Consider the following 72,089-nt stretch of genomic DNA (forward strand, 5'->3'; position numbering starts at 1 on the left):
AAGAATGGATGAAAGAAAAAGTTTCCAACGAAGACGATCTAAATCGCACAGCAAGAATAAGAACAACAACAAATGTCATAACTGTCAGAAGGAAGGGCATTGGAAAAGGAACTGCCCGGAGCTCAAGGAAGATAAAGTGAGTACTTCAGAGTTTGGTGGAGCAGCTGTTGTCTCCGAAGAATCAGATGGTGGAAATGTTCTCTTTGTCTCATCTAATGTTAATGATGATGACTGGATTCTTGATTCAGCATGTACTTTCCACATGACGCCTAACAGAGACTGGTTTGCCACATTCCAAAATGTTGATGGTGGCAAAGTTCTGATGGGGAATGATGGTGCTTGTAGTATAGCTGGCAAAGGTACGGTGCAGATCAAGATGAATGATGGTATTGTAAGAACATTAACTGATGTGAGGTATGTTCCCGAACTCAAGAAGAACTTAATATCTTTGAGCACTTTAGACTCTCTTGGTTGTACATATCGAGCTGGAGGTGGAGACTTAAGAGTTTCTAGAGGTTCATTGATAGTTATGAAAGGAAAATTAAAGAATGGACTATATATTCTGCAAGGCAGCACGGTGGAAGGTACAACTGCAGTTTCTTCTATTTCTAATACTGACCAATCCCGTTTGTGGCATATGAGGTTGGGTCATATGAGTGAGCGTGGAATGGATGAGCTTAGCAAGAGAGGCTTGCTTGGTGGACGTCGTATTGAAAAACTTGACTTTTGCGAACATTGTGTTTATGGTAAACAAAGTAGAGTAAAGTTCAGCACTGGTGTTCACAGAACGCGAGGGACTCTTGACTATATCCATTCAGACCTATGGGGTCCGTCAACTGTTCCTTCTCATGGTGGAGCAAAATACATGTTAACTTTCATTGATGATTATTCACGGAAAGTTTGGATTTATGTTTTGAAGCAAAAGAGCGATGTATTCCTTAAGTTCAAACAATGGAAGTCACTAGTGGAAAAAACAGACTAAAAAAAAGGTCATGCAAGGTTGCTACAAGACGGCAGGCGAGCATGCATCCCACTTTTTTTTTAAACTTTCACGGAGTGGAATTTTGCAATAATGAGTTCAATGAGTTTTGCGCAAATGAAGGAATAGCACGTCATAGAACGGATGAACAGGACATTACTGGAGAGAGCTCGATGCATGCTCTCAAATGCAGGTTTGCCAAAACAGTTTTGGGCAGAGACAGTTAATACTGCATGTTATTTGGTAAACAGATCTCCTTCTACAGCTATTGATTGTAAGACTCCAGAAGAGATGTGGTCAGGCTCTACAGCAAATTATTCAATTCTGCGTGTATTTGGGTGTCCAGCATATTAATGAAGGAAAGTTGGAGCCAAGAGCCAAGAAATGTATATTATTGGGTTATCAAGATGGTGTAAAAGGATACAGGCTGTGGGACCCAAAGGAATCTAAGCTCTTAATTAGTAGAGACGTGACATTTGATGAGACAGCTATGCTTAACCCAAGACCACATAAAGACCATGATAATAAAGTTGAAGTTCATGGTGATATCAAGAAGGTGGAGTTTGAAGTTGAAGCACGAAAACCAGAGGAGATCTATGATGAATCTGAAGTGACACCTACAGAGTTTGAACATACATTGGCTAGTGATAGGCCAAGGAGGCAAACTAGGCCACCTCTGAGGTATGATGACTTTGTTGCTTTCGCACTCAACATGGCCGAAAGCATCGATGATGAACAAGAACCAAGTTCATTCCACGAAGCAGTTACTTGTGATGAAGCATCACAGTGGATTGGTGCCATGAAAGAAGAGCTTGAATCCCTCCACAAGAATCATACTTGGAAGCTTGTTGAGAAACCAGTTGATCAGAAGATTGTGGGTTGCAAGTGGATATACAAGAAGAAAGATGGGATAAGGTTCAAAGCAAGGCTTGTAGCAAAAGGCTTTACACAAAGGAAAGGTATTGACTTTAATGAAGTTTTTTCCCCTGTGGTAAAGCATAGTTCCATTAGAGTGCTTCTTGCTTTAGTGTCTTTGCTTGACTTGGAGTTGGAGCAATTAGATGTGAAGACGGATTTTCTCCATGGTGATTTGGAAGAAACAATTTATATGCAACAACCAGATGGGTTCGTTGTTCCAGGAAAAGAAGACCATGTGTGTCTTCTTAAGAAGTCATTGTATGGATTGAAGCAGTCACCTAGACAATGGTACAAACGTTTTGACTCATTTATGATTGATATTGGGTACATAAAAAGTGAATATGATAGTTGTGTTTATCAAAAGAAACTATTTGACAACACATATATTTACTTGCTTCTTTATGTTGATGACATGCTAATTGCATGTAAGCACCCAAATGAGATCAATAAGGTGAAAACACAATTAAGTGGTGAATTTGAGATGAAAGATTTGGGTCCAGCTAAAAGAATCCTTGGTATGGAGATTATACGAGATCGAAAAATTGGAAGGTTGTGTTTATCTCAAAAGAGCTATGTTGAGAAAGTTCTAGAGAGATTTGGAATGCACAATGCAAAAGCAGTTAGTACACCTTTTGCGGCCCATTTTAAGTTATCTGCAAATATGTCACCACAAACAAAAGAGGAGGAAGAGTTCATGTCTCGAGTTCCTTACTCAAATGCAGTTGGGAGTCTGATGTATGCTATGGTTTGTACCAGACCAGATATAGCACATGCAGTGAGTGTCTTTAGTCGTTATATGGCTAATCCAGGAAAGTCTCACTGGCAAGCAGTAAAATGGATTCTCAGATATTTAAGGGGTTCAACTAATCTGGGTCTAGTGTTTGGCAAAGCAACAAATGAATGCAATGGTCATGTCATTGGATATTGTGACTCGGATTATGCTGGTGATCTTGATCGTAGAAGGTCCTTGAGTGGTTATATTTTTACGCTTGGAGGTAGTGCTATAAGTTGGCGTGCGACTCTACAGTCCATTGTTGCCTTGTCGACTACAGAAGCAGAATATATGGCAGCTACTGAAGCGGTGAAAGAAGCTTTATGGCTTAAAGGTCTTGTTGGTGATCTTGGTGTAAGTAAAAAGGAAGTTGTTGTGCATTGTGATAGTCAAAGCGCAATTCACTTAACCAAAAACCAAATGTACCACGAAAGGACAAAGCACATAGATATAAGGATGCATTTTATTCGTGATGTGGTAACACAAGGTGATGTGTTAATAGAAAAGATTTCTACTTCAGATAATCCTGCTGATATGATGACAAAAGCTCTTCCAACATTAAAGTTCAAACAGTGTCTGGACTCAGTGGGGATTAAAAATTGACACAGGAAGTAGATGGAGCAACACTAGCACACAGTGAAAAGTTTAAGGTCATAAGAAATTTAAGGCAAGGTGGAGATTTGTTAATTATATGCCTTAAATTAAAAATAGTAAATATTATTTAAGGTAAATTAATATAAACCATATATATTAATTTAAGTAAATTAATATGGACCACATGTAAGTTAGAGGTTTATATTCTTTGGATCCTATTATAAAAGGGTCATTAAGGTTTATAAATTTTCATTCCATCAAGAAACATCAGAGAGTTTTGAGAGATAAAGAATTCAAGAGAATTCTTCTTTGTAGTTGTTTTCTTTTCTCATTAATAAAGAGATTCTTTGCAATATAATTTTCACGTCATAGACGATTAAGCACAACATCTTCCCCTCTTGTTCTTCAATTCTTCTTTTCCCATTGTTTCTTCATTTTTCCCTCTTCTTTACAGTAGGAGATGGCCTCCATAGTGTTGATGTTGTCCTTGCTCTCACTTCTGTTCTCCCTCGTCACCGCCATAGGCGCTTCATGGCTATGCACAGCGGAGGGACACTGCTCCATATTCTCCTCCCATAGCCTCTTTGTACAATGTTGCTTCGTATGAAGAGGCTGCAACTAAAATCGTGACGGACTCTGCAAAAAAAACCTCAAAACCAATTACAATTAAACGTAAAACGTTGTTTACAATGAAAGCAATAATCAAATACAAAAGCCGAGTATACATTAAAGAGTAAGTGAAAATATTGAGTAATTTTTAAAAAGGTTATTAAAAATACTGAAAGAATTTGCATACAGTCGGTTGTGATTCCCAAATCTTTTTACATTGATTGTAACAAAAATCGTGTCTTCTAATTAATATTAGAGTTATCCATTTAATTTTACACGTTACTATATATTAGCATCATTAAGGCAACAAATATTAGCATTGATTATATGCCTCATTTATGAATTATTCCGACGAAATATTTATGAAATTATATTCATATTAATTATTACATATATTTATAAAATTATATCCATATTAATTATTGCATCGAATATCCCAACTCACCTCTATATATATATAAAGTAAAGATATTGAAAATTGTTATTTTCAAAATAACAAGCAGAAATCAACCTCTCCCTATATATCTGAGTATTTGAATATCAAGCTCTATAGTATAACATTAACCTCAATCTTTGAGTATTTTTTTATCATTCAATCTTTGAGTATTTATGTGAGGGCCTTAACATTTATTTTCTTTTAACATTATAAAAGCTTATGAATCCTGATTCGGTTACATAGATGCCTAAAGTAGTTTGTTTGGGATATATACTGCACCGGATACCTAAGTACTTCTCATCAAAACATAAAATTTGGAAATGACATAGTGAACTTGGATTCATCTATATTGCATCATCCCTCAAAAATAGTACTTGTAAAACTGACATTGAAGTTGTTCATGAACAGTATAAAAATCGTCAAAGAAAAATTACAGGGACGTCATATATCTACACAACGCAGGAGGGTTGATAGACTTGTTGCAGCACAAAGTAGGAGATGATATTTGTGCAAGTGAACAGAAATTAATAGACTTCGACATTCCATTGCTCTGATTTCTTCAATTGCCTCTTGTACTCAGTCCAATCAATGCCTATAGTACACAATGAAACACAAGATATAGTTAGTGAAGTTACTCTCCAAATGATGTACCAAGACAAAAAGGTTTCCCCTCAAGTGTGAAGAAAAAAGGAAAATGTCTTACCATCTTTGGCAGCCAATGACACCATAATGTCATCAATACCCTTTTCCATTCCTTTTAGTCCACACATGTACACAAAAGTGTTATCCTTCTTCAGTAATTCCCACAGCTCTTCTGCATATTGAGCCATTCGGGTTTGGATGTACATCTTCTCTCCGTTCTCGTTTGTTTGCTCTCGGCTCACAGCGAAGTCAAGCCTGAAGTTGTCAGGATATTTCTCTTGCATCTTCTCAAATTCCTGCTCCATACAATTGAAGTTGTATCAGTATATTGCAAAGGAAAATCTATATAAAACAAACCGTATCGCTGAAGTTTTGAAATAATGAGAAAAATCTGATTCTTCTGACCTCCTTATATAGCAATGAGCTGCTTGTAGGGACACCCAAAAAGAGCCATGCCAAACCATTGAACTACACATGTCAAAACATGGGTTAATAATCAAATGTATCCACTTACAAACTCATACTAACATTGTTAAAAAAATTTAGCTTCACATGCAGCAGTCAAGTCAGTTTGCCAATGCTCACTATACAACAATAACAAAAACCTTATCCCACAAGGTAAGATTGGCTAAATCAATAGCATGAAGAAATACTAGAGAAAATTGTTATATAATTATTTGCAATACTTGAGAAATAGCTCAGCTGGTACCCTTTCTCCCACCAGGCTGAAACCCCCTCTTCCCTAGCTAGCAAAAACTAGCTCCCTAAAATAGAAACATTGCCATTATTTTAAAAGATCCATACAGATAAAATATGGGTTTGCGTAGTCTAATGCTTTGAAATTGCTACTAGCAATTTAATAGTGTCTCATGGTGAATTTTGACGTTAAGGTTAATCACTAATCCCTCTCTTGTAATATTAGTCCCTCCAACACTTGCCATTAACATTTATCATAAGTAGTGTCCAGTGCCCAACCATCAAGTCCGTTATGCACTCTACAATCTACTACATAATATTGTCCTGGTTCTGGTTCTGGTTCCTAATCTACATACAAGTGAAAGTGAATAAGGATATTAGTTTTAGGCAACACTTACCTTGTAATCTTCGTGTTTCTCAAAGAACATTTTCCATAAAAATGAGCGAAATGGGGCAATCCCGGTTCCGGTTCCCAACTGTGAAGAAAATTTCAATGATCAATGGTGAAGATCAGAGCAACAATCATGACCATCACATATACCATATTCGTTTTCTATTAATGTACCATGATGATGGTGGCATTAGGATCTTTTGGCATAAGCATTTCTTTCCCAACAGGTCCAGTTATTGTTACTTCAGCTCCTGGCTTCAGGTCACCTGAATAAAGAGGAATATAAATAAATGGTAAAAGAAGGGTATGTACCATTTAGTATAACAAAGTAAATCAACCAAAAACGATATAACTAAATTTCTTCCAGCCTACATTATGTAAAATCTAAAACTACTCATCCTTACACAAGAAATTTGAGCAGACTCCCTTGACAATTTCTCCATTTTCATTTGTGTACACTAGCCGTTTCACGCATAGAGAAACCTGTATGGAAGCAATCATATCAAATCATAACTGAAGTCTTGGGTAAGGAAATGAAAACATGTTTTACAATAGATAGTCAAGTTAAATTGTTAAGTTCACAGTAAATGAAAGGTAGTTAGCAGTTCAGCACACAATTTTGGACTGAGCAATGATACATATAAACACCTCATCGATACCTATCATTTATCTCTATCTCTCTTACTATAGACATGCAACTGAAGCAAGTTTAAAACAAGACTCAAAGTACGAAAGCAACAAAATTGATAAAAAAAAAAATAAAGTTTTATAGTCTTCAAAAATTAAACCCCAGAAACAATAATGCAAAATATGACATGATACTCACAGTCTTGGAATCTCCAAAATCACCAATGGCACTGCTAGCAATAGAATACAATCTCAGTTTATGAGGTTTGCCATTCTTGTCAACACCATCAGGAATTACCCCAATTGATTGTCCTTCTCTGTAAGGAATCTCTCCTGCAATAATAACACTAATTTTAGCTCAAAAACACAAATTTTATCAGCAATCTACTTTACGCTCTATGGGGGGTAAAGTAAAAGAAAGGAAAGGAAAATAGAGGGAAAACGAATGAGCATCCAACCCTCGGTGCTGAAGACCATGTGCCAAGTTTCTCCTGGAGCATCATCCCCAGTGATCTTTGTGTTGAGCAGGCATCTACCAACGTAAGGGGTCTTGGGTTTGAACTTGTTCACAACCACACCTTCATCCTGTTTCTTGGACTCTTTTTCAACCTTGGCTGGAGCCTCAGTGGTGACTTGAGCTCTGATGGAAACTACCCTTCCACTGCTACAAACATCTCTGTATTGCAATGAAGCCTGAGAAAGAAACCATAATTCACAACCCAGATCATCCAAAATTGTAATCTCAATCCTCAATTGCATTAAAAAAATAAAAGTTTGACAAAACTTAGATAAAACAAGATACATTTTTATAGATACAATAATAAAGATTCGTATTAAAAGTCAACATAGATCATCAAGATGAAATTCTTTATTTATTCATAGGAATCAAAGACCGGAACTACAATAACTGACACACTCTACTTAATCAACTGAATTACACATCTTTAGATATGGAGAGGAAGTTCAAATTCTAATGGGAGAAACCTTGTCTTAAAAAAAGAAAACAATAATGACATGTTTGTGAAACAATACCTTCTTGAATACAACTCTCTCTGGGGTAATGATGGAGGTCCTGCTTGGGAGAGAGGTAGACTTGGTGGATGGAAAAGAGACTGCAGCACTAACCGCAGCAGCCATTGGTAAAAACTAGCTAAGGGAGAGAGAAATGTTGAATGAAGTGATGAAGAATGTGCAATAGGCAAGGAAGTGATCAGTATGAATGAATGTTGTTGTTTTGATTGCACAGACAAGAGAGGAGTATAAGATTTGAGTGGACGAGATTTGGAAGCAAATGAAGTGGCGGATATTATATTAGGATAAGTGTACGTGGTGTGACACTGTGATGGTATCTCCGACTTTCAAATATCTCCTTACATATAATATTATGTATGTTGCTTCGGTTGCAATGCAACAACAAAAAAATGTGATGGAATAGAATATAACCTGAAAACATGAAGTATAATTCTTTTTTAAATTATTTAAAATGATATAAGAAATAATAAAATAATATAATTTAATCTATTAGAGCATAATTGTCTCTGATAAAATATATATAGTCTGTACCAACAAAATAATAAAATTTAATTCATTTTTTCTCTATTATATGAGGCAAAATAGTTTATTTGATTATTTTTCTTTTTTTATTAATACCTCATTTCTCAAATAATAGCACCGATAATTTTTTTTTCATTTTAAAGTAAAATATTTAACAATATTTGATACTTTATTAAATGAATTTAGGTCTATAACTTTTTAAAAAAAAAAATTAAAACTATTTAATACTTCAGTTAATAAATTCAATTTAACTATAATATATCTTTAAAATATAAGTAAATATTCAGTATAATATTACATAATTACAAATATCTTATTTATCTAAACTTATTGTGTGTGATCGTTAAGATAATATTAAAATATTTAATGGTTGAAATAATAAAATTTCATATTTATAAATAGTTATTGATGAAATAATTTTATTAATAAATTATTCCTGAAATAATTCCATTTCCTCTTTTTAAACAAGTAAAAACCTATACCAATATTATTTTAGTTCAAGTAGAACTAAATTCAAATTCTTTTAATAAAGTTAATAATTATTTCACATTTATAACATCATAAAAAAATAGCTTACATAATTTTATTTTGTTTCCTTTCTTTCGGCTGCCATCAAGTAATATATAGATTCATGATTTAGAGAGAAAACAGAAAGATATGCGCTAAAAGGCTACCGTTATATTTTCTTTTCCTTTTATATTGAAATATAATGTAGCGTTTGATTTGAGTATTTTTTATATTTTCATTTTCCAAGAAAATAAAGAATAAAAGTGAAAATATGTTTGTTTAAAATTTATAAAACATTTTCTCTGAAAATAATTTTAAAAACAATCCCAAAATTGAAAATAATAAATTAATGTTTTCAGTCTTTTTTTCAAGAAGTGAAAATGCATTGATACCTTAAAGTATTTTCTTTTTGATATATATTTTTTAAATCTTAAAATTTAAAAAAAAATAAAAGAATATAAAATAAACACTCAAACTAAATATCACCTAAGTTTTTAATTTTTTTAAAATTATTTTCAAGACATTTTGATCAAATATAGAGAATGAGCCAAATATCATTAGAATCTTGAATTTTGCTTCACCACAAAAAGTTTAGAAAAATCTACTGTTTTCGCTTCATTTTTAAATGATATTTCTCCCCTTCAGAAAACCAACTTGACTGGGCAATGTCTTATTCTATGTTTGCATCTAAGGTGATGAGAACAGAGTTCAACAAGAACAAAAACAAAAATGGAAAATGATGGAAAGGGATTGAAAATGTAACTTAAATCCTTATTTTTAAAATTAGGTTAATTAAAAAAAGGAAAAATATCTTAAAATGATCTCAAATCATTAGTTTATTCGTAACATATCAAAAAGTCAAAAATGTAATTGTCTAAATTAAAAATTACACTAGGCTATTTATAAAAAGTTTAATTTTTATTATGTCAATGTAAATTTTTTACATTATTAATCAGTAAGAAAGTTGAAGTACAAATTAAAAATTTTATTATACACGAAAATTTGTGATTGGATAATTATATTATACTATTAATTTGTATGCTATTTACTCATTTGAAAGAAAATAAATATTTATTTGACCCCTATAATTACATAAACTTTAATTTAAATTTTAGTCTTTATAATTAAAATTCATCTCTTTTAATTTCTATTACTATAAAATTGGAAAGGACTAAAAGGTAAAATTTGTATAATGACAAAGATAAAAAAAGAATCTAAAAGTAGTGTACTTGGGTTAAAAGGAGTGATTTTTAAGTGTAGAACTAAAATCATCTCTTAGATCTTATACTTAAAAATCATTCATTTTAATTCTTATATAAGCACTTTTGTATTCCTTTGATCTCCCTTTGGTCTCTTTTTGTTACAAAATTAGTAAGGACTAAAAAGTAAAATTTGTGTAACAACAAGGACCTAAAAAAATCTAAAAGTGTTTATACAAGGACTAAAAAAAATCATTTTTAAGTGTATAAATATAAGATAAAGTTTGTAGAACTATAGAAACTTAATGAATAAATCTTCCTTTAAAAATATTCAATTGTGTCCCCCTTTTACATTTTGAGAAGCCTAATCTAAAATATAAAAATACATTATAGATTAATCTTTTGAGGATGTGCGGATGTAAAAGGGGTGAGATGGAGGTTTGTGGGTGCAGGAAAAAAGAGCCTATATGCAAAGTAGTGCTTTACAAATTTAGCCCAACTTTGCCACTAATAAGAGTATTGCTTCTGGCACCTACATTTTACTTTCTGCACTCCTTGTTTTAAAATATGCCAATATTACCCTTTCTTCCTCAAACGCCTATTTCCCCTAGACCGGAGCTTCTTGACCCACCTCAATTAACCTGTACACTGCAAACTCTAGCAATCATGTTGGGGGTAGAATATATAAGAAAAGAAAACATGATGAACATCTAACTATTCTGGACACAAAAAGTATAATCCAGATAACAAACAAACCTTAAGTAGTTGAAAAAAAGAAGAAGAAGAAGAAGAGGAAGACCATAGCTGAAACGGCGCTGATGGGGAAGAGCTTTGGTGGCTAAGCACACAAATGGAAATGGGAAAGGAAAAGCAGCAGTGTCCAAGGCGCTTCGGAGGTGCAGCAACGTCGGGAGTGCTTCATTAAAAATACCATCACATAACAATGACGTAAATGGACTAATGCTTGATTTAGTAAAGAGGACAAGGTCCTCTACACAATGTATGTAATTGTTGTCATTATTTCAGTTGTGCAGAGAGAGAGAGAGTGAGAGAGAGAGAAACTGATAGTTGATAATCCCAATTTAGACGTCTCAAAAACATAATCCCCATTTAGATTTACATCTAATCCTTTCTTTTTTGGGTATTCAATTCCAAGATAACATTAAAATGGAAATGGAAAAGGTGAGCGGGTTGGCAGCACACAAAAGGAAAACGGGACTTTTTCTTTTTTACGAAAAGTTGTATTATAAAAAACTATTTACACAAATAGAATAATTTCAAAACAATTTATATTATATATGAATTGTTTTTCCCACCTAAAATGTAGGAGGTGTCATCTTTAAGTAACACTTACTGTTAATTTTTTATCCAAGGCACACCATTCAGGTGACACCTCTTATTTTGGTTGTTATCCTTTTTTACATCAATTATATCTACGATGATATAAAAAAACTTTTTTTCGTATTCTTTTTTTTTTTACCTTTGTTGTTGGTATAACAAATGTAAAAAAGTGCAAAGACCAAAATAGGAGGCATTATCCTGAGTCGCGTCTCCTCCTACAAACAAAAAATGAGCACAAAGTCAGGATAATGTCTTCTGTTATCTTAGATGAAAAAAAGAACAAATGTCATGTAAATAGTTTAGAAACTACTCTATTTGTGTAAATATTTTTTTTAATATTTCTTTCATAAAAAAGTCGAAAAAGACATAGCCGAAGAGGTGTTAGGTTGGGGGTGCCTAATGAGGGTAAAGGGCATTTTTGTCCATTTGGGATCATAAATGTTTTCTATGGGGCGCAGGAGGCAAATCGACTGGGTGCAGGAAGCAATACTCCGCTAATAATTATGACCAATTCTAAGCCCAGTCCAAAATTGCAAGCAATTGTGCTCAAAGAGCATAAAAGCTCAAAACGGAGCGTTTTTTACTCAAGGTGCTGAAGCTTTGAAAGTTTGAACGAACGGTAGTAGAACTGTCTTCCTATAATGATGGAATCACTCCTTTTCCATAACAAAATCATCGTTGTCGAACCTCCACAACTACTTCACCCTAAAATCGCTGAATTTTTAAAGCCTCGTATTCGCTGGATCTTCGTTGATTTTCCATACTCGGAAATTATCACCTTTTCTGTTCTTAATTTTTTTTAAGAAAAAAAATACTTGTTTGTTATAGTATTTAATTGAATTTTTTGTTCTCATTATAAACTACATAAGGTATCGTGGTAATGTGGGTGTGATGTTATTGACACAATGGTGCTTTCGTCCACGTTGGATTCAGATTTCAGGAGCGGAACACTTCTCAATTTGAAAACTGGAATGTATAATTTTGATTTCGATTTTGATTTTGAAATTTCTTTTCTCATTGTAATGTTGTCTCTCGCGTGGATTTGTGATTCTGTTTTTAATCATCATTGCGAGAATACAAGTAAATGAATGCGATACATCATACACGTAGGCAATCAATTAAGAGGGGAATTAAGGAGAGTAATGAAAGTCGAGTTTGATAATAGAAAGATTAACTTTGAAGTAATACAGTATATAATTATGTCTGAAAGTGGTATATAATTTTACCGTGTATATAATTTAATCCCCAAGTTTGATAAATTATCATTCTTTGCCAATTTAGTCTTTAATCTATCGATCTTAAGATAATTTAGTGTCTAGATTGAGTTTATTTGGTATTGGAAAGATTAATTTATTATCAGATAACAAGTTCAGAAATTACATACTTTTAAAACTAAATTAACACAAATGATTGCTTTTGAAGACACATTGGTTTTTTTTCCTGTTTGATTTTCGATCATTATTGCTTGGTTGAAAGTTAAAAATCACTCTCACTCATCAAACTTGCATGCTACACGAGTGGCCAAACTTTGTGGTGTAGGAGTGTGAATGAGTTGTGCTCCACTTTCAGCATTCCTAAATGTTGGTTTTTGATAGAGTATTGTAGGGTAGATTGATGAGTACCCAGTGGGACGAGGGAGTTTGCTGTGGTCGGAATTGGCTTTGAATGGCTAATAATTTCTATTGTAAAGAAAGAGAACAGAAGAAAAGAAAGACAATTGTGGGATAAGATGAGATGTGTAATGTGATGAAGATAGATAGGGAAAAAAAAATTACTATAGAAACTGTTGTGAAAATATGAAGTAAAAATATCATTATTCTCAGTCTTATAACTCAAGAAAATAAATGATAGTTTTTAACTTCTCATGGAATGCTCTCGTTTAGAGCCCCATTTCTAGCTTGATGACCATTTTGTATTCTGAGGGAAGGATTTCACTTGTCTGGCTGTAATGTTGTATTGTTTCTCTTTGGTATGTTGATGGGTTTTCTTGTAATAAAAGGAAAAATGTCACTTTCTTAGCAGTTGTTCTATATCTCTGTAGTGCACAGCTAGTTAGTTGTCTATTCTTAGAATCTTTTGAACAACGTTATGGCCATTCCTTTTTACCTTAATTCCTCGTGGTTTGTGGTAATGGCAACATTTTCTCTAGATGATGGAAATATAAAGTTGGTTCAGCAAGTTTGAGAAGGGTAAAAAGAGAAGGAAGGAGAGAGATGGCACAGGTTTGAATCTTCTTAAGTGATATTTCTAATAATATTAATAACATTTACCAACAGAAAAAAAAACTTTTTTCTAGACGATAGCAATTTATCCACCATGATGGATACCGTTTTCCTACGTGTTATGCTTGCATACATAAATATAATATGGCCAATAAAAATGAATATATGCGAGCTAAAAATGATGATCATATTCTTCTATTGGCACCCATGCCACTGACTTCACTAGCTGAAGAGGGTTCAGCTGCCACCACCACCCCCCGCAAATTATTACTATTATTATTTTCACTTTCTGATGGAATAATACAAATTGCTTTGGCAATTCAAGTTTTGGGAAATTATCAACTTCGATTGGTTGTCATGAAAGCATTTGATTTTACAACGCATTCGGCCACTTTGTGTTGTTCACTTTAGATTGGTTGCCATGAAAAAGCACTTGATTTAACACGGCATTCGGCAACTTTGTTTTATTCATCCATAACCAATATAAATTCTCTGACTTTGTTTTGTTCACTTTTGATTGGTTGCAATGAAAGCACTAGATTTAACAAGGCATTCGGCAACTTTTTTTTATTCATCCATAACCAATATAAGCTTCCTGACTTTAAGATGGTAAAAGAAAGTTGGAAAACTGGAGCATCTTTTAGAACATGTATCAGCCTCTGTTTTTAGCCGTGACCTATATATAAGTCAATATAACAAATAGGTTTTTCGTTATGAAAATTAACATATGGCCATTATTGAGAACAAACATTTGCTACTCGTGGAGTTATCATTGTTAAATTGAATCCCATTAGCAACTTAAGTAGCGTTTTCTAGCTGACTAACCCAGAGGGAAAAAGTTTATAAGTACATTTTACATTTCCATTAGAAAAGAGCTACCGGGGGCTGTTTAAAAGGCACGATTACAAAGTATAGCTGCTGATATTGGCGTATACTATGGGGTACTACATTCCATAAGAGGGTTAACAAGAAAGCAAGGTAAGGTAAGGTAAGTTAGAACAAATGGATTAGGCAACAAACAATTCCCTTTATAGTTGAAAACAAATTTGAACAATTGGATAAGACATTTGATTGTATATACACTCACAAGAACAATGGATCAATACCAATGATTGACAAACCTCACAACCACAACAATGAATAACTTACCCTTCATCCTATTGATGTAATTTTTGGAATCCTCTTGAACCTCTAGACTGGTAAAGCTCCAGCCTACCCTTGGATTCCTGCAACAATGCCTCGAGGGTTTCGTCCTGCGTCACGTTTGGTTGCTTGGAAGCCCATTCAAGCACTCCAAGCACCTCAGCCCTAGCAAGTTCCTCACTGTCTGGCACATGCAATGCAATGTAGGAGAGCAGAACTAGTGCTGAAATCTGAACTGTCTGTTCTCCAAGATACACAAGCTGGACCAAGTGTTTCGCACCACCGGCACTTATGATTGCCTTGGAGTGATCAAGGTGGAGGTAGTTTTCCGAGGAAGCAAATTTCGTGAGAGAGATAGCTGCTTCCCTAGACACTTCAGCCTCTCTTTCGTCAAGAAGCCGGACCAAGGGACCGATTATCCTCGTCTCCGTTGCTCGGAACGTCCTTGCCAGATTCCCAATAGCCTTTACGCAAGGAATCAAGAGTTTTGTATCTTCCTTCTCTATGATCTTAAGCACTTGATCAACAACCGCCTTGCAGGCCGGAGAATTCGGCTTGAATGCCGATCTTCTCAATTCAGCATCTTTCTCTGCCACTGCCGTGATCTCCTTCACTGCCAGGGCAGAGTTGTACTTCACATCCTCAGACCCTTTCTCAAGCAGTATGGCAAAGCACAACAGAGCCCTGGACTCCGTGATGCTCCGGCAAATGGCCACATTACCCTTGGCCAGCTGCCGGAGCGCCCTCGCGGCCATTGCTTTCATGTAGGCCTTATTCTCAGGGTCCTCAAGTTCCCTCCCCTTCATGTTAATCCCGGAATACGAGAAGCTTTGCTGGTGAGACTGATGGTTTTGTTTGCCATTACCATTCACTTTCGGACCCTGCAAGTTCAGAGTTCCTTCATTCCCTTGATTGGGCTGTTGCTGCTTGTTGGCAGCATGCATTGCCATGGTACTTGTGACCACTCTATGCATCTGATTTGTTGACCTATCACCCAAGGGATGCTGCATCCTACTCTGCATCTGCTTCTCCTCATCTTCACTATCCTTCTTCACACTACTATTGCCATTAGAATTATTACCACTATTATTACTAGCCATCACAACAGCATGAATTGATGTAGGTTTGTTGCTAACAATGGCGTATTTACTATGCTCCTGAACGGTTTCAAACGCAAGATGACTTACAAGCAACCGAACGATGTTATGCTGAGCGAAAAGATCTTGGCATGTAGGGTATTTCGCAGCTAATTCCGACACGGCCCAAGCCACCACGGCTTGCACTTTCATGGGACCTTCTTTGAGGACTTTGGCGAAGACAGAGCAAACACCAGCGTGGATCATGAGTTCCACGCTCTCAGGGTCACGGCCGAGAAGCCCAATTGCTCTTGCGGCGTTCTCTTGCCCTTCTTTTTTGCCTTCTTTGATAAGCTTCAGTAAGGGACCGACGCCGCCTTCCTCGATGATTAATTTGCCGTAGCGGTCGTTGTCACGTGCGAGCGACACGAGGGAGGCGGCGGCGTCGGAGCGGTCGTCGAGGGAGCCGGTGTGGAGGATGGCGACCTGCTCCCAGATGAGGCCGAGGATGGGCTCGTTGGCGGCGATGGGGGGGAGACCGAGGTACTCGGTGTCGGCGCGGTCCTCGGCGGGGGCGGAGACGCGGAGGAGCCAGGAGACATCGCCGATGGAGTTCTCCAGCTGGGAGGACATCTTGCGGAAGGCGGCGGCGGGGATGATGCTGAAGACGCGTTTCATGAGGCCGTTGGCGCGGCACTTTAGGGTTAGAGAGAGGGCCTTGTCGAGGACCAGTTCGGTGTCGGCGATGATGCGCCGCGTGGGCCGCTCGTAGAGGTCGGAGCTGGCACGGGCCGCCTGCCGGAGCAGCCCGGCCAGCTTCTCCGTCTTGGATTTCAGCTCTAAACACTCTTGCTTGAAGGAGGAACTGGCCTCTTCCGCTGCCTTGGCCACTTGGTCCGCCAGCTGGATCGGCTTTGCCAACAGTTGCTTCACTATGTCAGCCATTCACTTCTTCTCGGATCCAAGTTCCAAAGTCCAAGTTGTGAAAAAATTGAGTCTTTATTGGAAGAGGGAGTGACTTTTTTTTTATTTTATTCGTAGGAATCGTCCACTTATCTAAGGAATTTACAATAGTCACTTACCTTTTTCAACAAAGCTAAGACCCCTTAGTGGGGGAGGGAGTGATTGACGAAAAGGGGTTGGATTGGGTGTGTGAATTTGGAGCTATAATTTCGGCTTTGATGGAGGAAAAAAGAAAACGGCCAAGAGGAGGTTGTTGAAAGATGCCAAGGGAATGGGGTGTGTTATGATCTGGCTATTGTTGTGAAATGGGTCCGGTGTGAATGAACTGATGAGAATGATGATGGTGTGGTGTGAAGTGCTGCTTTAGGCTTGGTGCGAGGGTTAAGGGCATGATTTGTAGAAATCTTGGGATTTAGAGTGTTGTTGTGGTGGACGGGAATTACAAGATCAAAACGCGGTTTCTTCTTTTTTATATGTGCCTGGCCAGGCAGGATTAGCTGCTCAACTATATGGCTAATATGGACAAGAAAGGAGAATTATTTAGGAATAAGCTAGCGTTTGTTTTTCTTTTTAAGTATAAAGAGAGAAGAGAATGGAGCTTTCCTTTTCATTCAATGAATTTTTTATGATGCTATATACACGAACATGATAGGAAAAATGGAAGACAGAGGATAAATAGTACTTTTATTAATTGCATTGAAGAGAAATGATCGCAAATGGTAGGCGGTAGGTTTTGAGATTTGAAAGGTTTGATGCCCTTTTAGTCTCTTCTCTTATATAAGGGAAACGGATTTGCTCCAAAAGAAAGTAATAAGAGATAATTATGTTTAATGAGTTATCTTAGTTAATTTTTAATTTTTTTTATTAACTAAAAAAACTTGTTTGACTATTGGATAAATAATATTTTTTAGCTTCTAGTATTTTTTTGAAATGTTACTTAAAATAGGATTTTTAAAAATGCTAACTTCTAATTTCTATCTTTTTATGTTTTCTTTAATTTTTATTATTAATATATTTATGAAAATTTTTAATTATTCTTTTTAAATAAATCATAATTTTATTATTTTTCTATCATTTTATACTTATCAACTACTTCAATAATTAATTTTATCGAATACTTATAATTTAATAAATTAATTTTTCAGCTTTCAAGTTCTAGTTACTAACTAGTTTTTCAACTTTCAGCTAGTTTTTCAGTCAGTTTTACCAAACATAATTAAAATGTGTTCAAATTATTAAAAAGACTTGGATTGAGTTTTGCTGATAATTTAAATCAAATCAATTTAAATAAATTTAAGTGAGTTCATATCAATATATAGATTGCATATATTTACTTTAAAAGGTAAAAAGATAGAAGAAAATTTAAAGGTTTATCATGGTGGAAATTTGTTTGAGTTCTTCTATTCTTGATTTTAATAATCCAAACAACTTATTTTATTTAGTGGGATAAAATCACCATTGAGTTCTTTTTTGTTATGGTTAAACTAGCAGTGTTTTAACTTTCAACTAGGAGAACAATGAAATTAATTTTTAAAAAATTAAACAAGTAACGATGCATTCAAAATGTTGTGCAATGTTAAGATATCTTTAGAAGTAAAGATATAATTGTTGATGAAATTGAAGTAGAAAATTTTCGATTATGTGCAGAAGTAAAAGTGTAATTGATCGTGTAATCGAAATGCAATATAAAATGAAGAAAAATAAAAGAGTAAGAGTTTAGAGAAGAAATGGATATTAGAAAAAGTTTAGAGTTTGGAGAAGAAATATAGAAAAGAATTTCAATAAAGTAAATTGACCAAAAGAAAATGAATGACATAAAAGATAAGTTGCGTCAAAATATGGGTTTGAACATACATGTTCCTAGAGAAAAAAAATGACTACCAACGTGCCTATTTATAGTTTTTTGCTTTATATTCGAATTAAAAATTTATACATGTGTACAACTTATTCAAATAAACAATCTAAGATGATTACAATTGTCTTTGTTCTGTCAGTCGAAAAAACTGTTGATAACTGTCTTTTTGGTTTCTTCTATCAAAAAACCCTTGATAATTATCTTTGTTTCTTCTATCAGAAAACCATTAATAATTGTCTTCGAATGTGTGTTTAAAAGTCATGTGTCTTCGATGAATTTTCATTTGTGTCTTCAAATGATTTGTTTTCAAAAACACTTTTTACAAATTGAAATCACCAAACACTTAGAAATTTTTTAAATGTTTCATAAGATAAATCTCTTTATCAACTTTCATATTTTGATTGTCCATCAAAATTAGCAGTACACTTCCCGTAAGCTTCTTTCTCTTTATCAACTTTCACATTTTGATTGTCCATCGAAATGAGCATTACACCTCCAGTAAACTTTCTTTCAAATTGGTAATCAAATCCTCATTCGTTCATGAAAATAGAATGACTTACAAATCTTACTAAATAATATATATGCACTTGATTCTAATGTCAATACTTAATCATAACATCAACTTATAGAGATTCACTCTCAATCAAAATATACTCCTCCTCGAACCACCAATCGAAAGCAATGTTTTCACGACAAATTAAATTAGCCAGTTTTTAACACGACATAAAACCTCTACATTTATAAAATTTTACTCACAACCCCAACACTAACATAATTTCTGAAGATGCATTAACAAGTCAAGAGAAACAACAATAAATAAGGAAGTACATTTTTTAAGGTTGTAAGTTGTAATTTTTTGTGTCACTTAAAAAAATTTCAAGTATTGGATGTTAGAAGTTTTGACTAAGTAAAAAGGCTAGTTGAAAGTGAATCTCGAAGTACTAGTCTTTAAACTAAAATAAAAGTTAGTTGTTGAAGACATATTCAGGAGTTATGTTGCGAAGGTGAAAAAATTATATACTCAAAAATACATTCGAGGGTTAAAACAAATTTTAGAGAATTAGAACTTGAATGAAAAGCATGTTTGGTTCAGAAGATGAAAATATACTTAATGGAAATATGAGATATTTGAATTAAAGTAGAGTGTAGAAGGTGTGGACCCATGTGGAACCTATCTTATTTCTTCTTTGTTTCTCTCATTTCCCCATCTACCAAACATACTCAAAGAGAATGATAAGTATGGAAGTTCTTGCAAATATTATTTGAAGTTCAAGGAAAATAAGCTTGAAGATATACCATTCAATAACTTATAAGTGATTATCGAGAAGACATGGATGGCCACAGATGACAACATCATAATGAGTCACTTCTAAGAAGTTTTACACATGCCTTTCTTATTTGGTCGAAACACTTACACAAGTCCCTATAGCACCACACATTATGGTTATCGATTCTAAGAGCAAAATGTATGTTCTCTCAGCATATTTTTATACGGTTTGTTAAGTTATAAGATGAATTAGAGCCCTCCAATATTTTGATTTATGCAATCAAATAATAACTTATGAAATATGTGTCTAAATGTTTATTGAAAAGCTCGTGGTGTTTGTGTCTATCTTGACATACAATAATCTAAGGATATTGAGTTTATGCATTTATAAACACTTTATGCTCTAATAATTTGATCCTTTGTGCAGAGAATATATGTTTTATTATTCATAAGATCTGTCAAAAAGGATGAAAAAGAAAGAAGTCAATAGAAAAACTTCCTACTACATTAAAAGGCGTGTCAAAACAAGATAAACAAATTGTTTTATTAGACCAATTTTATTTTAGTATGAAAAAGAAGTTATGTCTATTGACACTAGATATGGAAGTTCAAACACAAGAAGATAAACAAATTGCTTTATTAGACCAATTTAACAAGTTTGTGACATGCATTAAATGTTTCAACGAACACTTCTCACCACACAGACAAAGACAAAGACAAAGACATCACAATCACAACGATTATCTCGTGAAGAATCCTATAAATAGTTGAAGATTTGAAGTTCACAAGTTAGAGAAACATACGTACAAACAAGCAATCTGAGTATTCAAATCTCTTTGTAAATTTTCTAAGTCATAACCTTAGCTCCCAAAACCATTTGTATATTTGAGAGTGATAGATTTGAGTTTGTCCTTGTATTCGTTTATAAGATGATAGAAGTCAGTGTTTCTTGAACCTTTAAACAAATTTGTAAGATTTCTTGAAGTTGTAACTTTTCTAAATTAGAACCATAGCTCCCAAAACCATTTGTATATTTGAGAGTGATAGATTTGAGTTTGTCCTTGTATTTGTTTAAAAGATGATAAAAGTCAGTGTTCTCTTGAACCTTTAAACAAATATATAAGATTTCTTGAAGTATGAAGAGGCTTGATTCAAATAATACTTGAGAGATTTGCTTGAAGAGACAATGGTAAAACTACTTGGGTTTGAGCCAGAATTGGCTTGAGAAAAAAAATACTTGTAACATTGATTAGTTATAGTAGAATTTGGTGGATTAGCCAAGAGTTGGACATATTCTCAACGGTGGAGACAACCAATATAGAAATTTTGTATTTTTCTCTTTACACTTATTTGTTTTATCTAACCTTGAATTGTGATTCATTCATACGTTATTTTTCATAAGTTTTGATAAAACAAAGAATTTGATTATATCGTCTATTAAATGTATATTTGTTGCACAATTCATTTTCCTTTTAAGAAACACAATCCAACCCTCTTCTTGTTTTCCGTTTCCCTACACAATTCCTTTATAGTGTGCTTGGATGGAGCAATTTAACAGGGAAATTCATTTTTTTAAGAAATTTAAAATGATTTGTAATAAAATAGCTTGTTTGGATAGAGTATTTGAAAGGAGATTTAATTTTTGGTATTTTTATGAATCAATTTGATTGATTAAAATAGTAGAATTTCAAATTCTCTCAAAAAATATAGAATTTGAAATTCTTTTTTCGGAGATGCTCGCTCTAACTCACATTCTTGCTCACGACTCTTTCTCACTCAACACTCACAACTATGGGTGACCAAAGTTTTTACGGTCGATATTGACATAAGTTGTTTTTCACTGACGTTGGCCAAGGTTTTTTCGGTCACAACTTTTTTGTATGATGTCAACCAAAGCTATTTTTTGCCGATATCGACTAAGATTTTTTTTAGACGATGTTGGATAGAGTTATTTTCTCATTGACGTCAGTCATGGGAAATTTTGCTAACGTCGGCCAAGGATTTTTTTGGTCGTTGTCATCTAGGTTTTTTCAGTTGATGTTGACCAATGATTTTTTTTGGCCAATGTTGACTAGATTTTTTCCACTAACATCGGTCATGACTAACTTTTGAGTAAACACCTGTTAGGGATTTTCAACCGACGTCAGCTAGGTTTTTCCAGCCAACATCAACCAAAGCTATTTTTTAATCAATATCGACTAAGGTTATTTTTTAGCTGATGTTAGCTAGGGTGTTTTGGCTGATGTCAACTATATTTTCTTAGTCGATGTCGGTTAGGATTTTTTTGCTGACATCGACTAGGGTTTTCTAGCTGACATCACCCAGAGCTATTTATTAACCACATCAGTTAGGCTTTTCGGTTGATGTTGGCTAGGGTTTTTTCTGCTAACACCAGCTAGGTATTTTTGACCGACATCGGGCATGACTATTTTTAGTCGACATCGACTAGGTTCTTACAATCGACATCCACTAGAATTTTTTCCGTCGACATCAGTTAGAGCTATTTTTTAGCCAACATCAGGCAAGACTATTTTATAGCCGATGTTGGGTAGGGTTTTTTGTCTGACATTGGTCAGGGCTATTTTTTTTAGCCAACTTCGACTAGGGATTTTTCGGCCAACGTTGACCAATGACATTTTTCGGCCGACATCGGATAGGTTCTATTGGTCGACATCGACCAAGCTATTTTTAGCCGATATTCGGTATATTTTTTTGTCAACGTTTGCTAGGATTTTTTAGGCCGATGTTGGCTAAAAATAGCCTTGGTCAATGTCATTCGAAAATACTCTAGCCGGTGTCGGCCAAACAAACCCTAGCTGACGTTGGTAGAAAAAATCTAACCAACATCGGCTGACAAATAGACTCAACCAACGTTAGCCAAAAAATAGCCCCGGCTGATGTCAACTAAAAAATATCCCCAACATACTTTGACAAGAAAAAACCCTATTTGATGTCATTAAAAAACATCACTGGTTGTGACTAGACAAAACAACCTTGGTTAAAATTATCAATATTTTATATTTATAAATTATTAAAAATTGAAAATATTTTTCAATTAATATTTTAAAATTAGATTGTGTTTATTTTCTATAAATTTTAATATTAAAATTTCATCTATTTAAAATATTAAATTGAAATTTTGCATATGGAAAAAATTGAATTGTCCTATTCAAACAAAGAATTTAAAATGAAAGAAATTTGAATTGATTTATCCAAACAAAGCATTTGAAAAATGAAGGAAATTAAAATCAAAGCAATTCAAATTCTTGGCATTTCAAATTCCTTAAAATTTTGAAATTCCTGATCCAAATACAAGGTTACTTTCTTGTCAATTAGAAGTCAAATTACTGCATATGCATTTATATTTTTGTAGTATATCCTCTCACCCTCAATTTCTTCTCTAAACTTAAAACTTTTCATTTGCATGTTTGATAATGTTATCAAAATTATAGTTTAACAATGATTTATTCTTATGTTTCCTGATTTTGTTATAAAGGTAATAAAAGTCTTTGAATTAAAAGAACAATGGATTTAAAGGCTTTATAACATTTAAAATTCACTACATGTCAATGTGGTTCTAACATTTATAATAAGGAAAACCATAGTTATTAACATTGGAGTTCATAAGGTAAACTAATTAAAAGCTTTCAAATTTAGATTTGTATATAAGATCTACTCCGATTATAAAAATTTATTTATATATTCAAAATATTTTTCTAAATGTCATTCATGGTATAATTTGTATAGAGTACATTTTACATATTTACATAACTTTACAAAAATATTTAATAGTGTAAATCACCATAAAATAAAAATTCATTAGAAAAACAAGAAAATAAGAAAAACTATAGGTATTGACATTGGAGTTCATAAAGTGAACTAATTAAGAACTTTTAAATTTTAGATTTGTATATAAGATCTACCAAGGTTATAATAATTTCTTTATACATTAAAAAAAAATTCTAAATGTAATTCATGGCATAATTTGTATAGATTACCTTTTACATATTTACAAAACTTTACAAAAATATTTAATAGTGTCAATCACCATAAAATCAAAGTTGATTAGAAAAACAAGACAAATTTGGAAATTCCTTTTGGAAAAAGCATTTCAAGTTGAAAAGTAAATGTTTAGAGCTGCATTTTCAACAAAATCTTCCTTACATCTCTACAAGTCTCTTTATTTTTTTTTTCAAGATCAGATTGTGTCAACAAAGCAATCAAATTCATCTCACAAATATAAGGTAAAGAAAATCACATGTACAATATGCTATCAAAACCATTTTCATGAAAATAACACCTTTCAAGGGCACACGATAACATCAAAGACTATTTTATCAAAATAAAAATTTTCAATGAGAATACTTAATCTTTTATACTTCCAAGATTATTTATTATTATTTTAGCATAACATCATTCCTCTCTCATTGAAATAATAGCTATTAAAAATTAACTAAGTTTCCAAATAGAGAAATTTTTCATAACAGAAATAACACAAATAAATTAATCCATGTAATTAACAAAGACATTGTTTTATAAGATATCTAAACAAAATCACATTGGAAATTCAAAGGGTCTAATAGAAATTCACCAAAAATCATACAATTGAGATATAATTTTAATTATTGATTGAAATAAAAATAGACATGTAAATACATTTTTCTCTTCTCTTTTTGGAACACATCTCCTTCTTTCCCCTCTCTCCCCACAACCAAGATTATCGTTGTTGCAATAGCGTGGTTGCTCCGCCGATAGTGACGATACCACTCTATAGAAGAATTGCTTTGGAAGCGTTAGAACGTAACATTAGAGATATAGGATAACGTCATTCGTTTTTGTCAAACGTAAGAAAAAAAGCTTATGAGACTTTATTAAATGATGTTGAAATAACAACAACCACACTAGAAGGACGATTGAATAATGTGTTAATCAAATATAATAACTTTTTGTAAATAAAATTTTGTCATAGGTTTAGAAAGATATACAAACTAGAGTCATCCATTGATAAGAAAACAAGTTTGATGGAAAATAAGGTTAATCATCTAGTAAATATAAGAAGCAATATTTTCAAGAGGTTTTTAAAAAACACTTGATAAGACAAAGTTGACAGAGAAAACTAAGAGAATATTTAATCAAATAACTTAAGAGAGACGTAGAAACACTTGGATTATACTGGTTCGTTCAAATAAAGCTATGTTCAATTCTCCTTTACGCAATTGTAAAGGGTTCTACTAATCAAAACTTTGATTACAAAGCAAGTATTTTGTCCTACCACTCTTGCCTACACAAGTATTCTTTTATCCACCTCTGGCACTTCCTTAGACTCCTCCTAAATCTAAGAACATTCAAGTATTGTTAAACACTAAGTCACTCTTGGCTTTCACAAACAAAAGTTTGAATCAATACAAAAATTCAAAAACACTCAACGAGTGGATAGACAATAAAGATCAAATGCAAAATAACTTTGCTTAGCAAAGAATAGGCAGTGTAAGATCAAATGTATCATCCAATGATTTTATGGAGGTCGCTTCAGAGATTTTCTCGTTTCTATATGATATTTTTTCGTGCTCTGTGTTTGGGTAGAGGTTACCTTTTATAGACTTTAGTTAAATATCCTTTATAAGATTAGCACTAAGTCTTGATATGATCATTGTCTCACACTAGAGATAAGGCGACATGACACACTCTGATTGGAGAGGAAAGGAACAAAAGTACAAACAACAACATGTGTTCTTCTTTTGCATTGAAAATGACCTCTAAGAAATATTCTGTAAAACCTTCTATTTTCTTCTATTTTATTTTTTCCTTAAATTCAAATGTTAGCAATTCAAATAAAGAGAGGAAAAATTAAATTTCGTAAAGAGATATCGTGCACTTCCTTTTATGGCTAAAATTACCTTTTCATACTTGATGAACATCAATTATAAGACTATAAAATGAGCATGTATGTGACTTACAACAAGTGAAAGCAAGTAGTAAGAACACTAAGTGTATAAATACTAGTTTTCACAATAAGTGGATGTAATAAATTTTACAGGGCATTGGACATGGGATATATCTTAACAAAATGCTTTCCACTTTAAGCATGAATGCAACTTACTAGAGTTGTAAATAACAATTAAGTCATCCTTTTACAAAGTGATCCTATGCACTCAAAATCAAATAATTAAATTAGCAACAATTTATACTTTTATAAATATCAAAATTTAAGGCATAATAGGTCGTACAGTTTAGTGGACCATCCAAAACTAACAGACGTGACACTTTTTCATGGGTGAGAGAGATGAAGACAAAGAATTGGGGATTGAAGATTTCTATCTCATGTTTAGTTTGTTGTATAGTTTGTTAAAATATTTCAAAAGTTTAAGGCATCACTTTAGTCAAATTTATTACCTGTTTTAATGTGAATTAATGTCATGTTTTAATTGGAATTATTATCTATTTAATTGTATTAATTAGAAATTATTTTTGATTAATTACTATTAACCTTTATATTGAAGAAGGTTTAGAGAGCAAAGGAAATCATATCCTTTCCTCTTTCTCTGTGTGAGCTCTTGACTTTTTCTCACAAAAAGCTTGTTAGTTTTGTTGCCCCAAATTGATTTTGGGAATAGCCTATTATATCTTGGGGGACGTGCACACCACTCGGATAAGTCCTAGAGAACAATGTGAATTTGCACGTCTCATGCTTAATTTGTTTGTAGATGGTGGTTCGTGAATGATTAGTTCATTGTTCGTGTTTGATCATGATCATGGACAACAAGATCAACAATCTCAAGGACTTATGTGGTTCATGCAATCCTCCAACAATTTTTATGTTCTACTTGAGAACTCCCTAATTTTTTATTTCACCCTTTTTAGAGACATGACCACTATGAATCTGATGATTTCACATTTATTAAAAAAAAAATTTGCAATGTGGGGTTTGTGACCCACAATGGCTTCGATGACTCTTCGTTCTTGTCAGTTTTGTGCAACCTCTCAATCATGATCGTCGATGTCGACATCATGACATATGTTATTAACATGCACTTAACACTTGATGTCTGTCAATCATGTATTCTATGCGATAACTAATTAACTACCCACACCACAGCAACATCTCGAACACTCCTCAATCACCTACCTTCCTCACATGTTTCCCAATTTGACATTCAATGCCAATGTGGATTTCGGTTGATATCTATTACGTGCATTCTCCATAGTGAAAAGACATGCACAAGTGCTTCATGGCTATGGTGGGATTTTTCTTGTGCCATTATAAGGTAAGCATATATCATATATAAGTATGTTTTTCATTTGTTTGTGCGTAAAAACCCAAATCTAATTTATAAAATGGAAGTGTGGGAATGTTTATGGTGGAAATTTGTCTAAGTATTCGAAATGTAATTTATCATAGTTTCAAACTTGATTCTTATCAATCACAACAACTTATTTTAATTAGTGTGACAAAATCGAAATTGTGAATTCTTTTTATTCAAACTAGCAGTTGGTATAACTTTTGATTAAAAGAATAATGAGATTAATCAAATATATGAGATTTTAACATTATCATGCATTATCTTATCTTGTTTAAAAATAGTCATTTAACTTATTGATTCTTCTAATAAAGATTTTTTTAGTAATCTAAAGATACTTGAATTATTTTTTATAAATATACTTGTTTCGAGTATAATAATAAAATTAGTTTTTGAATGAATCTATAGTTTTTTTTTCATAATGAAGATGTTTTTTAAACAATTAAAAATGTGTAAATTTGGCTAAGAAGCAAAGTCAAAATGTAAAAAGATTAAAATATTTGTAAAGTAAAACGCTTTGAAAGTAAATCAAATTGAAATGCAAACAAATATAAAATGGCAGGAAGGTGAAGTGCTTTCAAAATGTAAATTGAAATCAAATGCAAAAAAAATATAAAAGTTGTAGAAAGGTAAAGAACAACAAGTAAATAAGTTCGGAGTAAAGAAATTCTGATTGGAAGGAGTTAAGAGTTTGGAGAAGAAATGTACAAGAAGAGATTTGAATGAATGTAAATTGATCAAGTAAATGAAAGTACAAAAATTGTAAATTACATTAAAGTATGGGTTCGAACATATACTTTTTTTTGGCAACTGGAAGCCATTTTCTTGTGCGGCATATTGGTGTAGAGGTGTTTATGTGATCTTCGTAACCAAGAAAAAATTACTATCATTGTGTCTATTTATAGTTTAGTTCAACTAAACGGTCGATTTACAAAATTTGTACAAGTGTATAATTTATCTGAACTAACTATCTAAGATGTTGACACATGTATCTTCACACTCTGTTGAAAAACTGTTGATAAATCATCTTTGTGCAATTGATCGAAACCTATAAGCCCTCAATGATTCTTTACTTGTCTTTCGAGGAGCATGCAACTTCAAATAACTTGTCTTCATAATTTGTTTTGATCTTCACAGTTATGTTATTTCGATCATGTCATTAAACTCTTGTAAGTTTATATTCTTTTGGATCAATAATCGAACATAACCTCAATATCATGTTCTTCAACTCCATTCAATTCAAAAAAACTTTCTAAGTTCTATATTAAGAAAATTTTACTTGCACCCCTAATAGGAGGTAGTAAGAAAATACTTGTGAGGAATTATATGAAAACTATGTGGACAATAATTAGTTTAGAACCTCTCCCAGGACATGTGATGGTTTGTTTTTCTTTGTAAACTACATGGAAGAAAACATTTGAGCTTCTTGATAATTTATTTGTTTGTGAGTGATCAATTGGTGAATTTCCTAGTGGGATATATATTTATTGGTGATATATATATATATATATATATATATATATATATATATATATATATATATATATATATATATATATATATATATATATATATATATATATATATATATATATAGTTTTTTGCTTGGTTCATTAGTTTCTCTTTCCTGTGATCTTTGTGAATCTAGTTTTTCATTTTGTCTTCCAAATTTGTTGCATACATGGTATCCAAATTGAGTTGTATTTTAATGATTAAATGAGACAAAATGTGGGGGAATGAATCTATGTGATTTTGAGTGAAAGTTAAATGCGATGGATGTGTATATGGAATATTGTGTTTGTTGTGATTAATTACTATGTTTAGTGAATCATAATTTAAATTATAACTATTACAGTTTTTGAGTGTTTATCAATGTAGAAAACAATACGTAATCTTCTTAGTTACATAGTATTTGATGATTTTTGAGATTATGCATCCTACAAAATTGCTCAAGATCTCAATGTTAAGAAAAGTGTGTTTAAAATTTGTGATGACATAGGAGAACTTAAGTTACCCCAAGCACACAAAAAAAATGGCTAAGGCAACTGAAGCATAATGAATATGGTGACCGGAAAAACACTGGATGTTCTTGTTTGCACTTCTTTTTGCTTGTGGGTACTTGGTTCATTTGGATTTAAAGGTATGTCTTCTTTTCCAATATTTGTTTTGTGTGCAATGCATATTGTTATAAGTTTTGCAATTATTGTTTGCTTTGAGAGACTTTAAATGTGTTGACACAAAAGTCTAAGAAGAGAACTATTTTTTTATGATAATGAGATGCCTCCTTAGCTTGAGATATTTCCAAAGAAAACTTAATGGAGGATTATTGAATTGTTACTGTTTAATTATTTGTATATAATAATTTGATGAATTTTGGGAATTGAATATGTTTTGGAGTTATGCTCTTGTAATTTTGGGTCTATGGAGGTACCCATGAATTGAAGCAAGAGAAAGAAAAAAATAAATAGAGAGAGAATTGTGATTTTGTAGTATATATTTCTAGTTGTGATTTTTGAGTACATTCAAAGGCGATTTGTACATTGAATTCATCAAAGCCTTTCTATGAACCAATCACATGGTTTTAGGCTGCTTTTAATGACATCAAATGCATATTGAATTAGAATTGAATTTGTTATGGGTTTTTTCTTTCACATGTTATTATATATACTGCAATTGAATGTTATATGTAAAGGTTAATGAGGTATTCAATTGCAATTATCATTCAATTGTTATATATTAATATAGTATTTCATTACTTCAAATTCACTATATGCATAGGCATTAGTGATATTGTTGATAACATTTGGAATTAATTGGCACGCTACCTCATTTCAGCCATAGTTTTCTGTTTTTTGCTACTATTACATAAATTGTGTGGATTTCTCTAATTTTTTTGAGTATTCAATTAGTATAATAAATGTTGATAGGTTATACTATTATGATTTTTTTATATGACATTAATTGATAGAGAAGTTTAATGTGTATCAATTAAGAAACTATGTTAATCGGCATTTACATTATGAGATTAACAATTGAAACTAACTCTTAGTGAAAATACATGTTTACATTATTTTTATGTATGTGGTGATGCCAAGTATGATGTTAAGTATGGTGTTAAGAAGAAAATTTATTATATTGTTTATGAATTCTTTTTGTCATTTATAAGTTTTTAGAAAAAGCTTTTTTTTGACAAAGTTTTTAGAAAAGGATAAAACATGATGAGTGAACTTTTTAGTATATTTTCCAATTTAAATAAATAATTTAATTATTGAATATTTCCCTTATTTTGGTTTTTATAAAAATTCATTTTAGAAGCTATGTTTTATTTACTTTATTTTTTTATTATAGAAGTGTATATAATTTATACACATTTATTAGCTTATCGGGGGAATAACTCCTAGTCCTTATTATGAACAGTACCTCCATGGGTTATCCGAGATATGAATCCTCTAAATTTTTCTCTCGAATAAACTTGTATTTTGTGATATGAAACACTGAGGACTATGTGGAATGTTAGCAATATTGTGAGTATAATTTGCATATAATGAAATATTTGAGAGATGTTATAAATTATGGAATTGAACTTGGTGGAATCTCCATTGTATTAGAAAATACAATGATGTTAAATGGAGATCTTTGATCCAAATGAGACAAAATTCACTAGAGTTTGTGTCACTAACTTTGGTTATGGTACATTACTTAGAGATCAACCAAATAAATAATAATTAAGTTGGAGTTTATTGCTCTATAGATGGTTTGATTGAGACTTAGTGGCTAAAAAATCACTTAAGCAAATATTCCGTTGGAATATAAATTAAGAAATAATGCAATAAAGCATTTGCTTAAAATGATATAAATCTTATGTTTATGTGAAATCAATGACGGATTTGGCCAATCCTCTGACTTAAACCCCTAAGGATAAGATTATTACATATTTACATTAAACATCAAGGGGAATGAGACTTATGCCACTTAAAAACAAACAAATAGTGGTAACCCAATATTTGTGATTAGAAATCCCATGGAGAAGGTTCAATGGGAAAAACAAGTCATTTGTTAGTTTTGCTAGCACTAAAAATTAATTTAACCAATTTTCAGTTTTAGTCCTTTTTTATGGTGTGAGAAAGTGTTAGGTGTTACATTAATAAGAGGTTAAGTTTTATAGTTAAGTTTTATGTGGTTGTGAGAAAGCTTAAAAACTTAAAGCTTTTAACAATCTCCATAGCCTTTGCGGGTGGTGTATGATTTGCAACATACACTTGATGCAATCACCTATATGAGTGTTAAGTGGGGCCACTTGTATGGGATCCTGGCAAGATCTCTAAAACACTCATGAATATCAGGTGCGCATATGGCCTAGTAGCACAAAACAATGATAATAACAACAAGAATTGTGGGGTGTCATGTGATTGATAGACCACTGACACACATCAAGTGTTTTGGGTTCAATAACTTATTATACCCACTACATTGTGGGTTAAGTCCTATCAATCTAGGCTTGGTTCAATAGCTTACTACACCATATCTGACACATTGCATCCTAGAGAAAGAAAACCTAACAATTTTTATCTTTTCTGTAAAGACAAAAATCATAAGAAAATGGATTGAATTGTGATTTTAAGAATTTTTTAAACCTTTTTCGCAAACAAAAAACTATTATATGAAATAACTTTGAAAAAATAGATAACATATTTCACAACAAACTAAGTCAGACAATGGAATCAAATTTTGAAAACAAAACATGTTTTCAAAACAAAATCAAATTTGAACCCTAGGTCACTTTAAACACAAAGAGATCAAGAGAACTATAAGGCACAAGGATTTCTACTCTCGTCTCAACTATCGAGACTACATCTAGTTCTTGGTAAACTACCAAGTTCCAGTAACTTCTCAAAGCTACAAGTATTAGTCATTGTCACTTTTGTCTCTTACAAACCAAGTTTTACACCAAGATTGAACAACCTAGTATTCTTTGCCTTACCAAGCCAATGTTGGCTCTAAAACAAATATGAAGATTTGTTGTTTGGTTGGTTCACTAATTATTCTTAATCGTCTCACAAACAGATATGAAATCTAAGGTCTTAGTCTTTTCTCTCAAGATGTTCAAGGTGTTTTGAGAATGCTTGGAACTTTACAAGAATATACAAAAAAATCTTTTACAAAAAGAATTTAAATGGTAGAGCATTTAGGTTCATAACCCATTTCTTTAAAGCTTCTGATAATTATAGGTCTTCTTCAAGTGTTTGTTGTCTCTAAACGAATAGAAATCCTTACTTGAGCTCGCGTTTGCAAAGTGTGGTCATTGGAACATTTAATGTTTGCATTAAATGCACGTCCTTCTTCATGTTGGAAAATCACTCTATTTAGCTTCCTTGAAGAATACTTCAACGGGAAACCATATACTTTTTGTCATAACATGTCTGCCACAATAGGGTATGTCTTTTGATAATGTTTGAACTTCAAAGTGTTGAATGTTTCTTTATGCTTCTTAGGATTCAATAGATCCTAGGGGAATGTCGTGTAAGATAGCTCCTGCAAAATAAATCTCAAACACATAATATTCAATGAAGTTCTTAAATGTTTCCTTAAATGTTATATCAGATCATAAAGAATGTTTGCTTCTATTTGGAACTTCGATGCAAATTTAATAGATATGATCTAATATTGCATAAGATACGGTTCTTAATCTTTATATTTATTTGCATCCAATCAAAATAATTAATGTTCATGATTTATCTTAAGACACAAATGTCTTTTAACTTAACATTTTTTTAAATCTCTTCTTTAATCTTTTAAAATATTTAAAAGATTGTTATATATTTAGGTTAAATATTTCAAAAGGATAATGCATCTCTTTAATCAAATTTATTACATTTTTTAATGTGAATTAATGTCATATTTTAATTGGAATTATTACCTATTTAATTATATTATTACAAAATATTTTTGATTAATTATTATTAACCTTTATATTGAAGAAGGTTTAGAGAGTAAAGAATATCCTACACTTTCCTTTCTCTCTCTCTATGTGAGTTCCTGAATTTTCTCACAAAGAGCTTATTAGTTATGTTGTCCCAAATTGATTTTGGAAAGAGCATGTTATATTTTGAGATACTTGCGTATCACACGAATAAGTTCTCAAGGACGGTGTGAATTCACATGTTGAGACTTAATTTGTTTGAGATTATACATGTTTGTAAATTGTGATTCGTGAATGATTAATTCATATATTATTCATGTTTGATTGTGATCATGACAACAAGATCAACATAGTTTACCTCTAAAAATCATGTTTTCACCAAAGTTTTATCCAAAACTGAGTTCTAATTGGAAACAACAAATGGGTTACTTTTCAAATTTTATTTTCCATTGACAATATTAATTCAAGAGCAACATCAAGTAAAATAATGCTTTCGCATGGTACACGACTTGCTTTATGTAAGATAAGTGAATAAGCTTTTGCCGTTGTTGATTACTACTAAAATATTGGGCAATGAGAACTTGAATGTAAAAAACTCGAAGGATTAACCACAAAAAGTAGAAGGAAAAGAATAGAAGATGCTGCTAACTGGCAACAGCTAAAAGGAACACACATCGTGTGAGTGCGGGACGAAAATCGCATATGGTATAGGTCCACTTTTATTATTATTTTTATTTCATTATTCTTACTCAAAGTAAAGCAATTATTTTTCGTAGTTGTTATAGCTTACAAGTGAATATTCCGAGACACTAACCAGTCGACGATGATCATCGTTGAAGAACGTTCTAAAGGAGAAAATCAGAAAACATATTTTTTTCTTTTTATAAATATGATTAAATTTAATTTGTTTTTTATTAATTTTTTTACAAGTTTTAATATTTTTTAAATATTTATTTTTACTTATTAATGACATGACATACTTAGCATGTCATGTTATACGTAACTTTAGAATGATTGAAATGGTCATTATGATTTTATATATATATATATATATATATATATATATATATATATATATATATATATATATATATATATTTCTGTAAAAAAATATTATTATACATATATATATATATTATGTCGATATTAAATAATAACTACATAAACATTTTTTCAAAAATTGAAATCAAAATTAATGAATAAAATAATATTTAAGTCAGTCTCCAACAAGCACATTTGATACCGTCCATGGCAAGGTTTCTTTTCTTGCTTCAGTTGCTCGGTTCATTAGTACTATGTTACAAAACTACAAAAGTACAATGCAATTAACAACGTGAAAATCATGAAACATGTCATATTATAGAGATTTCTTACTATCAAAATCATAACAGTGCTGCTGCATTTTTCACGATACGGTAATGCTGGTCGTGAGTTTACCTACTGGCGGACCTACGTTGGCTCGAGGATACACTTACATTCCTTATTTTTTTAAAATTTATTAAATTTGTAAATAAAATTTTGTATTTTTATATTTTATTTTATCTATATTTATATAATTAAAACACTAATTTTATTTTTTATAATATATTCCTGATAATTTAGAATCTTGAATCCGTCAGAGAATTTATCTTTATCATTTTTAGAGTAATTGTACTCCATTTTTATATGTGAGAACACAAAGAAGATAAGGAGGAATAAATAAAGAAAAAAAGTGAAAGTGAACTAAAAGAAAAAAAAAAGATATATATTAAGCATTTTTGTTATTTTTAATATGTTATATTATTAGGTAAATTTTATCAAACGCTTATTACAAAATCTGAATATAAAATCAATTAAAAAAAATATTTGATGGTTGAAACATGTTATAAAAATACTTTTATACATATTGTATTACTAGCATCGAATTACACGTGGGTATCGATCAGAACTTAGTAAGGAAAAGTGCAAATATTACCTCTAAGGTCCAGCCATTTGTACCAAAAGTTTAGGAAAGGGAGATTCTTGGGTCCAATATTAGTTGGGATTCCCGTGGAACACGACAATCAAGTCGCTTTATCGTTAAAGACAGCTTTCAATATTCTTTTTTATAAAATAAAGAAAAGGTTGAATGCATACGGTACTTGTTTGATTTCATGTTAGATTTTCTAAAATTATGTTGAAATACCGTTTTACGTGATTTTTGATAGATTTTCATGCGTTTATTAATCATGGGTCTATGACTAATTTGAGTTAAAGTAATTTTAGATAATTTTTTGCATTAGATAAAAAAATTTATGATAAATTTTATTATTAAATTACTTTTATAATAAAAATATCATTTCAAAATTAATTTTATTTAAAATTTATTTTTTCAATACTCATTCAAATACATAATTTTATCCATGTATATAAGTAGCAAATTTCAAATTTGATCCTTATACATAAAAACATATTAAATGATTGAGAATAAAGACACTATACAAAATTTTACATTCTTATTCCATCACAATTTACTTTATTGTTTATTAATTTTTATAATAATTATTATTCTAAAAGTGATATCAATAATAAATTATACTTGACAACCGTACAAGTAGTTTCCACCATCATTAACCATTAAACTCATATATAGTTTCTTATGCTTGTAAACGTTACCGGTTTGGTTCTTGTCTCAATTAACTCCCTTGGGCATTCTTGATTAGTTCGTTATACGTGTATCAAATTCTTAATTTGGTTGGTATTTGTAGAAACGAAATTTAAAAAGTGTTAGATATGTAGAGACTAAATTAAAAATTATATAAGGAAGTTATTAGTTAACATATAATGTTATAAGACCAAATCAATAACGTCTGCGTGTATAAAAATCAATTTAATAAGTTTTTACTTATAAGGACAAAATTGATAATCTATTATACATATAGGGACTAAATTATATATATAACCAATAAAAAATTCCAAGCATCTGTTTTTCACCTTTGGATAATCTTCTTTAGAATTATAAAATATGTTCGGATAAATTAGTTCATGCCTTGAAGACAAGAATTGAGCTGCAATTTCAGTGGTTTAGATAGTACTACAAGTGTATAACTAAGCAATATCACATCATTTATTGCAACATAATAGATTTAGTGTTTATTTATTTTTAAGCCGAATAAAATTATTTTTTTATAGAATTTTTTAGTGAAATTAAATTAACATCAAACTCAAATTCTTAGATGGCATTGAAACCTATCTTAGACATTGTCCTTGGACTTATTAAGTAACATACTATTTAGTTGGTTATTGGACAACATACAAATGTCAAATCCTATAAATCTTACGCTCTGAAATGATCAATCCTTAATGTAAAAGGTATGTTAGAAATTTCAAATTGACTAATAATATAGTCAAATTAATGTGTATAAGAAGGAGAAAAATCATTCTTATAAGTAAATTTTATGGAATTGAATTAGGTTTAAAGGCTCAAATTCTAAAACAAAACTTTAAAATTAGAAGACGTCTAATTAACTAAATAAAACAAAATTATAATTAACGATAAAAGAATATAATCAGAATCACAGAGTGGGACCAATTTTTAAAAAATATATAAAACTGTAAAAAAACTCTAAAAACAAAACTTTTAAAATACAAGAATCAAAACTGAAATTGACATAAATTATAAGAAAACATATATATATATATATATATATATATATAGGAGTTGTGTGTACGTGTAAAAATTCTAAACCCTTTTTAATAACGTATGGATGTTAAAGCACCAGGTGCACAAATGTCTACACAAGTTATCCAGTACAAGGAAATCTACCTCGATCGACAAAGGATCAATATAAGACCAACTTGGTGGCACCATCAATGCAAACAAGCTAATAGAATCGATTATTCTCACTGTGTACCTTTTATTCCTTTACAGAGGTACAATTTTCGGGGAAGCTTCGCCCTTTTGGACTATACATAAAAAAGCTACTTATGGAAAAGTAAGTTGTCAAGATCATGTTGTGCATGCTCACATTCACAGCGAATCTGACTTTTAGTGTTGCATATTATCATGGTTTGAGACTTTGAGGATCCATTCTTCCTGTTTAAAATACGACTAATGATATATTTACATTCGAAATGAAAATAAGAGAGAAATAGAAAGAAAAGAAAAGAAGTAGAAAGAGACACTAATGAATGTGATAAAAAAAAAAAGATAGAAGTGAGATGGAAGAAAAAGGAAGTAGATAAAATTAATTTTCCTTGAAATAAATTGCAGAATATTTTCACCCTAAAAATATATTTCTCCTATTATAAAATATAATAAATTACCTTGACATTCTTTGAAATTTTGTAAGATTGCATGAACCTCTCCTATTTAAAGCATCGTGATACACATGTCTACTCGTCATTTATAATTTCTTGGTACTTGTCGTAGTACTCAATGGTAAAAAGAATAGCTAGTCCTAAACCATTCCTTTATTAGTTTATTTCATTTCTAACTCCCCGTAGCTGTTGGTCGTTTAGCTGAGAACATGACCATTTTTGAGTCACGGACAATAAGATAATTGTTAACGCGAGTATCATGTGTTGCAAGTGCAACCTCAATTAATCTACTATTCTATTTATTATGACAACATGGTAGAGCCTACTTTCTAGGGTAAATTTACCCGTCCTAATAACTTTTTTTGAAAGGAAATTGAAAGTTGAAAGCCTTAGGCCAAACACCCGGTTGTGCAACGCTATCTGGAGAGCATGAAGCTGAAATGGCAACAATGTATAGAAATAAAGTATAAGAAAATTTATTTTATTTAGAACTTTCATTTTCTCTAATAAGATTCATGGTAATTTCAACCACAAAATTTTGCTGAGCATGTTATAAATGTTTGAATTAAAGAATGATGAAAACTAATACATATAAGCATATTAATATTTAAATCACATAAATAACACTAAAGCTGAGCTTTCAGCTTTTTTATTTGGATTACAGATGGCATGGAGACTGCAGTATCGCGAGGTATTGTGTTGTTCATTCAGACTCAAAACCATTAGAAGCAATTTTATTAATATTCACAAAAAATGTGGTTCCGTCTTTTACTGGTTTTTTGGTTTTCGTCTTCTAATTCTTTTCTTTCTCAATCCGTTTTGGCTGATTTATCCCTGTGAGTTTAGTTGTGTGCTTCGTCTTTTATTTCCTATTTATAAAAATAATACATTAACTTGCTATGAATTAATTACGAAAAAAGATATAACTACTCAAGCGTTACACACGTTTATATGCTAGCAAATGCAGAAAAAAAATGCTACCGTAAATATTTCAAGAGTAATGCTATTGGTTACGAAAAGATTTGGTACGAAACACAGGAATCATTAATGTGGACCAATTTTATTTTTTTAATAAATATTAATTAAAAATTAAAATATATAAATGAAATTGGGTAGAAATTACTGATTCGTGCAATTACACGAAAATTACTTTCTTGCCAAATAGTATTTTCCAATATTTTGTTTGTAATATAAAAAAGAAAGCTTAATGGCATGTTTGGATAAATTTATTTTTTGCCCTAAAAGAGCTTATAAATAAACTTACCCAAACAAACAAACGCTTAATAAGGAGGGAAACAATCCCAACTGAAAATAACTTCAGTTTACAACTTGTATTCGGCTCCTCTAAAGTGCATATGCACAAATCCTAACCAATCGTACTAATAAACGGTTTAGATTAATACACCTCAATTAGAATTATCACATCAGATTTTCTTTTTTAACAAAATAAAATTATTACATTAAAATAGAAAAAATATAAAAACAAATTGTTATCGTGCTTCACTCAATCATCTTCATGTTATGCAAAAGAACAAAATCTCTACAATTGTTGCAGTACATGTATTTGTAGAGATTTATCAATTGATTCCGTCTATGCCTATCACAAAACTAACTGCACTGACAAATTTATAAATGAATTGGCAACGTAATGTATTGAAATTATGGGCCAAAATGTAATGTGAAATCCACAACATAGTATATAGGTTCTTGTTTATTAGACGAGAAGCCTCTTAGGCTGTTAATAATTTCTGGTTGCCACTCGGCTCTAGTGCAAATGATTCTTTTTTATTCTTCTCCCCGTTGTTGGCTTATATAGTACTGGATAAGTGGTTTGAAAAAATAAATCAATAAAGAGCAGTAAGAAGTTTTAAGATAAAGTGGCAGACTAAGAAGAACAACGTTGCAGCAATTGCATTAGGGTTTTGTTTTTGTGCAAATGATGAAGATGATTAGGTTAAGCGAGAGAGAAAAGAAAATTTATTCTATTTTTATTTTAATAATTTTATTTTGCTAAAAAAGAAATTCATGATGTGACAATTTTAATTGAGTTGTATCAATCTAAACCATCTTTCCCTAAAGAAATTAGTCCCCGGTGAGAAAATACGTTCCTCACACAATGTTACAGATTTTAGGATTAGGCAGTTTAAATATGATATCAAATCTTTCAACAGTAACAGCTAAAACGAAGTTATATAGACCACAGACCATATATTACACGGTACACATAGAAGGCCTCACGAAAAGTATATAAATTTCCAGCAAAATTTCGACAAGAAATGAACAACACAATCTGTGTTTCTTTTTCCACTCCCAAGTCTCAAACGGACATTCAATGTAAATCAACCACTCGCACAACATTGACGTTCAATGGACTTCAACAGAATCAAACACGCCCTTAAAAATATTGGTAACGGCAAAAACCAACTCTTAAGTTGCATTGAATCATTCAAGATAGTACGCATATAACATTCAATACCAACACGGTCCCTTAACAAGAGTTATTATTAAGACATTTTAGAGTGGGGACTTAAGTAATTTTATCCAACTAAACTACATCAAAACTAGGAAATGGAAAGATTCCTTCATGAATATAGCAGACGCGATAAAAGTTCTATAGTGCATTTAAGAGACAAAATTCAACGGATAAAATCTCAAAAGACAAATTAAATTACAAACCAAAAACATTGAATAAAAACTACCAAGCACTCAAAGTCTATTCATATCCTAAAGATTTAAGCAGCAGTTGCTTGTTGGGCGGCAATCCTTTTCCTAGCTTCCTCAATGATTGATAGCTTAATACCTTTACCCTTGGGAAGAGATATCCACGGTTTTGTTCCCTTGCCAATGGTGAACACATTGCCCATTCGAGTTGCAAATTCATGCCCAGTAGCATCCTGAACATGGATAGTCTCAAAGCTTCCCTTATGCTTCTCTCTGTTCTTGATCACTCCAACACGACCCCTATTCCTTCCACCCGTCACCATGACTACATTCCCAACATCAAATTTGATGAAATCAACAATCTTGTTCTCCTCCAAATCCAGCTTAATGGTGTCATTAGCCCTGATGAGAGGGTCTGGGTAGCGGATAGTGCGACCGTCGTAGGTATTTAAGTATGGGATACCCTTTTGCCCAAACTGCACTGAGCGAACTTTGCAAAGCTTGAACTGCCATCACACAAGAAAGACATGCGAATCATAACCATTAAGTGGGAACTAGGTTTCAAACGAAAAATTCAAAGGACTACACAAGTCCAAAAAATCAATGCTTCAGAAAAGCATCAACTTCAACACCAAGTTGATATAATACAAACAAGAACTTAACAAAATGAATCCACAAAGAATAGTGTAATAGCATCTAGGGGTAGGGAAGGATGAAAAAAATTCAACGTAACCAACCAAGAGTACCTTAGCCTCGTCATCCCTGACTGAGTGGAGACGGAATCGACCTTTGGTGTCATACAGCAGGCGGAAGTTCTCATTTGTTTTAGGGATTGATACAACATCTATAAAAAAATATAATTTTAGTAAAATAACAGAAGAAAAATCATGCCTCAAAGCAAATCAATAGATATTGTAGACTAGAATCATAAAGTATTGTGCTAAACAAACTCTATCTTGTACTATAGGGGTAGCTGAAGTCATATTTCAATAAGCAAAACAACAACAACAATAATAATGAATTACCACACGCAAAAAAGAAATAGCATATTGAATTGATAACATGAAGGAAGCAGCAATTCTTAATTTTCACAAACTACATACATACCCATAAAACCAGCAGGGTATGTTTTGTCAGTCCTGACTTTGCCATCAACAAGGACATGTCGCTGCATCAGAATAGCAATGACTTCACGGTATGTTAGAGCATACTTCAGCCGGTTTCGCAAAATGAGTATGAGTGGCAGGCATTCCCTCGATTTGTGTGGTCCAGATGAGGGCTTAGGAGCCTAAACAAGAAAAAAAAGTCCACATAAATCTTTGAAATGCATCCTTGAAAACTTTTCAAAAGATAAAGAAATTTTCACTTACAAATGCACCACCCAGTTTGTCAAGCATCCAATGCTTTGGGGCATTAAGCCTCTTCAGATGCTTCTTTAATCCTCTCGCCTGTTACAATCATAAATTGAAGTTCAAAGCTCAAACAAAAATTAATTAAAAATAAAAAATCTTGAATATCAAATCTAACACTAAACAAATAAAACTCGGGGCTACAACATACGAATTCCTACGCTGCCAACATAATTTTTATTTTTGTAGCATACACAGAAAACAGATAATATTCAAAATCCAATCTTCTTTCAGTTTCATGTGCAAAACGAAATCTAAAGAAACCCCATTCAACCCTTTATATGGCATGAATCTGTTAATAAACGAACAGCGACGCCGTGATTTGAAACACGGATCTGAATCTAAATTCTAAACAGATTGCAACACTCTATGATTACAAAAAACTAAACTATTTGTTCAAATATAACAGAAATTGGACTAAACCAGGTCATTTCATACAGATTGGAGAGTTAATTCAAGTAAAATGTCGAAAGAAAAAGGATCGAAACCATTGTGAAGAGGAGATTAGGCAACAACACTCACCATTGTGATTCGCTACCCAAGCTAGAGCTTCCGCTGCTACGGCTCCCTCCCTCCACCGAACTGAAGAAAAGAAGAGAGAGAGGTTGCGTCACTTTAAAACCCTAATCTTTATTGAAGAATTCCTTTCTCCGTATATTTTTTGGTCCATGATAGAACTCCACCGAACCAACTCACCAAGGCCCAACAAGAGGCCCAAATAGTAATTCAACAATTGCTCATTATGGCCCATATTTCCAAAACTAGCTGTCTTTCCATTATTGTTGGCAGCTTTTCAGAATTTTATTTCTTTTTACTAAAATATTGTTGCGTATCAACATATTGGATCAATTTGTTTAAATTTAAAATAAGAAATTTTAAAATAAATACTTAAAAAAAAACACTCATTTAATAAACAGATATAATTTGTTTATCAAAATAAATAAATAAAATATTTTTTAACATAAACATTTAGATAACACACTAAAAAATAAAATTTATTTATTTTATTAAAATAAATTTTTTTAATAAATAAGTTTAAATAAACCGACCCATTATTGAGATGAAAAGTTCTATATACACACTTCTTCAAACACAATTACTCTAATTTGCTAAAAGTTATTGAAAATTGTAAAAGTAAAAAATAATGTGAGACTCATAAAATTTTTAATTTTGATAAATATTAACCAATAAAAAAACAATATGTTTTCAAGAGAGTATTAACAAAATATGTGTTCCTAATATTTCTCTTGTGAAGATATACCAAAGAAAAAATATTTTCATTGTTTATCTAGAAAAGACTAGTATCTTATCCAAATATGTAATGGAAACTTCCATCATATATGTCAACAAAATCTTATTGAGATGTCAATAAAATTTTGGTAAAGAAATAACTTTTTGAAAAGGTGAAGGATTTTAATAGCTATTTGGGAATGACAATAGTAATGTCCATAAGTGAATTACTACTATAATGGGCTTGTACTTTTGTTAAGACTACCACCAAGCGTATTTATTGACATTTTCTTAGTGTATTTGAGTTTTTTTATTTTAATCTTTTTATTTATCAAAGAAAAGGAATTTGGATTAATTTGAAATTCGGCCAAAAAATAAAAAAAATTGATCAAGAATTGTTTCTGTCAAATATCAAACTTAGATAATACCCAAACGTTAACCTTAATTCCAACACGTTAATCATTTGTGCCTAATTACTTGATTAGTTATGCCATAATAAAAAAAAAACTTTTAGATAAAAAAAATACACATTAATCATTTGTATAATTCTCTTATTCTCTATAACTTCGAGTCTTGTAATCATGTTGGTGGTGGAATTAATCTCAAGGGCTACCATAATAGATTTTGCTTTTACACGTTTTAATTACTGAAGTTTATGTTTTCTAAATATCTTTTGAAAAAAATTTGATTGATTTAAAGGGGTGATTTTTATCGGCATTAAGAACAAATTGATAAAGATTTTGAAAGAATCTATTCAACCCTCATTCTAGATTCTCGACCTGATCCAACAAATGTGATTTCAACCCCAAGCAGATATACAAGTGCATACTGTTTTTGATTGGATTGTTTCTTAATGTGCAGCATACTTTCTTTTTATTGTTTTGTTGTTAGTTTTGTATGATTTGTTGGACTATGGGGTTAAGAATTTCTTAAGGGCAATATGGGGATTAGATGTAAAATACATGTTTCATTTTAAATGACATGCCAAAATTCGATTGGTGGGACTAGTGATTTGAATCCATTAATAGGCATGGAAAATAAAATCAAAACTTATGGATACATCTTAGCCTTGACTTTGACGAAAAAATTTACTTTGATCAAGATCAAGATTGAGTTCTCCTTAACTCAAAAAAGTGAGGTCAAGGTTAGGGTCAGGTATGCCATTTCATGCCACGACCCCTGCTCCCTTATGTATGTATTAATAATTATAATTAGAATAAATAGTCACTTTTATCCTTAAAAGTGTAATTCGTCTCAATATTTGTCCCTGAAAGATTTAAATACAAAATTTAATCCTCAAAAGCGTTAAAAGTGTAACAAAAATATCTTGCCGTCAACTTCCGTCCATCATCGTTAAAAAAGTTGCTTACGTGACACAGAGGGACAATTTTGTTAGTAAAAAATTACCTACATGGCTGTCAACGTGGGGACATATTTGTCACATGCAAATGTAGTGACTTTTGATTTCCCTTGACTATGGGGAAAAGGGTTTTTTGTCATTTGTTGATTTTCTTCATTCCCAAAAGAATATTTTTTACCCAACCCAAAATTGACTCTTGATTCCCAATAGGTATGTTCTTGATTTTTCTTCATCTCCCACACTTTCGAAACTTCTACAAGAGAAGTTCTTCATCTCCCACACTTCCACAACCTCTTTACGCTGGCAAATCTCCCAGCCACAGTGACGCACAACGACCCACAATGACACACAACGATGCACACCCATACAACAGTTCCCGTCGACGGTGCCCACAACGACGCACACCCAGGTTTGGACTTTATCCTATGTTGTGTCGTTTTTGTGTGCTTTTTTTTATTTCTTTTCTACTTGTATGGCTTTTATTGGTTGGCCGTAATGGCACCGCCATCGGCTAGTGTATTCATCGTTGAGAGACGATTGTTTTGGGGTTTTGACGATGACCGTAACGGTGTTGTCACCATCGCATTTTTCGTGGTGATCATCGTCCATCTGGCATCTGTCGTCAAACCTCTTCTCTTGTGTTCTCTTCTTTATTCTCAAACTTCTTCTCTTCTCTATTATCAAACTTGTCTTCTTTTCTCTATTCAGAAACTTTTTGTGTTCTCTTTTTGTGAATATACAATTAATGTTTGTTATGTTTCTCTCTAGGATGTCTGAAGAAATCAGTCTTATTTTGCACCACAATGATAAATTCATACAAAATGCAAATGGGGCATTGGAGTATGTCGGTGGTGAATTCTGCGTCTAGGAAGAAGTTGAAACAGATTTGGTTAATGTATGGACACCCCAAGAATTGTGCAAAGCTTGCCGCAACTATGTGAAGTTTGTTTCAGTATGTTATTTGGTGTCTAGTATTGGTTTACAAAGGTTGGAGAATGACTGTGATGTGTTGTCTATGTGTCAAATCGGGCTTGTTGAAAATACTTCAACTCAAAATGTTCCAACTCCAAGTCATGTGAGTGATTTTTACATTTTATTGATTAATTATTGTTAGATTATATTATGCATAATTAATCAGTATTTATTACTATTGTAGGAAACAATCTTCATACCTTCACCGATGTCAACTACATTTAGACCACCTCCACTTAGGCCTCCAACACCACTTCAAATTATAATGCCACATGGAATGCCCAATTGCAAGATTCGGAGAACTAAAATATGAGATAGATTAATCTTTTATTTATAGTAGATAGTGATTAATTATTATAATTTGGATAAATTTCTAATGATTGATACACTAATACAATGTTTATTTTGGTATTTTAGTACAATATTTATTTTGAATAATTTATGTTGTGACAGAAAAATTATTATTCATAATCAATATTATTGATATTATATTTGTTAAAATTATTTTTGCAAATTATTTTTTAAGTGATTATTGTAACATTATGTTTGTAACGATAAAAATATCAAAAATCTATTAAAAAATTATATTTTATCCGTAAAAAATAAAATTATTGACATTGTCGTAAAAAATTGGTGACTATTTTCATCCAAATGACCAGAATATATCACAAAATTGACATTTTGCTCTAAAAGAAGGTATTGACATTTAAGTCCAAATAAAATTACTAAAAAATTTCTCTAAAAAAAATCACTGACAATTTGATTCATAAAATTTTTACTTGGATTTACGTCCAAAAATGATTTCTTACTGACATTTTTGTTTAATCTAGCCAACATGGTCACATTGACAATCAATTTTGGGACAAATTTGTCCCTCTGTGTCATGTAGATAATTTTTTTAATGATAATGGAAGAAAGTTGACAGCAGGATATTTTTGTTTTACTTTTAACACTTTCAAAGACTAGGGACACATTTGTCAACAAATTTCACTTTCAGATAAAAGTGACTATTTAACCTTATAGTTATTAATAATACAACTATACGTTTATATATAATTTTATTATTATATATAATAATTGTCATTATTAATTACATAATCATACAATTATTGTCATGTTTTATCTTTATAATTATTTAAATATAGAATAATTATTTTAATAGTTAAATAAATAATATTATAATTATAATACTTATTAAATAAAAAATAAAAACTATATATTTAATTAAAAATATAATTTAGTTCTTTACTATCTTTATGTTATTTATTCTTTATTTATTTTTATTATTATATTATTTGAATTGAAATATAATTAATAACTTAATTTGTGATTTATTTAAAGTATATGAATAAATAAATTTTTAAAAAATTATAAGATGAGTTTCCCAAATCCGACGCAAATGGAAATGATTTCATTATTTTGCTCTCACCAATACACCCAAACTGTCTCACCTTCTAGGATCTGGCTTATGTGTTTTTGTGATGTCCATTGAAAACCACATCATATAACAATTGTATTAATATTTAATCGTGAACTTTTCTAATGAAAATCATAAAAAGTTAAAAATGATATTGTTTGGAAAGAGTAGCATAGGGACACATACAACACAAAAGCCAAGTTCCGCCTTCCACGGAGACGAAAATGGGAATACTCACCCTATTGCCATGTTTATGTATTAATAATAGTTACTACTGTTTAGCGTTAACTTCATAATTTTTTCTAAAACTGTTTAGCGTTAACTTCATAAATTTTTTAAAAATTGTTTAACTTATGTACAATTGTACCAATGATATTTGAACTTAAAATCTGATGCATATTATTCATATTGTCGACCATTAGGCCCGTTATCATCCATTTAATGACACTTATATATCAATGGTGAAATTATTAAGTTCTAATTCATCTGTTAATGGAAGGACTAAAAAGACAGTAAGTTGAAATTAAGGTTATGTTTGAAAATATTAACCGAAAGCTAAGAGGGATGAGTAATGTTAAGCTAATTTATTAAATTATAAGTATTTAAAAAAATTATTTATTAAAATAGTTAATATAAAATGATAAAAATAAACATGTTGATACGGTATATATTTGTATGTAATTTAAATGTTATTTTATTAATAAAAATATATTTTGGAAATTTATAATTTTAGTTAACGTGCGCTATCAACTTCTAAAATCCCACGGTACAAAGTTTATGGGAATAAAAAAAAGAAGAAAAAAAACTATAAATAAATAATATAAAATAGTTTTACCACAATCAATAGCACTAACATGTGCATGATCATTAAACTAAAAAAACAAATAACATTCAATAAGAACGCCCTAAGATCCAATTCATTGTGGTGTGGGCTCACTTGAATGAGTTAATTCGTTACCAACATTGGTCTGTTTTCCACTTGTGACTAGTGTATCCGGAAAACCCCCACAACGATGATGATGACATTGTGAGCGGTTTCTGGTGGCGTCGGATCAAGCTTCTATCATAGTTGGCACGCTTCTCAGGATCTGACAGTGTACGGTACGCAGTGTGTATCTTCATGAACTCACCCGTAAAGGATTCCTTTCGCTCCGCTGGTGCCACGTCAGGGTGGTAGACCCTCGCCAGTCGTCGATATGCCGCCTTTATTTCCTCGTCGGACGCAGTGACACGAATTCCCAAAATCTCATACAACGTCGTGCATGAAGCCATATGGTGAAGGCTCAGATCCGAAACATGCCTGTGTTGTTGTTGTTGTTGCTTCTCCGTCCATCTGGCAGTGGCGAAGGATACTGTAGATTGGAGTTTGACGTGGTGCGACAACGAGGAAATGCTTTCAACAGAGAAATTGGTAGTGGTGAGAGTGACAATGGAAAAAGATGTTGCAAGCATGTTTCGGCAATGCCAGAAGTTGAGGTTTGAGAATAACCTGAAAAGGAATGAATTGGCTGATTAGGTTTGTATATAAAGAAGAGAAAGATGAGAGAGGATGAAGAGAAGGTCAAGGTGCGGGTCCCACTATAACTATGTAACTGTGGTGTTTGTTTTATTTTTATTCGTGTTGACTCTAATGTAGTCATGTGTCTATTAGACTATTTTTGTGATATTAAATATATATGGTAAATATTAAATATATTTTTATATTTTAATTATTAATTACATTAATTTTATTATTTAATGCTAGCATTTTTTATAGAAAAAAAAATAAGATGACATGTAAGAAAATTTGTAAAAGAATTCCGTCATCACTCTTTTTATACTTGTGTCATCAACAATGTCATTTTTTTTTCTTTTAAAGGAAATCTTTCTCCTTTTTAAGATATATTAGAGTGTGTGATTGGGTTAAATATTTTTATGAATATTTTATAATATATTTTGAGTATATAAATATTTTTTTAAAAGTTGTATTAAAAATTATTTATCATCAAAGTACAATATCCTTAACTATAAATTGTTATTATCCATTATAAACATATAGCTGATTATACATATGATATTTTGGAAGAACTTATACGTATGATTTTTAAAATACAATAAATGAAAAATGTACAAATCAATTATGAGTTACATAAGTTAGTAATTTAAATAATTATTAGTAGAATCACAACTTTTTAGAAAATAACTCTTTCAAAAGATAATTTCCAATAGTCATAACTCTTCAGAAAATAACTTTCAAAAGTCACAACTCTTTAGAAAATAACTCTCAAAAATAATTTTCCAAGAGTCACAACTCTTCAGAAAATAATTTCCAAGAGTCACATCTGTTCAAGAGATTTTTGAATGATCATCAAAGGCCTATAAATAGGTGACTTGGGAAACGAAATTCCAGAAAAAGTTTTTTTGAACTGAAATGTCTTATCCTCCTAAAAAGATTCCTTGGTCAAATACTTGCATATTCAATAAGGAATCTTGATTTATCTTCAATTGTAATATCCTTCTCTTAAAGAGAGAAACTTCTTCTTCTTATTCAAAGAGATTGATTAAGGGACAGAGAGTTTCTTAAGTTATAAGGATTTCTGAACACAAGGGAAGGGTTGTCCCTATGTGGTTCAGACTTTGTAAAAGACATTTTATAAGATAGTGAAAATTTCAAGTGGGTTGCTTGAGGATTAGACGTAGGCACGAAAAGTGGCCGAACTAATATAAATCGAGTTTGCATTTCTCTCCTCCCTTATCTCATTTATGTTATTGTAATCAATTTTGTCTTGCATATTTTTAAAGAACATTATTAAATTGATTGTTGCTTCTTCTTCTGCATTATGAGTCTACCATTTAAAATAGGGTTAAAAGTTTGTTAATGGGAAATTAATTCACCCCCTCTTAAGTTATTGAGATCACTTGTCCAAAAAAATAAACAAAAATAAAATATATGCATGAATAAATTTGATGCATGGTCATTTGAGTTATGAAATTTAGAGTAATAGTCATAATCATAGTTTGAAAGGCAGCCCGAAAACTAACTTGATCATGGTACTGAATTACTAGATCAGTAGTTGAATCGGTGGACCACTAATTAACTTACATGATTCGACCTGAAATAAACAAATTTATATCTATCTTAAAATATTTAAAGATAAGATCACAACTTAATATAATTTCATAACATAGATAATTAGATACCAAAATGTTAAAAAAAATATCATTGTTCAAGTGCAAACAAACAAGTAACAAAGATCACAAATATAAATAAATAGCTAAATAAGTTCAAGTTTAACTTTTTTCTATGGTCAAGGAACATAAACTAAGTCATTGTCATTTTTAGGAATTCCTTCGTTAAAGAATCCAAAAGAATCTCCCATTGTAACTTCATGTTTAACATTGCTTTCATTTAAATTCATGTTTTCAATGGGATTGTCTTGTGCTTCATCAACATCAACATCATCCAAATTTAAAGGACCTATGACAAAAAAAAATAGATAGAAAGTAGTAATTAGCATTTAGAGATAACAAGTATGAAACAAATTTGAAATAAAAATATGATTAAAATATACCAATATCATTTGAAAGTGGTTGAATGTTCATATTTGCAAGGTCTTTGCATAATGCATCCACCTCCTCATTGGTTAAGAATGGTGGTGAATCCTCCATTATCCAATCAACATTGTCATTAAGTGTTTCCAAATTAATAGGATCATAGCTTTGTTGTTTCTTTTTCCTAAGCACATGTACAAATATGTAACCATATGTAATATAGAAAGATAAACAATGAAAAAAGAATAAAAATATAGTAATACCTGTTTTACAACCTCAAACGAACATAAACTATATCATTAGTTTACTCAATCTCATGAGTTGATTAATAAGTCTGTTGATTTGGAATCACATGATGAGTAGATGTCACAGATGATGAATTTATTTCTAGATTATTTCATTATATTTCTCTTTTTATTCGCTTGTAATAATTTATTGATTAATCTCCAATTTTCAATTGTATCTTTTAAGTAGTATTTTTTCCTATCTTCTTTTTTCTCTCAAAAATGGAAATTTAGAGAAGTGCTTTATAAATAGATGTATAAAAATAGCATATTTCATTTTTTGATGCTCCAAGCTATTTTTTATTTTTTTTATGAGTGTACTCAAATACACTCCAATTTTGCTCATAGCCTGAAGCACTGCAAGTTTGGCTTAAAATATGAATAACCAACTTTTACAAATGTGGTACCCCACATCCATTAGATGCCCACCATTGATTTAAAATATTTCATGTTATAAAATAAATTAATAAAAAAATAAATTCATAATTCACAAGTAAATATTAAGAAGGATTACAATTTACATGTTATGAAAGTTACCTGACATGACTGTATTTCGTTCATCCAAAGGAGCTTGTCTTCCAAATCCAAATCTGACTCATCATCGCTATAAATTCTCTTCTCACTAGTTAGCTTAGTTTGCAACTGACTATCTTCGTGAGCATATCTTTCAATGACATGCAACAAACCAGTTGTTGTAGTCATATGTTGTTTGAATTCTTCCTCATTAAACTAAAAAATTTAATCAATAACCCACAAATGGAGATATTTCTGAAGTTGTGAATTCCGTTGATGATCTAAGACTTTCAAGTAAGGCTTCACTTTTGTTTTATTTCTTTGAAACCTCTTTACCATCTTTTTTCTAGCTTCATACATGGTTCGGTAAAGAAAACCTATAGTAGGTTTATCTTCACTACCAACAAGGTCTAGTATAGTTGATAGATTAAGTTCCTTAAACATGCTGATAAGGGCTTGATTTCCTGGTCGTGTGTATGGAAAAAACTTTATCATGAGAGACCAAATTCATTTTTGTAATCTTTGCGTCTCGAAGGTTAGTCCCATAGTTTTTTACTATGGGAATATCTTATTCTCTGAAAAAAAAAAACATTTGGTCTTTTTAATTCTTATAAATCATTATGCCTAAATTTAATTTAGTTTATAAAGGTGGAGGTTTTTTTTAGTTTTTTTATGGAATGATTATGGAATGTTTTTGGTTATTTTCATTTTGAGAATGTGGTTGATTTATCTTGATTCAATTTAAATTTTTCAACATTCATTTTTTTTCATTTCATAGTAATTTGGATACTAGGTACGTGATTTATTGATCTTGATTCAATTTAAGTTTTTCATTTTTCCTTTTCATTTTCATTTAATTGTTATTTTGATATTGACTGATTGATTTATCTTGATTTGATTTGTGATTTTCAAAAAAAAATTATTAATTAATTACATGAATGTGATTTACTAATTGTCTGTTGGATAGGTGATATTGTATGATTGACATTTGGCACTCGATGCTTGATATGATGACACGTGACATATTTCAATTGTTTTCATGGAATTGACTTGTATATAATATACATTAGGCTATAAATTTAATTTTTATTTTTCTATTTTCTCAAATACATAATTTTAGTTTTTTTTATATTTTTAATTGACATATGTTATTTCTCATTTTTAAAAAAATTACAATTTTAATTTTTTTATTTTTTAATTGAGACATTTTGTCTTTCACTATCAAAATATCTTCCATTGTAATTATTGTGGCCAATTTCAAACTTATATATTTTTTTTATATAAATTAAGTTTATTAATAATTAAATAATTAAAAAATATCTAATACGTGACAAATAAATAAACATATGCCATTTAACACTAACCGAATGTAATTCTCATCTATTATTCCTAAAAATAACATTCTTGATGATCCAATAAGATTTGTTGAAATAAACCCTCTAGAAAGTCAAGCTAGGAAGGGATGCTGAAATAAGAATAAATTAATTTTTATAATAGTTAATTATAATAATAAATTTTATATAATTAAGTTCAAGTTTATGAATTTTTTTTATAAATATCTCTTATTCAAATGACTTTAAATATCTATTATACAAATAAATTATTATAATTGTAAAAAAAATTAATGAGATTTTATTTATCAATTTTTCATATTAAATAAAGTGTGGGAAATGAAAATGCGTATGTGATTTAGGTACCCATAGAAGGACACAACCCACGTGGATTTCATTTACTATCAACCTGGGTATAAGTCCATATACGGAGATTTTTTTTAATCTGTAAATATAATAACAATATTAGCATATATGTGGTGAAAGACATGCATTGTTTGAATTTAAGTTTTAATTTTAAGATATAGTTATTTTACTGGATTATAAAATATAGTTAAAAGTGTTATTTGTTGAGAGTCTTATATCTGATGGTTAACGAACATGATAAGTATTCATATAATTGGATAAGCTACTCCCTTATTAATTGTGTTTTAAGGAGATCTTTTTAATATTTTTAGTGCACTTTAACATAGTATCAGAGCTAGTCCTTACTTTGTGGTGATGAGCCCTCACTCGAGGGGTGTGTTGAGAGTTCCACATCCAATGATTAACTTATATAGTTGAATAGGCCACAAGAAACTCTTGCATTATATTCATTGAAATATTATTTATAATAATTATCTAAATTTCTAACTTAACTGATAATTAATTTTTATTTCTCTCATTCATTATATTTTCAAAATCATACTATTTCAGATAATTATTATTATTATCATTTATTTAATTCAAATTTAAATTTTACTATAAACAATAAATATTGATAAGGCAAAAAGCCATGCTAAGGCATCATAATAGAGACAGTCATTCCAACAAGGTTGACACCACTGTCACTACCAATTGTCTGGAGCACACCCCGAATATTATTAAACAAAACGAGAGAAAAACTTGACAAGAACATGAAGACATAGACTGAAACACAATGCTTCATTAAAGCCCTCTCTCCTTTTATTTTATTCTTTTTAAAGAACCCAACCCCTGTTTTCATCAAACAACCCCTCCCCTATTTGTTTTATCAAAACCCGAGAGCCCCTCCTTCCATTCACTGCATTGTTTCTTTCTTTAAAAAATAACACCTTCCCCCCTCTTCATCTTCCTTCACACTCTTCAAATTCATTTCCTCCATTGTTCCAAAACTCATAAAATTCCTTGCACCCTTGTGACACTCTCAAACATGTGAAGGTGATTGGAGTAAAAGGGAGCAATATCCACCTCTTTAAAATTCTCTATTTGAGCTCTAAAGTTAAATACGGGTCCCCTATAGATAACACCTCTTAAAACATTTCTAATACGAGTCACTTATAAGGTTCTGAAATTTAGGAATTAGTTTTTATGCAATTTTAGGTTAGAGCAACTAACGTAGTATTCTTAAGAATTGTGAAATAAGTTTGATTTTTAAAAGATTGTACCGTTTGAAGAAGAAAAAAAATCTTAGGACTTGGTAGATGTTTGATTTAGTTGAAAGAAAATTCAAGAAATTTTGAATTAAAAATGTGCAACAATTAGTATAAATCTATCCACTTAAATTTATGATAATTGGTATAGGGATGGAAGTGAGAGAAATTATTAGGTATTAATTGGCTACATAAATTATGAGAAATATACGGAACGATTCTTGATTAATTTATAAGGGAAAGACAACATAAACAACTATTATTATATATAGAATTTAAATTCCGTTTATATAAAAAAATTGCGGGAGATGCTATTGATTTTAATTTATATGTTAAAAAAAATTACGGGAGACGTAATTTTTTATATAAATGAAATTTTCTTTCTATATAAATTGCATATATATTGTTACGGGAGATGCAATTTATTGAAAAAAATACGGGACATATGTTTTCAAAAAAATATTACAGGAAATGCAATTTTCTTTAATTTATACGTTAAAAGTACATTCATTTAGCAACTTGATTTATAATTGTGCCTAGCTAGAATTTAAAATTTTATTTGATTTGATTTTTCATGTAATACCTCATTGTATTATCTTACTCTTTTTTTCCTCTATAAAATCTCTATACCAAATGTGATGATTTCACTTTTTTTTTTTTGTCTTTTTGAAGTGTTTTTTACATATTGCTTTTAGGCATTTTTTTCAAGTTGTTCTTTTCGATTAGACATTGACTTTGAAGATATCTAAGTACCCATGAAAACCTACCAACATATTTTGAGGAGGAATTCTACGGAAAAATTTCTGACCATCAACATAAAAAATGAGGTAGTGCAAATTTGCATGTCCATTGTTTTTCGTAAGTTTGTTTCAAAACTGAGGTGGACAACAACTTCAATAAGGAGTTAAGTATAAGGTTGATTCCTACGGAATCGAAGATTTTATCACGGATTTAAAACATTCAAGCGTTTTGCTTAACCAATTTATATTGTTAGATACAAAAGAAGTTGAAGCTAAGAAGGGACCTTACAATAAGCAATGGAGGAAAAAAAATTCTCAACCAACAATAATTTTAAAGACAATGTTATTTTTCAGCAATTCAGGTTACAATTTAAGTAAGAGATGATGAATAAAAAAATATTTAGTGAAAGTGAAAATGAAAAAAATAAATTCAAAATTACTACAAACGAAACGATCAAACGCTTCATAAATATGGTAAAAAAAACGCTTTATAAATAATGTATTTTTTGTGGTATAGTTCAATAGTGTATAAAAAATGTTATAAGTGAATAAAATAAATTCGTTTATCAAATAAATTTATTTTAAGCTCATTATGGATTAACCTCTAACATATGACGTCTTTTCAGTTGAGATAACTATTCAGTTTTTTTTTTCTTTCTTGAGGAAAAACATCAATTCAATTGTAACTTACAAAAGACTCTTATAATTTTGTAAGTGGTGATGATGATGTTGATAGATAAGAAAAGTTATTGAAAAATTAATATATATACGATAAGTTTAATTTTTTTTTAAAAAAAATATTTATAATTAAATTTATCTAAATTTACTCTTAGTCAAATAAGTTTGTAAATTAATTAAAATTACTACTGAAACCCACTCTTATTTGTTTGTTTACCTTTCTCTTTGGCACACTACCGTCCAAATTCGTCACGACCATACCATGGGATGACTGAAACGCGATGTTAAGGATGGCTTAATCAACGGACACTGAAATTACTCGTTAGTAGCTGGCAAATGCATTGTCTTCTAGCTTCTAGAAACTTTGTCGGTGCAAATATATACAATCAATATAGACCTTCTAGAAATTTAAATTCTTTACGAATAAACCATTTGACTTTGGTTCGATCGGATTATAGATGATTAACATACTCAAAACTCATCGTAAAGTTTACTGATTTTTAAATAAATATTTTTAAATAATTTAAATAATAATTTATAATTGAATGTTAGTCTTATATTATCCTTATATAAGTATTAAATTTTACTTTTTAACACGCAGTTTAATATGTTTTTATTTTTTTTATATAAAATATGAAGAATAAAATAAAAATTATTAAAATTATATTTTCCATATTAAGAAAATATGTTAAAAATTAAATTATTGACATTATTTTTCTAAAGTGATTTAAAGCAATTGAAGATAATAAAATGTTATTGAAATAATTTTTAATTATATTACACTTTTATATTTTAATATAAGAAACATTTTTTAATAAAATTAATTTTAAATTCTTAAAATCAGCCTAACATTTAAAATTAAGAAAAAATTAATGAGTTTAATGTCTATATTAGTATTAGTATAAAAATATGCTTTAAACTAATAGCAACCATTATTAATATAATTTCTAAGTCAATTATTATAAAATGTTAACAAACATACTATAAATAATTATTTGTGATTAAATAATGATATATAAATTTAAATCTGTTTTAAATTTATATATGTTTTAGTACCTATAGAATAAGTAAGTTTCATTAATTTTTAGATTCTATAAAATATTTTCTTGAATTGTCATTCTCTAAAAATTAAAATTGTTGCTTTTGGTCCTGTAAAATAAGTGAACTTTGGTTTTTTAAAATATTTTTATTTAATTTTCATAAAATCCGACTAACTTGTAATTTTATTTTATCCTTTTTTAAAATTTCTGAATAACTAATCAAATATGTACACGTAGCTGAATTCAAAAACAAAATGCTTAATACTTCCTCTTATCCTATTTATAAAATGCAAATTAGAAGTGATACTTAAAACTCAAATCATTGTGTCTTTTATTTTAATTATTTTTAGACTAAAATATTCCTAATTAAAAGATAAATTGTAATGAATTAATGACAAACAATTAGAAAAAAAAAAGAAAAAAAATGAATATTCATTATAATGATAGTTTTGACAAAAAAAAAAGATAACATAAATTTATTATTTTTAACTAAATTAACATTTTTTTTAATCTCATAAATTAGTTAAGTCAATCTTATAGATAGGACCAGATGGAGGAGTAAAAATCTAAATTTTAGGATAACCCGGATTTTTTAAAGACAAAGGTTATTTTATATATAGGACTGTACAAGAAGTACAGGTGAAAAAAATATGTGAGCCTGGCAACTAAAGACTTCAGGCTATATAGCATCCAAAAAACATATAACACCGATGTTAACCGTTAATTAGTTTATTGTTTCTGTTAGTAGTTTTACACCAAAGCAAATGCAAGTGGCACTCTTAGAACACAATTTGTCGCAGAAGACAAACCTGTGACTGTGAGTAGTTATTAGCACCGAGTATTTAAACAGTACAAATCTAATCATCAAATAAACCGAGTATTTAACACAAGAAAAAAATATGTACCGATAGTGTAATTTTTTTTTCATAATTATTCAATCATAATTTATTTTATATAATAAATTTATTAATTTTTAAAATAATTATCTTAAAATAATTTAAATAATAATTTATTATAAATAATAAAAATGTAAAATTATTGTCGAATATCATTACATAAGTATTAAACTCTTAACAAATGTATATCTAAGATTTCACTCACCTACAGGAGAAATTATTAGCTAGTTTGGGACTACCGCATCAGCTATAGTCTTGATCAGTAGAAATGTGACATGTGGTAAGTGGGATGCTTACTATCAGTGGATCTGTAACTGGCGTTTGTCTAATCAGAAATATCTGAAATTTAAAATCACAATTTGTGCAACTGCTTTTTATGCAAATCTTCCGCAAGATCATGCAAATCTGAAATTTAAAACCCGCAAATTGTGCAGCCGCTGATTGATAATATTCTCTGCCATTACTGTGAAAAGAAGCAACCATGAAACGCTATGCAATTGCTAATCTCGTTTCAAACTATAATTGACTGCAAATCCAGATCATGAAAAATCATACCACAAAGACATAACAAAATCCACGGCAAGCAAGAAAAAAATAAGCAAGACTGATTTCAAACTGGTTCTCTCCAATATTCTTCTAGGCATGGTTGTTGTGTTATAATACTCCAATGGATGAATGACATCGATTTTTCCTCTGATTCAGAAACCCATCCATTTTTTCTCCGCATAGAAATCCTCATACATCATATTCTTTGTAAATGCAGAAGGTGCATGTTATTGTTACTGGCGTGGAAGATTTATTATCAACAGTTATCTTTTGATACAATTTGATTCAATGTGATTTGCATAATTTGTGATTAAATTGATTCACTTTTTTTTATTTAAATATGTTGTAGATTCATAAAATATATTTGAATTTTAAAATTGATCATCGAATTTTTTTTACTTCTCATCGAGTTCCTAAAACTAGAATCGTTCATCCCTCATCTCACCCTCTCATCCTCCCCATCCTCTCAAGCAAGTCACTCAACTCTGACCCCATCACACTCCTCTCCTGCTTTTGGTGGCTCCAAACCCACGCTTCTCCCCGGACCTCTCCCTCCCCTCCTCACCCGCTACAAGTTCTTTGATGCTAAGTTCCTCCTTCTCTCCTTCATTTCCTCTGACCGCTGCCATGCCCTCCACTCATTCCTCCTTCGCCGCCCCAACCTCGCTCTCTCAAAACCCCTCCTTGACACCTCCCTCACTACAAGTTCTTTGACGCTAAGTCCCTCCTCCAATGCTGCCACACCCTCCATTCCCTCCTCCTCCACTGCCCAACCCCACCCTCTCCAAACTTATCCTCGACACCTCCCTCGCCGCCTACGTCCATGCCAACCAACCCCATCTTGCCTTCCAGCTCTTCCAGAAAATGAAACAAATTTGTTTCACTCCCAACACAAGTTTTAGGGGTATATGATGTGGCTCCACACATGTATCGTTAACGTGTTCAACTAACGTATACGTGTTAACTTATTGGAAAGCGTACCAATTTTATCATAAGTAATAAAGATTAGAATGGAAGTCCAAAGTGTTGAATCTCTGTTTCCACCCGCATCTACTAAATTACCCTCTCTTTGGTTTCCCGCACGAGTTTGTATATCCTTTCCCCCAAATTTCTTTGCAGAGACAAAAATAACAAACCACATTGATAAGAGATGTAAAAATTCTTTAGGGCAAAACAAATTTTCAATCTATAATGAATTTATTTAGATATCATTCCAGAGTTCTTTAGAAAATAGTCATTTTTTAATGCATTACCCTCTAAACATTGTATGGGTGATAAGAGATAATAGAGAAAAATTACATTATAAGGGTTTGGCCTCCAGGCTCCCAACAAAAGGGGTTTAGCCTCTAATATCCAACAAAGGGGGTTTAGTCTCTCATAGTTATGAGAGACTTTACACTTCAGGGGCTAATAGAAGAAGGTGTGTTTTTTCCCTCTGTTTCCTACTCCTTTTATAGACCTGAGATAGCTTACTTTTCACATTGATTTCACGCTAAGCATGCATCTCCGCGTGAAGCGTGCCTTGGGCTTTTCTCGTGGGCCTTTGCAAAATTAAAATGTGTAATTTTTTGGTTTAGAGCTTACTTTGGACGAATCCAAACCTACGTGGAATTTTTAATTTGAATTTTAAAATATAAATTTTGGGGTTTACAAACCTCCACAAATGACAGGAATTTTTTTTACCAAAACACAATTTCGTGGGATTAGAAAATTGCCATAAATGGTAGAAAATAAATTATAGAAAATTCCTTTCTCCTAAACGAGGTTCAATAGAAACTTATGATTTTTCTCTAGTGAAGAAAAGTGCCACAATCATAATGGGATTTGAACAAAGCATTGTCAACTATATTGGTATAGTGAAGCAAGGTGTTAGGGTAGACCGTTTCCTTATTAGGAGTGAGGTTTGAACAAGGCATTGTTGAGAGGTAGAGCCATTTGTTTGGCCCTTGGCTTTGGGGCCGACCCATTTAGCCCTTCTTTTATAACCCACATGAAACAAGTCCTTAAAATAGCCCCAACCTCAACCGTCACAAATAAAGTGGGGTAGGGCCAAGGCCATTTAAGGGTAGCCCATTGTGTGCAAAAAAAACATCTACTAAAGAGTAAATAATAATTTTCGTCTTTGAATGTGTAGGGTGCGACAAATTCGTCCTCAAAAGATAGAAAATCAAATTTTAGTCCCCGAAAGTAAAATAAAAAAAATGTGACAAATTCATCCATATGTTAACTTTTGTCCGTTACCGTTAATGAAAGAGCCTACATGGCACATTAAGGGACGGATTTGTCAGCACTCTACATATTCAAAAATAAAAATGATTATTTATCTAAAATATAATTTAATCTTCATCTTTTCTCCTTTTTTAATCTTTATAAGCATAACATTACAATACGCAGTTAAAAAAATAGGAAAACAAACATAAGTTAGAACAATAAAAATTTCAAAGCAAACATAATTTGTTGCTCTAACTTATGTTTGCTTTTATAATTTTTTAAGTGCTTATTATAATGTGATGTTTGCAACTATTTAAAAAAGATAAATATTAAATTATATTTTGGATAAATAGTCAATTTTGGTCCCTGAATGTATAAAGCCCTAACAAATTTGTCCATGAATGTGTCCTATGTACTCTTTTATTAACAATAACGGATAGAAGTTAACAGATGAATGAATTTGTCATATTTTTTTCACTTTCGAGGACTAAAATTTGAAATTTTATATTTCAGGGACGAATTTATCAGCACATTTATTTGCTAAAAAAACCCACAGCTTTTGCCTATCAATAATGATTCGACAGTCGACGCTCTCTAACTCTTTACATCTCATCTTTATCAAATAATCCTAATTCCCTTTTCCAATTTTTGCGAATTCTAGGTGGTGAGTAACGTGAGGTTGAATCAAATTTGAATTTCACGAATCTTGATGTGGGTGTGGGTGTTGCGGTTCCGTTCTTCCTTTTTCTCAAGTGCATTTGAGTTGAACCTCAATCGTGAAATCGTTCTTTCAAGCTTGGAATTTCTTCTTATGCGAATTCTAAAGGTAATCCCTAAACCCACTCTTCAACGTCATTTCCATTCTTTGACTTCTTCTCCTTTGAGTTCATGATCTTGTATCATTTCCAATTGGCAACTCATGTTTTCAAATATCAGGAAATGATGGAAAACTAGTAGTCACATTTTGTAACAGTCCATTTAGGAGAGACAATGAAGTCATTCATCAAATTCAAAAAGGACTAAGAACATCAATGTTAGTAAATATTTGTTTTATAATATAAAATTTATAAATATATATTACTTATATTAATTCTATTTTATAAAATAAAATATTTATTTTAGAATTTGTTACGTAAAATTAGATTTCTTATACTTTCTAAGATTTTGCTTTAACAGGTCAATGCAATTTGTTAAGTTTGTTTTGACATATGTAGGTTGTTATGTTTGTTTTGATATCCGTATGTTGGGTTCTAACGGTCAGATTTTTGTTGTTGCATAAGGGGGTCTATGTCTATATATATTTATTTTCTCCTCTTTAGAAAACACACAAGCAGAGCAAAAAACAATCTGATTTCTTTCTCCCTAAAATTTTATCTTCCTTCTCTTATAAAAAAAACTTATTGTTGAGAGTAAGAGCATTGGTGTTCATAAGGTTCGGGGATTCTTTCACTGCACACGATCGGAACCAACGGGTTGTTGTATCTTGGGAGAGGAGCATAATCAGATTTTCCTACCAGTGCAGTTGGGGTGTTTTCTCTCTAAGGATAAGGTTTGCACGCTTCAACCCAGGCTAATTATTTCTTCCCCTAATTTATTTTTTCTTTGTGCTTATTGTATGATATAATGCATTGTTGATTCATGTGCTGCCAATTAAAGTTATTTTGCTACTGTTATTTTGTTATTTAATTCAAGGCTTTGCATTTTTTTCTTATTTATTTCTTTCATTTAATTTTAATTTTTTCTAACAGTCTAAGAGAGAATAATTAACACTTTCTTCTTGCATAGTCTTTTCTACAGTGACATTGTGTTTTATCAAAAAATGTTTGTCATGAATATGATTGAGTTCCTTTCTAGTAAACATGAAAAATTATGGATGAAAATACAATGTATTATGCTATATTAATTTTTTTTATTATATTATTTCATTCTTTAAATTTTAAATTAGTGAGAGATTGTTGGAAAATATTTTCTTATAATTTGAAATTTAAAACTAAAATATATTTTCTTTATTAATGATGGTTTTAAAGATAAAATGTTTTTAGAATTAGTTTATGTGAAAAAACTGAATGCATCCCACTACTTCCAATCCTATCTTAGGAAGCTATCTTTTACTTGATCAAATCCTCTTGTGAACGTTATAAGTCTTTAAAATTAGGACGTTTTTTGTTTGATTTTTTAACTTTATTAAAAATTGCTATAAGTATTTTGTTGCTACATGTTAGTGTAACTTCTTGCTAAAATAACAATAATAATAATAATAATAATAATAATAATAATAATAATAAACATGTGAAAATACAACACACAAAGCAATAAAATGAACATTTGGGTGAAGCTTTATATTTTGTATGTCATTTTCTTGATAAGGTATCATATAATTTATTTTTAAAAAAAAAAAAAGTTGTATGAGCTATGGAGAAAAAGAGAACCAAATCTGAAATATCTTAAAGTGTGGCGGTGTCTAGTAAAGGTTAACATCCCTATTAATAAGAAATGAAAATTTGAAAAAAAAATGTTAATTGTATTTTTGTTGGATAATCTTTACATAATACTACTTATAGATTCTTAATTGTTAATTCAGAAGTGTCTAAAATTTCTAATGGTACTATTATGGAATCTAGAGATATCACTTTCTTTGAAAATGTTTTTCCTTGAAAAAATAAATTGTTAAATCTTTATATGGTTTGAAACAAGCTCCAAAGCAATGACACAAAAGTTTGATCAAGTTATTCTTTCGTATGATTTTCAAATTAATGATAGTGATAAATGTGTGTATGTGAAACAATTTGATGATAATGGATGTGTCATTTTATGTTTGTATATGAATGACATATTGATATTTGGTAGTAATATGCATTTCATAAATGATGTGAAGTCTTTTTTTTTCTAGAAATTTTGATAAGAAAGACCGCGGTCGTGTAGATGTGATTTTGGGTATTAAGCTTATAAAGAAAAATGATGACATGATTTTTACCCAATCTTATTATGGTTAAAAGCTATTGAAGAAGTTTAATCATTTTGATGTGAAACATGTTTTTGCTCCTTATGACTCATTCATTAAGTTAAAGAAAATTTTGAGTAAACTAAATTTTTCATTTAAATATTCTCAAATTAATGGTTTTTGTAGCATTTGACAAACTTCTCAAGGCCTGCCTGATATTGCATATACAATTGGTAGATTGGGAAGTAATTGAGGGGTTTAATGATACAAATTGAAGTTCTGATTTTGATGAAACAAAATTGACAAGTGATTATGTCTTTACTTTAGCTGGTTGTGCAGTATCATGAAAATCTACTAGACAAACTATTATTTCACATGAAAGCAAAAATTATTGCTTTAGATACTGCTACTAGTGAGGCTGAATTTCTTAAAAATTTATTATGCGATTTGTCATTGTTGAATAAGCCTATACCTCCAATTTCAATGCATTGTGATAATCAGGTTGCTATATAAAGTTACTAGCAGAAATTTTAATGAAAAAAAAAGAAGACACTTAAGAGTGAGACATAAGTCTATCACAAATTTGATTTCTCATGGTATCATTTCTCTTTACTTTGTGAGGTCAGAAAATAATATTGCGGATCCGCTTACAAAAAGATTGACGCGTCAACAAGTATTTGAGTCGTCGAGGGGAATGAGACTAGATTTAGTTACAATAATGGACATCCGTCTTCGTGTGATTGATGATCCCATGAATAGAGTTCAATGAGTAACAACAAAATTGTTTGTTGACTAAAGTACACCAAAATAAAATTTGGCGGAGTTGTTCCGTTTCTCATTCCTATGACGAAGAATATTATAAATTGTGGCAATATTAAGGTTGAGGTATTTATATATGTGTATTTTTGGTATAAAAAATACCTCTTAATGATCTGATGACAATTATTGTAGGGGCGGGGTCACAATCCACTCTTTGAGGATTCACCTAGTGAGTGTGGTGGTAGGGCCGCCACTGTGAGATATGAGTTAATCTCTAAGTGACTCTCATGAAACAATATACATGCGCAAGGCCGTGTAACGCGTTACCACTGATTAGAACCTAATTGAATGTCAATATTGTAGGGGTTGTGTACTAAAGTCCAGTTAAAGAATCTGTAGTTCAAGACAATTAAGCCACTACATTTTTCTCGGGTGAAAATTCATAAACACTAGGTATAAGGCTCAAACCTGAAAGGTTTCTTATACTGAAATACAATATCATATGTTCTTTCTTTCTTTTATGTTTCTATACAAATTATTTTTTGAAAAATATATATTTTAAAATTTTAAATTATGTGGGAAAATGTTAGTAAATATTTGTTTTATAATTTAAAATTTATAAATATATAATACTTATATTAATTCTATTTTATAAAATAAAATATTTATTTTAGAATCTGTTACATAAAATTAGATTTCTTAGATTTTCTAAGATCTTGCTTTAACAGGTCAATGCAATTTGTTATGTTAAGTTTGTTTTGACATATGTAAGTTGTTACGTTTGTTTTGATATCGGTAAGTTCGATTCCAACAGTGAGATTTTTTTGTTGTTGTTGCATGAGAGGGTCTATGCCTATATATATCTCTTTCCTCCTCTTTAGAAAGCACACAAGTAGAGCAACAAAACAATTTGATTTCTTTCTCCCTAAAATTTTATCTTCCTTCTCTTATAAAAAAAAACTTATTTTTGAGAGTAAGAGCATTGGTGTTGAGAAGAGTTGGGGATCCTTTCGCTGCACATGATCGGAACCAACGGATTGTCGTATCTTGGTAGAGGAGCGCAATCAGATTTTCCTACCAGTGTAGTGGGGGCGTTTTCTGTCTAAGGCGCGCTTCAATCCAAACTAATTATTTCTTCGCCTAATTAATTTTTTTCTTGTGCTTATTGTATGATATGATGTATTGTTGATTCATGTGTTGTCAATTAAAATTATTTTGTTATTTAATTCAAGACTTTGCATTTTCTTCTTATTTATTTCTTTCATTTAATTTTAATTTTTTTTCTAACCGTAGTCACATTTTGTAACAGTCCATTTAGTAGAGACAATGAAGTCAATTCATCAAATTCTGAAAGGACTAAGAACACCATATCATGGTTTACTGGCCCTGTTGTCCTTGTTGCTTCTTTGGGTTTTCCTCTAATATGTTTGCTTGAAATATTCTGTAGAATTTTTGGAGACACATAATTAACAGGTGAGTAACTTCTCTTTTAAAAATTCTATTTTGTGATATGTTTAGTTTAGTATTTGTGTGGTGTAGCGTATTTCTTGCATTGATATGATGTTCAAAGCAACATGTCCTTGATGGCAGCTTTAAGCTGAATATCCCCAATCACTGGAATTTTTGCATAATTAAACATTGTATATAATATGACAAAGAGATTATGGAGTACCCTTTTTGTATTCAATAATATGCAGGATAAAGAGGCAAATATTAATATGCCGTTGTCTAGGGCTTGCTTTTACTAATTAGGGATAAAATTTTATCCAATTTTTCAATCGGAAGTATATTTTAAAAAATTATTCAAAACAGGATAAGTCGTAACAGGTGTTACGATTTTTTATTTTTTTAACTGAAGTCGTAAAATTATATATAACTTTGGTTCAAATGTTATTTTTTTACGATTTTAAAGTCGTAAATTTTTTATTTTTTTAAACCAAAGACTTCATTAATTTTTTTTTTGGTTTTATGACTTTGATAATAATTTAATAAAATTAATTTAACATGTATAATAATTTATCTAACTAAACCGTAAATTAATAATAACTAAACACTAATATTCTAAAACATAAAATAATAATTTAATAAAATTAATTTAACATGTATAATAATTTATCTAACTAAATCATAAATTAATAATAACTAAACACTAATATTGTAAAACACAAAATAATAATTAACAAAATTAATTTAACATGTATAATAATTTATCTAACTAAACCGTAAATTAATAATAATTAAACACTAATATTCAAACATAAAAATAATAATTTAAAAACATTAATTTAACATGTATAATAATTTATCTAACTAAACCGTAAATTAATAATAATTAAACACTAATATTCTAAAACATAAAATAATAATTTAACAAAATTAATTTATCATGTATAATAATTTATCTAACTAAACCGTAAATTAATAATAACTAAGTGATATTAAGAATGCAAAACTAATTAATTATTTGCATTCTTAAACACTACACAACGCAAGGAAATAATATTAAGAATGCAAATGTCTAAGAGTTGTAGCTTAAGTGATATTAAGAATCCAAACCGTAATAAAATAATATTTATAAGAAATCATGGATTGCATGGATAGTGAGTCGTGTGGTATTCTACGACTTTAACAATTCAGCAAATGTCTCGTGAATTAATAGTGAAGTCATGCTGCAAAGCAAAGAGCAAAAAACAACAAACAAAAAGCAGAAAACAGCAAAGAAAAACCAGAAAACAGCATGTCATTAATGCAATGTATTATTCACTTGTGCAGCAAAGAAATAGCAGAAAACAGCAAAGAAAAAGCAAAAAACAGCATGCCATTAATGTAGTGTATCATTCATGCAGCAAAGAAATAGAAGAAAACAACAAAGAAAAAGTAGAAAACAACATGTCATTAATGCAGTGTATTGTTCACTCACTGTGCAGCAAAGAAATAGCAGAAAACAACAGTAATTTAATCTCGTGAACCTACCACATGACTTCCATTTATGATTCCTGAACCTACCAAGGAAATAGCTTTAAAACAATATGCTGAAAACAAGCTTTGTAGGCTCCAATAATTTACACCCATAAAGGTTGCACGTGCATGAATAGAATAAAAGTAAATTGGTGTGCAATAAGCATGCACATGCTACTCACAACTGCTATATCCTGAAGCATGCCAGGTACATGAAATGATATGTGAGACCTTGGAATCTTGTCATGAAGCATGCTTATACGGTCATTTATGGTGAAATGATTTATGATACCATGAAATCTTGCCAGCAATAAAGTAGTTCAATAATAACTTGTTATCAGCAATAATGGTACTCTAATAACTTGAATCACGAACCAACATGCTTTAAGTTGTGTATATTAGACTTCAACAACTGTGCAACAATATTATACAAGTTAACATATTAGAAAGTTTTACTTTTGCAAAAAAAATATTGTGTGCACGAGTACCTTACACCACCCTCCTTTCATACCTCCCTCATTTCATTCTTCTCCATTCATATTTTCATCCTTCTATCCATTTACCAATGGCATATGCACAACCCAGACCAATTGATGGCTCCTTGTTGCACTTATAAGACAACCATATTTCAAATCAAGTGTGGAGAGACCAAGAGAGAATCATCCGTCCGAGGTATACTTTTGTTTGGGCTTTTACCCACTTGGATCAAATAGATAATCGGGTAAAAAATCTAATCATGTTAGCTGGTTTCGATCATATTATAAATGTTGAAAAAGTTGATATTAACCAGCATTTGGTTAGTGCGTTGGTTGAACGTTGGAGAACGAAGACGCACACATTTGATTTTTCACATGGAGAGGCAACCATTACTTTACAGGATGTGGCCCTACAGTTAGGCTTGAAGATTGATGGATTGCCGGTAACCGATTTCATCGCTAATGATGTACATGTTGCTTGTCAGACATTACTAGGGGAAACTCCACCTGATAAGCATGTAAAGGGTAAAATGATTTACCTAACTTGGTTGTGGCAAAATTTTCAGCAACTTCCCATTGATGTTGATGATGTTGTCATTGCACAACATGCTAGAGCTCATATCATGATGATTATAGGCGGTTGTTTGATGCCAGATACATCAGGTGCAAGAGTTCATTTTATGTATCTTCTTTTATTATCAAATTTAACCGAGGCAAGTCATTATAGTTGGGGTGCAGCAGTATTAGCATCCCTTTTTCGAGCTCTAGATCGGGTTGTGAAGCTAGACTAAACAGAAATCGATGTATGTTTGTTGTTGCTATAGTCATGGGCGTGGGACCACATTAAATGTATTACCCCAAAGATAGATCACCTATCCATGGAAGAAGTACAAGAATGACTCGGATTTCCTCTTGCATGAAGGTGGTCTCGTCCAAGGACTGAAACAAATATTCCCACCAATTCAGTGAGATTGATACACATCATATTTGATAGACTATATATTAATGAGGTTCATTTTTTAATTTTCATGAATTAACTATTTTTTCTAGTTTCCTATTCAATTATAAATATGTTACAATAATAATGCATGTGGTGCGATTCCTGTGGACTCCTTATGACACACCAAAAATAAGACCATTAATTAATGATGTAGATGTATCAATGATTGTTCGGGCAAAAGTCTCTCTCATATGTTTTGCAATTGTGAAATGACATCCGATAGACAGGGTCATGAGACAATTTGGACTGTGATAAATTATTCCAGATGACCCATCAAACCTAGATCAATTCCACGACATAGATATGAGAGGGAGAACAGATATTTTTTGGCCTCACCATCATCATCATTGGATTGTCAAATGGAATCATTGGAATAATTATATTGTTCATGGTGAAATGGACCAAGGTCTTTTACATAAAAATTCAGAATACATGCAATGGAATATACATTGAACTAGATGATATATATCGCGTGAAGGAGCAGTATCAAATGAGGTTGTAAATTTGCTTTATAATTTTAATCATTCTTGATATTATTATTCATTATTATTTCTAACTTTGTAAATTTGAATCACAGTATTATCCTGGTCATCACCAACATCAATCATATGCAGAACCCAATGTACCTCCAGTGCTTGTTCCTGAATTTATGTCCCAACATCATCCATCACAAGCACGATATCAATCAATTAGTTTTTTTGGTTACGCGTCTCAAGGATGTCAACAAAGTTTTCAACCACTAGGGTTCTCATCATATATACCTCAATACTCATTTCAAGTCCCTTCTACCTCAAATGTTTTTGATGGCTCCTCACAAATGTTTGCCACCACTTTCAACATTCCACCATTTGCATATAATCTAGCACCATCGAGTTCTTGTTATCGTCTATCATTACTACACTCAAATACGTGACATAGGTCACGAAGATGAGGACGAGGATGAGGATAACAACAATAACAACGATGATGGTGATAGTGATGATGATCATAACAACGGCGGTGATCATGTTTCTCAACAACAACGGATAGTTACACGTGAGTATCCTAGAATAAGAGGAGGTAGAGGCCGTAGATCAAGAGGACAATAAACACAAACAAATCCGGTCCAAGAAAATGAGAGATCGAGACGCATATCTAGAAGAACTCATTGTGGGATATCGTCTCAATATTAGTTTAACAAATATGTAATTTTTATTTAAATATAATCAATTTTTAAATTAAAGTCTTTCAAATTTTTAATATTTCATTTTAATTTTTTTTATGTATTTTTATTGATAGATTATTTAAACTTTAAATAAAATCATTTAAAGTAAAATATATTTAAAATATATATAATATGTTTTAAATAATAAAACATTAAAATAAAATAATAACATATCAAATAAAATCATAAAAAAATATACTAATAAGTAAGTCAACTTAATATTATTTATTATATATTCAAATATATATATTTTTAATTTTTTTATTTAAAATAAAAATGAAACTGTAAACAATTGTAAATTTAAAATAAAAAACAGAGAAAAGAAAAAAAAAATAGGTTAACAAAACAAAAACAAGTGTAAAAATAGAAAAAAAAGCAGTTAAAAAAACTGGTTTAAGACTTCAAAGTCATAAACCTTTAAAAAATAAAAAAAAAAGGTTTTAGGACTTTGTCGTAAAACAAAAAAAAATTTTAAATTAATGAAGTCGTAAAGAATTTTATGACTTTGATTTTAAAAAAATTACGACTTTAAAATCGTAAAAAAATAACATTTGAAAGTTAAAAAAATAAAAAATCATAACAGGTGTTATAACTTCTAACTCAATAGGACTTATCATGTTTTGGGTAATTTTTTAAAATATACCCCGATTAAAAAATTGGGTAAAATTTTATCCCTAATCGATAAAAAAAACCGTTGTCTAATTGGTCATATATTTAATACCAAGTAACTGTGACACTACTAGAAAAATCAATCTATACACCTTTCATATCCCTAGATTTATGAACAAAAGGTTCAGGTGTTATTTATTGAATTTGTTTTATATGAGTGTAAAGTCATATCCAAATATTTGGTTTCACATTATTATCCATTGAACGCATGTTTATCTCGATTAAACGTGGATTATGTTGTTGAACAAGATGTTAGGATAATTTAGTTTATGTGATTTTGCTTAAGATACGCGTGTCACCCTTGACGCTAGTTCAAGTAGCTTATAGATTCGACAAAATTGATTTTTAGTGGGTATTTTTTCTGGTTTCCTATTTTATCCCTCTTCCACCTATTCATTCTCAAGTGTGTGCGTCTCGTGGAAATGAGGAGTAGAGCATAAACACATTCACACATGTAATAGAAAGAGTACGAACAACGAACTTCGGAGGACTTGGGAAACCTTATGAAGAACTTCAGATTTCAGAATCAAAACTCAAAAAGTAGTGGGAGGGAAGCTTGCAAGGATAAATGCCCATCTAAGCTACTGTTTTGGTCCATACTATCTCACTTTTTTTTAAAAAAAAAATTGTAGCGAAAATACTTTTATAGAAATTAGTTTTAATATATCACAAAATAATTTTCATAATCTAATCTTAGGGAAAGTAGTTTTCATAATCCAACATTATTAATTTCATTGTAATTTTTAAAAACCTAGTTTTTTTTTTTAAAACAACAACAATGATAGTAATCTATATATCAATATCAATAATAATCTTTAGGAAATGCATTTTATTTCACAAGCTAATGTTTTAATTATTAATTTTATTATAAAAAACTTGTAATAAAACTTACTTATTTATTTTAAATTAACAATCAAAATACCAATATAATAATAAATAAGAATACACAAGTCATGTTCAAATAACTAAAACTCATTTTAGTTATTACATACTCAAAATCAATTTTTATTCAAAGTATTCAAATAACATTCTATTAAAAATCAATTTTTTGATATTTGTTATCCAAATAAAAATCACATTACTTTATAATCAATTTTGATCATAATTAATTCTTTAAAATCAATTTCATTCAAAATTAATTTTGTCACCATTAATCCAAACACACACTAAGTTTATGCATATATAATTCTTTTTAAAAATAAATACTCTTCTTTATTTACAACTGATAAAAATGTTATTACATTAATATTTTAAAGTAAGTTAAACGAAGCATGTTTCACAAGAAATTAACTTTTATTGTAATTTTTAACCTTTTTCTCAAAATCCTAGTGGTAATCCTTTGTGTTTTATTTTTTTTTAGTATTATTTAATTATTTTAGGATTAATTGACTTATTGTATTTCACTTTGGTTGAGTTTTAGATGAAGGTAAGATTGCAACGATAATAAAGCAGGTAATTGATGAGAAAGTTTTGAGAAAGTTAGGAATTGTTTTAGATACAGGATTTGGTGCATGTGAGAAGAAAATGCCTAGATTTTGATTTTAATTTTGATAATTAATATACAAAATATTATGTATCACTATTTCCTATTTGATTCTCTTGTCTTATTTATTATTTCTTTGGTCCAAACATAGCAAGTCAACGACATCCAAATCTTTGTGAAATTGTATTGTAAACTAAAGCTGTCAATAAAAATGTCCTTAAAATTTAAAATTTAGTCTGTGGGCTGGTCCTAACCAACAAGGTCCTGTGCACGAACATGTGTTATGTGTTATTTTCTGCAGTTGAAGGGAGAAAGGAAAGTGCATCGAGGAAGAAGAGAGGAAAGATTGAAGCCACACGTGTCACATTTGTAGTAAACAGATATCAAATACGTAGGTTTAGATTTTATAAATACAAAAAAATAGATAAAAAAATCAAATTTGAATATTTTGGGGGAGAGAAATGATATTTTAGGCTGTTAAGATTAACACTTTCTATTTTTAAAATTTGCAACGTAGTATGTACTGTTTACACTTAAAGGTGATTCAAATAACTGCGCCCAAGATCCTAATTCCGAAGTAGCTAGCAAGTTAGTTCAAGCGAGCGCGCTCCCACTCGGACGAGTCAACTCAACTCACTACCAACACTGGTCCGTTTCCCAGTTCCGCCCACCGTAGCCGGAAGCCCCCGACGACGTCGTCTTGACCGGTCGCTGCTGGCGCCGGAACAAGCTTCTATCGTAGCTGTCGCGCTTCTCGGGATCCGAGAGCGTGCAGTACGCAGCATGGATCTTCATGAACTCGCCCGCAGAGGATTCCTTTCGCTCCACCGGCGCCACGTCAGGGTGGCACACCCTCGCCAGTCGCCGGTACGCCGCCCTGATT

At 30.9% G+C, this 72,089-nt stretch overlaps 5 protein-coding genes across 5 annotated transcripts in view; all 5 read right to left on the reverse strand.

Moving 5' to 3' along the window:
- Window positions 1-4,634: 4,634 nt before the first annotated feature.
- On the reverse strand, window positions 4,635-8,076 carry LOC100793840 (ferredoxin--NADP reductase, leaf isozyme, chloroplastic). The gene is made up of 9 exons (XM_003547881.5): window positions 7,697-8,076; window positions 7,123-7,357; window positions 6,864-6,997; window positions 6,442-6,520; window positions 6,212-6,303; window positions 6,045-6,122; window positions 5,356-5,418; window positions 5,012-5,246; window positions 4,635-4,900 (listed from the first exon to the last, which is right to left on the reverse strand). The coding sequence occupies exons 1-9, from the start codon at window positions 7,799-7,801 to the stop codon at window positions 4,833-4,835; spliced, it is 1,089 nt and encodes a 362-aa protein (XP_003547929.1). The 5' UTR covers window positions 7,802-8,076; the 3' UTR covers window positions 4,635-4,832.
- Window positions 8,077-14,494: 6,418 nt separating this feature from the next.
- Window positions 14,495-17,269, reverse strand: LOC100794693 (uncharacterized). Its single transcript, XM_003547883.5, has one exon. It carries the CDS (start codon window positions 16,649-16,651, stop codon window positions 14,645-14,647), a length of 2,007 nt encoding a protein of 668 aa, XP_003547931.1. The 5' UTR covers window positions 16,652-17,269; the 3' UTR covers window positions 14,495-14,644.
- A 22,609-nt stretch (window positions 17,270-39,878) lies between these two features.
- On the reverse strand, window positions 39,879-42,010 carry LOC100795220 (40S ribosomal protein S4-1). The gene is made up of 5 exons (XM_003547884.5): window positions 41,880-42,010; window positions 41,319-41,396; window positions 41,056-41,236; window positions 40,695-40,792; window positions 39,879-40,454 (listed from the first exon to the last, which is right to left on the reverse strand). Exons 1-5 carry the CDS (start codon window positions 41,880-41,882, stop codon window positions 40,020-40,022), a joined length of 795 nt encoding a protein of 264 aa, XP_003547932.1. The 5' UTR covers window positions 41,883-42,010; the 3' UTR covers window positions 39,879-40,019.
- A 5,280-nt stretch (window positions 42,011-47,290) lies between these two features.
- On the reverse strand, window positions 47,291-47,788 carry LOC100809952 (chaperone protein dnaJ 11, chloroplastic). Its single transcript, XM_003548799.4, has one exon. The coding sequence runs from the start codon at window positions 47,786-47,788 to the stop codon at window positions 47,291-47,293; it is 498 nt and encodes a 165-aa protein (XP_003548847.2).
- Window positions 47,789-71,683: 23,895 nt separating this feature from the next.
- Window positions 71,684-72,089, reverse strand: part of LOC100795760 (chaperone protein dnaJ 11, chloroplastic) — a 777-nt gene continuing 371 nt past the window's right edge. Inside the window, exon 1 of the mRNA XM_003547885.5 lies at window positions 71,684-72,089. This exon is cut by the window's right edge and continues 371 nt beyond it. Coding sequence (XP_003547933.1) covers window positions 71,843-72,089 — 247 coding nt within the window. The 3' untranslated portion in view covers window positions 71,684-71,842.

Source organism: Glycine max, chromosome 16 (assembly GCF_000004515.6).
Source record: "Glycine max cultivar Williams 82 chromosome 16, Glycine_max_v4.0, whole genome shotgun sequence".
NCBI lineage: Eukaryota > Viridiplantae > Streptophyta > Magnoliopsida > Fabales > Fabaceae > Glycine > Glycine max.

Excerpts from the sequence above, each read along its gene's own strand:
- LOC100793840 (XM_003547881.5), bottom strand. The coding sequence starts at position 7,801 with ATGGCTGCTGCGGTTAGTGCTGCAGTCTCTTTTCCATCCACCAAGTCT. Across the intron at positions 6,521-6,863 it reads ATTTTGGAGATTCCAAGACT|GTTTCTCTATGCGTGAAACG; the intron begins GTGAGTATCATG and ends GCTTCCATACAG. Across the intron at positions 5,247-5,355 it reads GCTCATTGCTATATAAGGAG|GAATTTGAGAAGATGCAAGA; the intron begins GTCAGAAGAATC and ends TGTATGGAGCAG.
- LOC100795220 (XM_003547884.5), bottom strand. Across the intron at positions 41,237-41,318 it reads ACAAACTGGGTGGTGCATTT|GCTCCTAAGCCCTCATCTGG; the intron begins GTAAGTGAAAAT and ends TTTCTTGTTTAG. Across the intron at positions 40,455-40,694 it reads TCAGGGATGACGAGGCTAAG|TTCAAGCTTTGCAAAGTTCG; the intron begins GTACTCTTGGTT and ends GTGTGATGGCAG.
- LOC100809952 (XM_003548799.4), bottom strand. The coding sequence starts at position 47,788 with ATGCTTGCAACATCTTTTTCCATTGTCACTCTCACCACTACCAATTTC.
- LOC100794693 (XM_003547883.5), bottom strand. The coding sequence starts at position 16,651 with ATGGCTGACATAGTGAAGCAACTGTTGGCAAAGCCGATCCAGCTGGCG.